Genomic DNA, 54,945 nt, shown 5'->3' with positions numbered 1-54,945 from the left:
TTAAAGAGATGGGTCTTTAATCTAGATTTAAACTGACAGAGTTTGTCTGCCCCCCGAATAATGTTAGGTAGGTTATTCCAGAGTTTGGGCGCTAAATAGGAAAAGGATCTGCCGCCCGCAGTTGAACAGAGTTTTGAGAACGCAGCCGACGTGGAGGACTATAATGCAGTAATAGCTTGTTCAAATACTGAGGTACTAAACCATTCAGGGCTTTAGAAGTAATAAGCAAGATTTTAAAATCTATACGATGTTTAATAGGGAGCCAGTGCAGTGTTGACCGAACTGGGCTAATATGGTCATACTTCTTGTTTCTAGTAAGAACTCTAGCTGCTGCGTTTTGGACCTGGAATTTGTTTATTAAGCATGCAGAACAACTACCCACGAGAGAGATATATAGCAGGTTATATGGAGAGAGAGAGAGAGAGAGATTTTTTTGTGTGTTTGCTGCTCAATATGTGTCTGCCTTTCACCGTAGAAGAGAAAACACTCAACCTGCCCTGATCTGATGTTTCCAGCACATCTACATTATATTACGCCAAATTACTGTATTATATTACTTAGATGTATATTTTGCTTCTGTAAATATGTCTAATCCCTTATTTTATTTTTATTTCTAGTTTATATACTTACATACATTAGTAATTCATTTTGCACTACATGCTTAATACTTTTTATATATTATTACTATTACAATTATTATTATTATTTTTCTTTCTGTTAACACATATGTGTACTATTTGTAAGCAGTCCAGCTGCAATTGCTTTGGCAATACAAATGTATAATTTTTGTCATGCCAATAAAGCACTCTTAAATTGAAATTGAGAGAGAGAGAGAGAGAGAGACAGATGTTTCATCGTCCAAAGGATCTCACGCTAAACACCTGACCTGTCTAGAGACCCCCACTGGCAATCACCTGCAGCGGATGAGCCTCACTCTTCATCAGATCCACAGACCAAAGCCCACCGCACTGCTCCACACAACCCCACCCAAACAGAAGCTCTTATTCTCATCGACTCAAACGGAAAATATATAAATGAGAAACTCTTGTTTCCAAAAATGAAAGCACAGAAAATGTGGTGCCCAAATACCAGCAAGGCTCTTCAGATCTTATCTGATAAAAATCTGAATGAAACTTACAAGCACATCATAATCCACACAGGGACCAACGACTTACGAGCAGCGAAGGGTAACGTGGCTCCTGTGCTCAGAGAGGTGGCCCTCAGAGCCTCAGAACGCTTCCCAGAAGCTAAAATAACTCTGTCCACGTTACTGCCACGGAGTGATGTGCCTCTTCATGTGATCCATGGAAACAATGCAGAACTCTCCAGAAGCTGTGCACTCATTCCAAATGTTCACCTGGCTTACCATAAAGACATTCGGCCCCATCATATGTATGACTACATACACCTCAACAAGAAAGGAGTACAACTTTTCGCAAGAGTGCTGAAAAGCACAGCATTTGGTAAAACAGGAGACAGAAATCTACACAGCAAGAGCAGCTCCCAGCCACAAAGAAACGTCCCCCCTCCTCCAAGAAGCAGACAGGACTCGACCCCTGGAGCACCATCACAGAGCTACGCCGCAGCAGTCCAACAGCCACAAAACCCTGCAGCCGCAGAACTCAATCATATAAGACACCTGCTCAACATCATCTGCTCCAAACTGGTCAAATAATGTACAAGAGTAATACCTACACACTCACACTTAAAATGACTCTGTCAATATCAATGTGGAATATTCAAGGCTTGAATTCAACAGCCTTTGGACTAAAGAGTTCAAACACAGAATTTCAGAAGAGCATCAAAGAGATGGATATTATAATTCTACAGGAAGAGCTGACTGAGCAGCAAAGGCTGGAATAAAGTCAGTTTTATTGACAGTTGACTGTCAATTCCAGAGGCCCATAGAAAAAGAAAGGGGTGCGGAGTGGAAAGACGTGTGGATACGACACAGGTTAGCATGATTGCGCCATCTCCTGCGTGTTGTGTAAGAGTGTTTCTGTTCAGAGACAACAGGAATATAATGGAAGCACATGTTGAAAGTGAGAGAGAGAGGAAAGGAAAGGAAAGGAAAGGAAAGGAAAGGAAAGGAAAGGAAAGGAAAGGAAAGGAAAGGAAAGGAAAGGAGAGGAGAAATTTGAGCCACCTCTCTTGCCACATGGACCTTCTGTGCAGCCCCAGACACGTGTTGCTAGTTGTTGTTTTTTTGGGGTGTTTACTAATTGATGCTTCATGTTAAATCTGTGTTCGAGTTCCAGTCAGTATACTGTTACTGTGCTCTTGCTTAGATTGTTAAACCTAACTCTCAATATGGTTGAGTCTTTTGATGGTTATTTAATATTGGTTAAATTTACTACTTTATAATTTTGTAGGGAGAAGGGTACCATTTTTTTCTTAATTATTTTTCTTCTGTTTTTGGGTAAGCTAGGTAGTTAAGGAAGTGTTATTATTATAATAATAATAATTATACCCCCCTGTGTTAGGTAAGTTAGATTTAAAATTGAGTAAGGTACTGTTTTGTTTGTTATTTTGGCTATGCCCCCTCCTGAAGCCTTTTTGCTTTGTTCCTGTTATTCCTTTATGTAATAAATCAAATTGTAGTGGATCTTTTGTGGTTTGCAGTGTTCTTTAGGACTGGGACTGGGATGAGAGGCTCCATGTGGACTTTCCTTTCATTTTGTTACGTATTCCTCAATTCCCCTAGATTAATTACAAAATGGGAACGTAACAGTATTTAAAATGAAGTACTTGGATGTCTTCAGAACAGCATTTAAAATTAAAATCGAATGACAAGTGAAAGTTTTCCACCTAAGTTAAATAATGTAGGTTAATTTTGAGAGGGCATGCTACATTTGTATATTCAACGTTGAACTGAGGTCAAATTCACTGCACAATCATCGACTTCACATCTCAAAGACAAAAAAAAAAAAAAAACATTACATAAAAATAGTCATGAACAAAAAAGACCTTCAATTCAACAAAGCATTAAAGATTCACTGCAGGATGAGCAATAATGAAAGACATGTCTGAGGAAGAACAATATTAAATTAAAGATGGCACATGATCATAGCTAATTGGCAAAAATTAAAAACATTTGGCAAACTTTTGTGGGCTAATGAAACTGATGCTTTAGTGGATCAGCTTACAACAGCTCTGTAAGCTTTTTCCTCTGAGAAAAACATCTGTAGTACAAAAATAAAACAACGCAAATATTACAAAATTGACCTTGCAATTGCACACTTTGTAGTTGCAAACAATTACATTACTTTATATGTGTATTAAATACCGGTAAATCTGAAACATTTACAAACACAGTTCCACTCACTACGGTATTACAGAACAAGAATGACAAATAAGTAGCTATAAAATTATACAATAAACTCTCAAATAAAACTCAAATTAGGCTAAAGTGGCATTCGTTATGAACAGCATAAAAACGTCAAGCTAAAATTAATTTATTTTAAGCGAAATTGAAACAGCATTGGGATCACCTCTCTCATTCAACAAGAATGTTTAAGTTTTTGTAACTTTTTTTTGCTAAACTATTATTCGTCATGTAAACAAGGCTTTGTACTTCACTTGTGTGTTCCAATATCCACATAAAACATAGGCTAATCCTTCACATGCGCAAAAATGTGTTTGTTTGGGTGCTGCACGTTAATTTTACAGCAGATCTTTTAAATTGAGCAGAGTAACTTTTATGTTTAGTTGACTGGATTTTAGTTTGATGATGAATAGCTGAAATGTCAAGTTAACAATGCTAGAACTGATATGTTGTGTGTGTGCGTGTGAGGTGTCTGCGCAATCAGTTGGATTTAATAAAATAAAGATATAAAGAAAACAAATAAAATGCAGTTAGAGTGTCACAAAAACGAGTGTAGCCTATACTTGTTGCACAGTTTTGTTAATCTGTTAATTAAGAGAAATATATTTTGTGTAGTCCTATTTATTTTGTTCCTTTTGTATACTTCATTTCTGTTGTTCTCTCTTCACAGAAATGCTGCAGGTGCATGATGTGACAATGTGTGAATCCTCATGATCTGTTGTTTGTGCTGCTATTTGCACATATAAAGCTAAAACCCTGAAAAAAATGACATTCTAATCGTAATGGTTAATGATCAACTAATGAGTTTCAATTGTCGATCAGGAAAATAATCTAAAAAAATAAAAATAAAAAATACAATTCTGTCATTAAACAATCCTCAGGCAGATTTACTATGCTGTATGCAAGTTCAGGCTAACTCAAAAACTGAGACCTGACATGAGATTTGATCGTAGCCACCGTTCACGTCCATATTGATAAATTCCAAGAAACGACTGTACGCCCAATTTTCTGTTGTACGGTGGTTTCGTAAATGAGACCCACTGAGTTTTAACAGACCCCCACAAGCATGCGGTGAGTTTAGTGGGGGACAATTAAGAATAGGTGCGTCCCAAATTGTGTACTTATGCACTATTTAGACTTGTGCCAGTATTCGGTAATGCGATATATCACGGTAATGAATATGCACGATATTGTTATCGTGGGCACTTCTAAATACCGTCAATAATTATATATTACAAATTATTTAGAATTTTGAATGCGTAGCTATTGCTCATTGTGAATGTTAATGCATTAACTAAGGTTAACTAATGAGGTCTTATTGTAAAGTGATACCTAATGGTCTTTATAGTTCTTTTGCACTTTAATCTGTGTAAAACTTTTAACTTTATACATTTTTCTGTATTGCTTTATTGCATTTAAATGTTCAGTTATTTTTGTTATAAGAAAAAAGTTATTAAACCTGTTATACTGTATTATGACAGCACTTTTGTTTAAACTAAATTTCAATACCGTGATAATACCGTATACCGTAATAAAAGCATTAGCAATTAATCGCAACATGAGAATTTGATACCGGCATATCCCTAGCACTATTCTATGACGTTTTGTAGTATAAATAGTGCAAGTAGTGCGTTCACTGAAAATTCCAAAAAGAAAAAGTGCACTTTAAATAACCGGATGATGCACTTAACCGAAAAACGAAGTGTGGAATGTTGGACACTTACCCCTTGTCCAAATACCCACACTTGCAGTCTTGGCCACTTGAGAGCGCGTTCGCGTGACAGGAAGTCAGTGCACAAGACTGTCCCAGGTTTCCCTGTGTCATCTGTTATAGGGACTAATGAACAGACATTTAGAATTTGATTTTAAAATGCAAAGCATTGAAAATAAAAATAAAGCTCTGTAAACACTTGCATTTTTACAACACTATAAGTGTGTCCCTTCAGGTAATGAAAAGTTCTACACACACTTGTGGTCTTCATGCTCACTTAAACACTTGGACCAAATACAGGAAATACGCCATATAAGTGGTCAAGTGCAAAGACCGCAAGTGCGGGTACTTGGACAAGGGGTTAATGCACTCAACTGTCGCAGCTTTAACTACGTAGCGAAGGGGGAGGGGCTACCAGACTCTGATTACACTACATGGTTGAGTACATAGTGGGTAAGTAGGCTATATAGTATTATAGTCTGTCATTTGGGACGCAGCTACAGTAATGAATAGGGGAACGTTATGGAGCTTAAAATATGACAACTATATGAATTTGAATTGTGTAAATTTGAATTACTGACAAGTGTCATTTAACAAAACTGAATACTATGTGGCATTTAACATAGTTTTGAATGAGATTTTTTAAACTTGTATATTGAACATTTGAAATTTAACACAATTTAATTTTTTATGGCAGAGTTTTATAGACATGTATTTTCTTATTCTGAATTCTTAGACTGCAAATATCCAGTTTTTAAAAATACACCTTCAAGTTTCCAAGATGAAGAAGAAATTCATAACATCAAATTCAATATTCTAACATTCAAAATGCAGAAATTCAGATTGCACAGAAAGTAGGTCAGAGATCATCCACAGGGAACAGTAGATGATGTCCGAAAAGTTGAACAAAGCATTTCGGCCAATTACTACGGTGACCGGGAGGGGACATGTTCCATTCACTTAGTTTTGTCATGGCCACTATATATCAACTCGTAGAAACATGGTAATATGTCTGGCCACGAGATCATTTTGTTGAGGTAATGATATCCTTATGTCGTGGCCACGAGTTTAATGTGTGAAAACAAACCTGCATGACCATAGCAACCTGCGATTATCAGAGATGGATTTATTAATATTTTATTTTCAGTTAAGAAATTATTATATTTATTATTATAGACACGAATTCGTATTCATATAAATTATTATATTAACCATAGGCCTAGGCTACCGGACTGTATCAATTTCGTCGGTCATCCGACGTGACGTCTCCGTTCCCTCCTTCAGGGAACGAGGGTTACCATACGTAACCGAGACGTTTCATTTGTAAATGAAAATACGTTCATTTATTGTCACACACGGGCGTAAATACAGTAAAAAAGTTAAAACATTATTGGCATAATAAGCTCTGATGGCACAGGTACGAGCTCGGGCTCGGACTGAGGCGATCACGAATTCGTGTACAGTTTATGGGGCTATTGCCCCCCTAAAAATGGCCTAGTGTAGAGGCAACTAGAGTAGAGCTAAATACATGTAGGCTGTTTTTATTAAACAGCCATATGGGCATCTAGTAGTGATGTGTCGTTCACGAACGAGCCGGCTCTAAGAGCTGATTCTTTGTAACGAACGAGAAGAGCCGACCCCCGTCGGGGAAACAGGACAAATAATCACAGAGAGGAGAAATCGCAACAGCACATCCAAGCTGAGGCATCTGATATTTCTGAATGCTAACCTGCAATAAAGACTAAAGTGTTATTATTAAAGTTTTATTAAAATGTTAAATAATAGTATCTGTGTATATATATATTTTTTTGTAACGAAAACAAAATGCATAAAAATAAGGCTTTTATGAAAACACTGAATGAAAAATTGCTTACCAACACACAAACCATTCACAATTGCTAAATTTGGCTAAAATAGAAGGCTCACAGTGATACTAAATAAAGAGCCACTTGGGAGCCGTAAGAGCCGGCTCTTCTAAGGGAGCCGAGCCAAAAGAGCCAAATCTTTGAAAAGAGCCGTACTTCCCAAGAGAGAGTATAGGCTACTATGTGTCATCTGCTGCCTACTTATACTCACACTGTGATCAGCGGCAGCTGGATGCAATAATCGCATGCCAATGTGCATTGTCTCGTTTAGTTTACACTCGAAGTAGATTGGTCTCTCTAAGCGAGAGCCCAATTTCGTCGGTCATCCGACGTGACGTCTCCGTTCCCTCCTTCAGGGAACGAGGGTTACCATACGTAACCGAGACGTTTCATTTGTAAATGAAAATACGTTCATTTATTGTCACACACGGGCGTAAATACAGTAAAAAAGTTAAAACATTATTGGCATAATAAGCTCTGATGGCACAGGTACGAGCTCGGGCTCGGACTGAGGCGATCACGAATTCGTGTACAGTTTATGGGGCTATTGCCCCCCTAAAAATGGCCTAGTGTAGAGGCAACTAGAGTAGAGCTAAATACATGTAGGCTGTTTTTATTAAACAGCCATATGGGCATCTAGTAGTGATGTGTCGTTCACGAACGAGCCGGCTCTAAGAGCTGATTCTTTGTAACGAACGAGAAGAGCCGACCCCCGTCGGGGAAACAGGACAAATAATCACAGAGAGGAGAAATCGCATCAGCACATCCAAGCTGAGGCATCTGATATTTCTGAATGCCAACCTGCACTAAAGACTAAAGTGTTATTATTAAAGTTTTATTAAAATCTGTATTTATTTTGTAACGAAAAAAAAAATGCATAAAAATAAGGATTTTATGAAAACACTGAATAAAAAATTGCTTACCAACACACAAACCATTCACAATTGCTAAATTTGGCTAAAATAGAAGGCTCACAGTGATACTAAATAAAGAGCCACTTGGGAGCCGTAAGAGCCGGCTCTTCTAAGGGAGCCGAGCCAAAAGAGCCAAATCTTTGAAAAGAGCCGTACTTCCCAAGAGAGAGTATAGGCTACTATGTGTCAAGAAGTTTGATTTATTGCCCCTCATAAACCCCCCTCCTCCTACCATAAATGGACACCTGTTTGGACACCTGTTTCTGTACAGTTTGTGTTTTGCGTGTATGTTTGTTTAAAACATAAATCTCCCTATTTATTTCACTTTGTTGTTATTGTCTTTTCTCTATCTATCTAATAACGTCCTGAACCTCTGTGAAATCACATCCACCAGATATACATTAGGCTATTAACATTCCTGTTTTTCTTCTTAACCTAACCAGATGTTTGTGGTTAAAAAAGTTCAATAGGGTTCATATTCTTTGACCAACCACTGAACTTTTCACTAAACGTTTGACACTCGCAGGGGGGCATGTCATAAATAACTGCATTGGAGATCGTTTGATCACTGAACTGATTACTCGACACACAACACCAAAGTTCACAACGCCACAACCCTCAAACTCATTAGATTGCAAATGAATTGCAAACCCAGAAACAGGCTTAGATGTTTCACAATCTTTTGAAATACATTACGCTGATATGGACGCTTCAGTAATCACACAAACCCCAGACACCCGGAGCCTTTCTCGTTTCGATACACTACGTGAGACAAAATATTTACATTTCGTACCGTGTTGTAAAAACCTTAGACTTTTAATTACGTATGTCTGTTTTAATTGATAGATAACACGGCACAAGCATTACAGACGGAAAATCAAAGAGTCTCCCCGAAACATTAGCTTTCATTCCAGTTGGATATTTCTGCGAGCATTCGTGTGTGTTTTAACTATTATACCATACCGCAAGTTAAGCTTGACAAAAACCAAAGAGTAATAAAGGAATTACTAAATTAAGTGTGAATAACTAAACTAAAATAAAATAAAACAAACCAAACAACATTTTTCCTCTGGCTTAGAGGTGTTTGTTAAGAAGAAAACGTGTGTAACCTAATTTTAAAGTCAGTTCCAAGGCTTCCGAGTCTGGCATCCAGTGTGGCAGACCCACCATTGGTTTCCGCCAGAATAGCGGGCATTCCAAGGGCCTCAACACAGGTCGTTCCAGAAACTATTCCCCTAGACTCAGTACTCCCTGTAATGGGGGTCGCTATCATGTGCGTTTGGGCTACTCACTGCTCAATTACTCCTCTTGAGCCCGCTCCAGTTCTGAGTCCGCTCACGAGCCCGCTCCAGTCACTGAGTCCGCTCCAGTTCCCTCGTCACGGCCAGGATTGCCGTTCCCTGTTTGTATGACTCCAGTCCCCTCGTCATGGCCAGGAGTGCCGTTTCCTGTTCCAATGACTCTAGTGAGTCCAGCTCCTCCCGAGGTGGCGGCTTGCGCTGCAGAACCTACCGAAGCGGCGGAGTCCACTCCAGCTCCTCCCGTGGTGGTGGCTTGCGCTGCAGAACCTCCCGAAGCAGCAACACCCGCTCCAGCTCTTCCTGAGGTGGCGGCGTGTGCTGCAGAACCTACCGAAGCGGCGGCGCCCGCTTCAGGTCTTCTCGAGGTGGTGGCTTGTGCTGCAGAACCTCCAGAGGCAGCGGCGTCTGCCTTTGAACTCTCAGCCTGTCCTGACATGGCCAAGGAGGCCGTCTTTGAACTCTCAGCCTGTCCTGTCACAGCCAAGGAGGCCATCTCTGAACCCTCAGCCTGTCCCGTCACGGCCAAGGAGGCCATCTGTGAACTCTCAGCCTGTCAAGTCACGGCCAAGGAGGCTGTTTATGAACTCTCTGTCTGTCCAGCCATGGCCAAGGAGGCCGTTTGTGAACTCTCTGACTGTCCTGTCACGGTTAGGGAGACCGTCTCCAAACTCTCTGCCTGCTCTGCTTTGGTTAAGAAGCCCAGTTATGAACCTGTTGTCCCAACCTCCCTCCTCCTCTGCCTGTCATGTTCTTTGTTCTGTCTCCACTGTTTTCTGTCTGTCCCTCAGGTCATCCTTTGAGGGTGGTTAGCGGTCAGAATTTGCCTCGGGACAGTCAGCCTCCAGCTGCACCAAAGTTGGAGAATTCCAGATCTCCATCTCCAGCCTTCGAGACTTCGACTCCACTTTGGTCCGTCGACCCGTTGGTGTCACCTTGGCTCAAAGCTCCCTCGTCTCCACTGTGGTCCTTCAGTCCACTGGCTCCGCCGGGCTTCGTCATTCCTCCGGCTCCACCTTGGTCATTCGTCGACCTTCCTTCGCCTCAGGACTACACTCCTCTGGCTTTGCCTCGTCCCTCCGTCCCTCCAGCTCCGTTGGGCTCCTCTCTCCCTCTGGTTCTGCCTTGGTCCTCCGTCGCTCCGGCTCCACCGCCGCTTTCTGGATCCCCACCTTCATCTCGGTCAACAGAGCTGTCAGCTCCACCATGGCCCTCTGATCCCTCAGTGTCACCCCGGCTCTTCAGCTCTCCGTCTCCGCCTTGGGCTCCCATTCCAACGTCTCCTTCAGTCGGACCCCTGATACCTCCAGTGTCACCCCCTTGGTAAACTTTTATACAGTTTTATACTACATGAATACAGTATTACTGTCATGATCTCTAGCTGGAGTGCCCATAAGCTCCACTAGAGGGCACTCCATCCTGTACCTTTGCCATTCACCCCAGACTGTTGTCACTCCCTCACTACTACATTTCCCATAATCCTTTGCCTGGACTCATTATCTCTGTTTGCATTCACATGTCTTGTTATCTCATCTGTCTCACCCTATTTAAAGCCTGGTTTGTTACTTCCACATTGCTGATTATTCTATAGCCTGTTTCCTTGTTTTTTGATTATTTGCCGCCTGCCCTGACATTTGCCTGTTTATTGTATTACTCTTTTGTCTGCCCTGGATTATACCTGTCTGCTGTTGTTTGACCCTGCCTGTTCTGACCACTCTTTCAAAATAAAGCTGCATTTGGATCCTCAACTCCGTTGTCACGACTCCCTACACTACAATTACCTACATTTGAACAAAAGTTTAGAATTAAAAATAAACATTTGTAAGGTCCACCCAATTGGCCTAACGAAGGTATCTAATGGCGGCTGAAGGTTTTTCTGCGTATTCGGGCTCAAATAAATTCTAATCTGACTCCATTTTATTATGAGGTTCTTCAAGTCTTACACATTTAACAGTAATTAAAGTGTAATCCACTCTGTTATCTCGCTTTAGCAAGGGTCTCGTGAAAAAAACAAACAAAATGGTTTTGTTTTGGACAGAACTGGATGGTAACGACTGATGTGACATGCATTTAGCTGCCTGATATGTCATCCCCGTATGCTGCGTTGCAGTGAAGACTCTATAGACAAGGTATATAAACCTTTATTTGCATATAAAGGTACATAGCGAAATGGTAGTTGTTTAACACAAAAACTACCCAACACTGCAAAAATAACCTCAACACTACATTTTTTTCACACTTCACATGATGTATTTCTGAGTAGGAGCATCCTTAGTCATATTTCATATTATTCACCTGTTTTCAAGGAAACTGGGCATCGCGAGGAGCTGCTACACAGTCATCAACATCTGCGGACTGGTTTGCTGAAAAGGCTATTGATGGTAAACCAGGTCTCCAGAGCTTGCGTACAGGATGCTCCTCAACCCTTAATCAGACTAACCCATGGTGGAGGCTGGATCTGAGTTCCGTGTACCGAGTTAGCAAAGTGGTGGTCACTAACAGAAACGACTGCTGTACCAAACAAATGAAAGGAGTGGAGATTCGCATCGGAAACTCTTTGGAGAACAACGGCAACGACAATCCCATGTGAGAAACTTGAGGATGAAGGAACATGAGACATCAAACGCAAATGTGTACGTGAAGATACAACACTATCTTTATCTCCATGTGTTTCTCTCTCTGTCTGTAGATGTGCTGTTATTCCTGCTATTCCAGCAGGCGAGTCCTACAGCTACTCATGTAATGGGATGGTGGGACTTTAAGTGAATCTGATCATTCCTGGGAACATGAAGACACTCACTCTGTGTGAGGTGGAGGTTTTTGGAGAAGGTATGCTGTATCTGTACTACTTGCTTCATAAAAAACAACTAACAATAATATCATATTGCTAGTTAAGGTAAGGAGCACTAATACTTTTAATGAATGCAAACACAAATAATAATGATTAATGCTTGATCTGTAGGTCCTGTTTTAAAAAGATCAATTGTAAAGATGCTGTTTAACTCCAGAGCTGACTTGACAGACCTGACGATGAGAGAAAACATTCTTATACAGGTGAGAGAAAGACAGAATATGTACCCTACATAACCAGTAAATGGACAGAATGATCACGCATGACAACAGGAACATGCTAATTTGATGTAGGGTCTACAGCACCTCCTTATGGCCGGGTGAGAACTGCAGTAAAGGTCTCCATGAACATACATTTCCTCATTTACATTACCACATCTAAAGAAATACTTCCAATAAATTGCATGCAGGGGGTCTCAAGATACTCTATTCTTTAAACATATTTTGAACAACACTGGACCTCACTGACTTTCATTGAAAAATAAAAAATAATAATAATAAAATAAATATCTGCAATGTAAACAAATGTTTGGGTGTGATTAAGTCATTTATCATAACTAAAAAAATTCCTTTGGAACACAAGAGACAGAAAGAGAGAGAGATTTGAGTATATTGTCCAGGGTGGCCGCAGGTCCTTAAAAAGTCTTAAAATGTCTTAAATTCAGATTCAATGGGTCTTAAATATTTTTGGTCACATTACCGCAAAAAAATTCTCCATTCTGACGGCTCCATGCAGTGACTGTTTACAATTGTTGGCAATCGCAGACTGAAGTTTTTTTTTTTTTTCCCAGCCCCCTAGAAACTTTAAATGGGTTAATTCAAGTTTACTGAAAAATTGTTTACTGGGGTAAATGTTAAAAACATGCAGATTTAAGTATGTTAAAGCTGATAGAACACTGATGAAAATATTGCTTCTGAATAAATTGTTTACACTACCAAAAATCTCAGTGATGCTGTACTTTTGTGGGGATATTCTGAATGGGATAAAGTCTGCTGATATGAAAAGTTTATGAAAAAAATATAATTTTTTTGACAGCGATGATATTTTGTTTTCTTTTTACATTAAACACATTAAATATTACATATGTAATATAATGTGTATTTCCATCACAGGTTTGGTCTTAAATTTAACATAAGGTGGTATTAAAAAGCTCTTAAAAAGTCTTACATTTAACTTCTTGTAGACACACTGATGTCATATTCTGATCTAAGTGGTTTAGTATTAATACGTTATTTTCAGTCGGGATCTGCTCTGGCTGACAGAGGATTCACAAACGTGACACTGAGTTGGTTTCAAACCCCTGAACAGGTGATTCAGAAGGTGGACGCTCCTAAAAGTGAGTCTGTTTCACAACTGTGTTCTGTAGAAAACTTATGAAAAAATATATATAAATTTTAATGATTATAAAAACCATGTCATGTAATGAGAAAATGTTTTATTTGCAGGTTGCATTAAAATACCGTGATATACTGGAAAGTTCAAATTGATTAAAATGTCTTCATAATTGCTTATTTACAATTGTGAAGCCTCTTCAATAACCTCTGCTGCTGTGTTTAAGCTAAAATAAAACATTAGATAGTAAAACAAAACTAACTGAACAATATACTGAAGTAAATCCTTATTACTAATTGCCATAATATTTACTGTTCTGCCTGTACAAGGTACATTATTGGAATGTTAGTCTTAATTGTTTGAATGTGAGAGAGTCATTAATGACTTTATTCCAAAAGCTTGTCACTGAATATCTGCTGTGATGTAATTTTTTATGAGTCAGCTGCTAAATAAATCCTGAAAAGTTTGGAAAGCTACCATTATGTGTGTGTGTGTTTATTTACTTTTTAAAATTCTTAAACATTTATTTACAGGGTTAAATTATATTTTTAAATCAAGATTATGAGACTTTTGGGCTCCAGTGTATACAAAATTATATCTCAAATCTAATATTAAAGCACTCGAAGATGACTTTGCCAGATCCATTAATTTCAGAAGCACACGAGTTAGTGACTGTTGCCTAAACTTCATGTGCACTCTGAAGTTATGGACGTAAACAAACAAGTCCTCTCTTGTGTATACAATGGTTCACTCACAGTAATATATATATATATATATATATATATATATATATATAATATATATATATAGTATGTGCTGCAAATAGACAATATGCAGATAATGATTTATGCAACAGATGCGTGAAAAATTTAAGGGGGTCTGAATACTTTCCGTACCCACTGTATATATATATTTTTTTTTTACATAGGCCTAATTTGAATAAAGTAACATTCCACATGCAAAATAACACTCCCAACATATAATACAAACACTGAAAAGCCCCTGAAAAAGGTCAAAACATTTAAATAACACCAACAGAACATCATATAACCGTGTAACTTTATAAACATAATCAATATTTGTCATTCATAATAACATAGAATATATATTTACATTTTTGCATTTGGCAGATGCTATTTATCCAAAGTGCATTTAAGATATTTTATAAGTTCTCACTTTGCCTGATTGAAGGAAAGTGATGATTATTTCAGAACAATCTGTTCAAATGATGTGATCACATCTAACTGTTATTTACATAAATCGTATATAACAATTTTCCAACAGGTGGCACAGTCACATCATTTTCATTTGTCCAAGAAAAACTAGTTATACACAGAAACATAAGTGCAAAATAAAAGTTTGAGAGAGAGACCAACAGTCTCTTTGAGAGAGAGAGCGCTATTATTATTGTTATTATTAAACACACCCTCCCAATATGACCTCAAACCCGAATCAGATGGGCCCTCTCAACTTGATCATCAATCTGACCCAAACACGCCCTTCCAACATCACCACAAACCAGACCCAGACAAGCCCCCTCACTATAACAGACATTATAACAACGTCAGGCTCTAATACTCATTCACTAGTAAGCCAAGCTATTTTCCTGTTTAAAAATGCAAATGACTATTTTGACTATTTAAGCACATGTTCTTTTTTATTGCGGGAAATCACTGGACAGGGAAAACTGACTGCAGGAGGGATAGGGCATGTTTCTCCGCTCCACCTTCCTGTAATCCAGGTGAACAGGGTTCCCGCTATTTCCTCTCCACAAGAGGAGTAAGCGGAAGTTCAAGCATTTTTTGAATGTTTTATATGTCAATGAACTTTGAGTGATAGAGCATCACTTTAAAAGGGATAACACTATAAATAATAAAGAAGAGAATGACCTAGGCCAGGGGTCAGCAACCCGCGGCTCTTTCATGCCTCTGCAGTGGCTCCCTGAAGCTTAGGGGGAAAAAAATGTAATTTAAAAAAAAGTCTATTTTGTTGTATTTTTTTCATTGAAATATCTCTTATTTTCCATATCGAAGTTATCGTTACATTAAAATAAAATGTGTTTTAATATTTTGCCGATCAAAAACTGCGTCATCTTAAATGCGTCGCGTGTCGTCGCAATGCCCGGTGAATAATTCTGATCGCCAGTAAGCTAACTATGGATAAATCTAAAAAAAGGAAAGTTTCGGAAGACAATTTAATTATTCATGGACAGATTAATTTGCCTTCAATGCTGACGATGCTGGCTTACCTGTATGTTTTGGCTGTCCAGGGGAGAGGTCCTGAAACGGTTTGCTGCGTGTCTGGAACACGTGAAAACTTTCCTGGAAAGCAAAGGACTCGCCTATCCCGAACTGGAACAGCCAGATTGGCTAGAAAAGCTGTACTTCATGGTAGATATGACAGCACACCTTAACACGCTGAATAAAGGTCTTCAGGGAAAAGGAAGCACAGCCCTTCAGATGCTGGAGGAGGTTTTGGCGTTCGAGTGCAAGATGACAGTGTTTGCCAGAGATGTACAGAGAGGTACGCTTTCTCACTTTCCCTCTTTAAGAGAGTTCAAAGAAGCACACAGTCAGATTAATTATGGCTATTTACACCGTGCAATCATTGCAATACATACTGCATTTGGGGAAAGATTCTGTGAGTTCAGAGAGGAAAAAAACACATTAGCCTTCCCTGTCACTCCCTTGAACATCGATCCATCCCTGTTGAACATGGCTGCATTTACAGACGTAAGTCAACCATCTTGAAATTGAACTGGCCGACATAGCTGATAAAGACGTATGGGTGTCTAAGTTCAAAAGCCTGACTGCTGATCTTGAGGATGTTGCTCGTCAGAAGGCCAGTCTTGCTCAGAAGCACAAATGGAGCGATATTGAAAACCTCACAAAACCCGAGAAACTTGTGTTTGAAACATGGAATGCCATTCCCGACAATTATATGAACATGAAAAAGTATGCATTTGGAGTCCTGTCGATCTTTGGATCCACATACTTATGCGAGCAGCTTTTTTCCAGCATGAATTACATAAAAAGCAAACACCGCTCACGCCTCATGGATGACAGCTTGCAATCCTGTGTGAAGATCAAAGTCACGTCTTACAGCCCTTATATAGATAAGATCTGCAGTGATGTTCAACAACAAAAATCTCATTAATCAGGTGAGAAAGCTATATCATTTAATATGCTATTATTTTGCGAATATATATTTGTATATTTTACCCTGAACTAATGTAGTTATGTTTTATGTTCAGGCTCGATGGTTGATGCTGTACGTGACTGAGAAAAAAGATGACTAACCACTCAGTAATTACTAAGTAATTTAATAAGTTATTTAACATATTTTATATCTGACACACACATACATTTCTGTGAGGCACTAGTGATATTTTACCAGACACTAATCTGAAATATGCGGTTTTGTGCTTAACACAATATAAATGCAGTTGATGCCTTCATTAAGGATGTGCATTGTTTTGAGCAGTGGGCAGCCATTTATGCTGCGGCGCCCGGGGAGCAGTTGGGGGTTCGGTGCCTTGCTCAAGGGCACCTCAGTCGTGGTATTGAAGGTGGAAGAGAGCGCTGGTTATTCACTCCCCCCACCTACAATCCCTGCCGGTTCGAGACTCGAACTCGCAACCCTTGGGTTACGAGTCCGACTCTCTAACCATTAGGCCACAACTTCCCCACTACTAAGGCTTTTAAGGCGTTACTGTTGTGATTAGTAATTAAATGGTTATTCTTTATTAACTGGTTATAGTTCGCAAGTAGTTCTCAATGAGGATATATTTTTTTACTAATTATCAAATATCTAATAAGGAACTACCTTTGTCCTAAATTTGCTACTACTTACTGCTTAGTTAATCTCGCTTCTCTATTAGTTAATAGTATTAAGTTAAGTGTTAATGTAGTACTACTAGTATACCTATTACTTCCTGCATAGTTACTTGTTAACAATGGACCATTATTCTAAAGTGTTACCGAAAATTTTAATAAATCCTCGTGAATCTTTGAGAATGACAAAAACTTCAATCTGTTGTTATACAGATTTATGATGCACATATAGTGTTGTCGAACTAACCTCTAAAAGTTAACATAATTACTTTGTCTAAATTTATGCTACAGTGCTACGTGATATCATGACTTTCATGTTTTGAGTTCCTGGTTGTAGATCTTGAAAATGGTATTACATCCCGGTGAATCTTTGAAAATAATAATAAAAATATCAAACTTTTGTGATACTTTGATTTAGTGTATTACTTGCCCTAAATTCCTTTTACACATTTTTCATCACTATGTACTCTCTTTGGCAATAAAATTTATTATTTTTTATTATTTATATTTTTCTGTATTAGTCTTCTGTCTTTTTCCCTCAGAAATGAAGAGGCTCAGCAAGTGTCTGTTTCTCTTACTGGGTAAACTCAAACTTAAATGTGTCTAATTTCAGTAGTTCTGTGTGTGCTATAGGAGTTTAAATATCTGTGAAACACAGTGTATTCCTCTTTTCTTCAGGGTTTTTCACAGTTCAACAAGAGGCAGTTGAAAAAAGTAAGTCAATAGTGTACCTGTTTCTGTTATTTTAGTGCATAAATGTGTTTAATTTCAGTAGTATAAATATCATATATTTACTGTAAATCAATCTATATATTTGTGATGTTTCTACAGGGAGTCCACCAGTTCAAGCAGTGAAAACTGGTATGAGACCATTAAAACTGACTTTTTTTTTTCAAATTGTGAATGTATAATAATGTATAATTTATTTATTAAAATGCAATATTATAATAGATTGATGATTTATTTTTTTCAAATGGTTTTCTTTTATTTCAGCTTGGAACCTATAACATGCTTTTCTGTAATTAGTGCTTAGCTTCATTTGCCTAAGCACCCAGACACTTTGGTGGGATTTGCATGTCCTAATCACGACCTCCTTTTCTGGAAGGAAAAAAAAATACACTAATATATATGCAAAATTCATATGTTTTTCATGGAAAGCAGGAGGGTTTACAGAGACATACAAAAGGCTGAAGGGGTTCACATATTTTATAATTTCTCTCACACTGGTCAACGGCTCTTAAAAGGTTTCTGTCAGTCTTTCCAACAATGTTTAGACCTTTAAGATACAATCTATGAGAGTCTGTTAAAAATGTCTCATCTCAGGCCATTCCAGTGAACAAACTACAGTGATACGCTTTCCCTGCCACATGTAAAGTTAACTAATAATTAAATGATTTAAACTGCATTATAAATAAGAATAACATGGTTGTTTGTATTTCTCGTTACCCATTCTAGGAAATATTCCAATCAAGGGCAAGGCTGAGCAGTCATCTACACTCCGCTATAGGCGACTACAGCCATTGATGATAATGATTTTCACTGCACCCACACTGAAACCGAGACGAACCCATGGTGGAGGCTGGATATGACGGATCTACAAATCATTCAAGAAGTGATCATCACTAACAGGATGTACTGCTACTTTGAACAAATCAACGGAGCAGAGATTCGCATTGGAAACTCCCTGGAGAACAACGGCAACAACAACCCCATGTGATGACAAATTAGCATTTAATTAAAATAAATGTGGCAACTGAAATGGTTCTTTAATAGTAAAATATGAACATGTTGTGCAATGTTATGCAAAAGGATTTAAAAAAAAAATTGTGATATTGCTTAAGTTGTGAAATTATGTTTCATATTCTCTCTTTCTCTAGATGTGCGGAAATTTCTGGTATTCCTGCAGGTCAATCTGTTTCCTACTCGTGTGGTGGAATGAAAGGCCGTTACGTGAATGTGGTCATTCCTGGTGATTCAAAGAATCTCACTCTGTGTGAAGTGAGAGTCTACGGAAATGGTAGCCCTACTTCTTGACACCTTAAAATACAGTACTAATGTATATACACTACTGGTCAAAAGCATATGCTCATAAAGGCTGCATTCATTCGACCAAAATACTGTAAAAACAGTAACATTGTGAATTATTATTACAATACAAGAACAGTTTCCTATTTGAATAAACACTCTTAAAGCAGCACTATGTAACTTTGTCTGTGTTTGAAATTTGCTAAATGTATATAATGAGCGAGTACATCATGAATTAATCTTCCAAACCGCGTTTTTGTCTTCTTCCGAATCACTACGGTACACTTATAATAAGTACTTATATTTGGACTATTGTAGCCTGGTCACCGCTGCGGAGTAACACATACCTGCGTGAATCGCCATAGACATCAACTTAGAGAAGTAGCTCCGGTTGGAATGTTCTTCCACAGGATGTGTGCAGTTCTGTTTATTAACCGCTAGAGCGACAAAAGTTACATAGTGCTGCTTTAAAAATGCTGGGTTGTTTCAACCCATCTTTGGGTCAAATATGGAGTAACCCATCTGTTGGGTTAAATGTTTTAAATAAATGTTTAACCCAAAAGTTGGGTTAGTCCATATTTGACCCAAAGTTGGATTGAAACAATCCAGCATTTTTTATTGTAAAATGTAATTTATTCCTATGATGCAAAGCTAAATTTTCAGCATCATTACTCCAGTCTTCAGTGTCACACGTTCCTTCAGAAATAAAAAAATAATGTTTATTTTTTTTGATCAAATAAATGCAGCATTTGTGAGCATAAGTGACTTCTCAAGTGATTTGAAAAAATCTGAATTATTTCAAACGTTCAATTAATAGCGTATATAGAACTTGCTTAAAAAGTGCCCTAATATGCAGCTGAATCACTTTCCAGATAATGTGAAATTAAAAGGAATTGCGGCTCAGTCATCTGTATTTGAATACTATCGGGCTGATCGTGCCGTCGATGGAATAAAATACGCCCCGGGTGCAGCCTCATTTTGTACCGGTACAAATTCGGAGGTGAATCCGTGGTGGAGGCTGAATCTACTGGATAATTACTATATCAGCACCGTGACCGTCACAAACAGAGCGAACTGCTGTCCAGAACGACTCGACGGAGCAGAGATTCGTATTGTAAACTCCCTGGAAAACAATGGCAACAACAATCCCATGTGATAATTTTACTCACGTAACCGGTAAAGTTGGTGGTAATCTAAAAGTAACTATTTTATGAGGTGGCGGTCTCGTATGATTTCGTACAAATTTATTAATACGGAAAGGTATGACCCCTAAGCATAACCATCGGTCTGACTTACAGTTGACTGAAAACAAATAAATTAGATTGTACGAATTTATACGAATTAGCCGCCAATTCTGTTATTAGTTATTGTTAGTTATTGCAGCCCGAGTGTTATAATTAATATTCAATGTCAAATTTATGTGATTTTTGTTTCTCTAATTTTGCATTCTGTATTGCACTACAGAAATATTTGTGTCCCTGGAGCACAAAACCAGTCTTAAGTCGCTGGGGTATATTTGTAGCAATAGCCAAAAATACATTGTATGGGTCAAAATGATTGATTTTTCTTTTATGCCAAAAATCATTAGGATATTAAGTAAAGATAATGTTCCATGAAGATATTTTGTAAATTCCCTACTGTAAATATATTAAAACTTAATTTTTGATTAGTAATATGTATTGCTAAGAACTTCATTTGGATAACTTTAAAGGAGATTCCAGATTTTCAAATAGTTGTATATCGGCCAAATATTGTCCTATCCTAACAAACCATACATCAATGTAAATCTTATTTATTCAGCTTTCAGGTGATGTATAAATCTCAATTTTGAAAAAATTATCCTTATGACTGCTTTGTGCTCCAGGGTCACATTTATCATTTGATAATTTAAAAGAAGATATAAGCTGGAGTTTACTTAAGTTTCCCATTTTTTTCAGTATTTTCTGAGATTTGATCCTACCTGCTTCACTACATTCTGCTCAACAAGCCATTGTGTTGCTTTATCTTCCTTAATTAGGTGTTAAATGATTGATGTTTTCCATCATCTCTCTAGATGTGCTGTAATTACTAGCATTCCAGCAGGAGCTTCCTACAGCTACTCTTGTCCCGATATGGTGGGACGTTATGTGAATGTGGTTATTCCTCAAGAAACAAGGTTCCTTGCACTGTGTGAGGTGGAAGTCTATGGGAGTTTGCCAGGTAACTCATTATGGATATAAATTAATTCATTAATAAATACGCACAAACACACACACATACTGTACATGCAAACGTTTTCCTTCAATTCATATCATATTAATAATGGCCATTCAGTACACTAATGTTAATCTAACTTTCACAACAACTGAGATTTTATCCACTGGAAACTGTTTGGAATGATATATTTTGTCATTTGAACATTCAAAGGCAATGTTTACAACAGTATAACTTGGAACATACACAGTTCTATGTCCAACGGCCTTATCAATTAAATTTAATGTCAATCCAAAGTCTACAAGTCTTCATTTCACTTGTAACACTCATTCCCCGACTTGTGTGTTCATATTATGTCATTTGTATTTTTTCAATGAGAAAAAACTTTGTAAGGCTGAAATTTGCCTCCAGTTCTGATTTAGCCGGCTCAGAGAGTGACAAACTACTCTATCAGGTTAGAAAGAAAAAAAATAAACATTCATTAACACTACAATTAACAAATGCAAGGCTGTAAACTATAGTTTGCTGCTCCTGTTATCTTGCCCCTTCATGAAAGAAAAAAAAAATGCCTTTTGCAAAACCTAAGAGCTAAAACTGAAAACAAATATTTGAGACAGATTCATAAAACAATCTGTGCTTCAATAATGAAACAAAAAGTTGCTTTCCTGACACTTCACTCTCTCTGTTCGTCTGTGGTGAAATCCTCACCTGGGGTGCATTTCCCGTACAATGACGTAACTCACTGATTAACCACCATAGTACGATGCATTGTTCTGGAAACTAACTAGCCAGTCACGACTGTTTCCTGAACACGGTCGCATATCCATCATTTGAACCACATTAGTTCAACGTCACACACATTTGGTGGAGTAATAACTTCTGCTAATTAACGAAACTATGCTTCTAACCACAGGTCGAGAGCTGTAGTTCCTACCACATAAGTTTGCGACGCTGTTTGCGAATGTTCGTTTGAACAATGGTTTCGAATCGTTGAACTATGTTGATAACGACGAAACTTGCGACCATAGTTGGCTAACAATGCTTTTGGGAAACGCACCCCGGATCGGCTGATACCGTCAAAACTTTAAAGTAACAGCTGAAGACACGTCTTCCACAAAGACTTAACTAATCATAAACAACCATAAACAAAGGCACTTACTATATTTCACTCCTGTTCTACTTGTGATGTTCCTCGTGTGGATAAAAGCATCAGATTTATAAAGTTTATGTGCTTCTCAGACTGTTAAAATCAGCTGCTTTGCAGATTAGTTTCATAGATATTCATCAACTGGAGAAGTTGTTTCGATACATTATGTTTAAAAAGTACAATGAACTCTTAAAAAATTTTATTCCGGATGATGCTACTTTTAGCTGCAGTCTGCTCTGGAATTAAGAGGGATCACCAACGTCAAACTGTCCTGGACAAATCCTCCTCAGCGAGAGGTGAAACAGGACGTCATTGAGGAAGGTAAGTACATTTATGGAACCCAACTCTTGAAAAACATATTCATTGGTTAAGACATCAGTATGTGGGTCTTAATATGCTTTATTTACAGGTCCATGTGAAAGAATACAATAACCTGGATTATAAATATGTCTCTTGGAAGAAACAAATGTTTCCTAAGTGATGCTGCTTGACAGAAAATTAAAAACCGGGTGAAAGGAAAAACTGTTTTTCATCTTATAAGAGAGTCGATATATTCTAATGCATATCATCTACATGAAGTTCATGTTTTGAACTGAAATGATTATTATAGCTCTCTCTCACTCTTAAAACAAATAATCAAAAACCACCAGAGTGAGGAACTAAATAATGTACAAATGTTTCTCTGTATAGTAGCATATCACTGTTCATTAAAAAGAAGTGTGTAATATCTAAATTTGTATAATATCCTTTAAAGAGATGTTCTGGATAGCGGATAGATTTTACATGACAAACAACAACATCATAAACGTAGTCTATGCCATATATGGGCCTATTTCAAGTCTTCTACAGTCATATAATCATCTGTAGCTTAGTGATTGTAACAACGTTCGTAGGTCGGGAAGAAGGAGGCGGGAACCGGCGAACATTTAAGACTTTAATAAAATAAACAAACACAAAACGAAAGTAAAGCGGCAGCCCCTCGCGGACTACTGCCGCACACAAAACACAAAATAAAATACAGGCCTGGTCCTCTCTCGTCTTTCACTGTTGTAGCTCCTCCTTTTATCCTTCCGGAGCTCCTCCGTGGGACTCGAGACCTGTGAGTGGTGCAGGTGTCGTGCATTATCAATTAATCCACCGGCCTCGCTCCGTTCCCACGGCTCTCGGCCCCGCCCCCACTCATCACAGTGATGAACAGACAAAAATTTTACCCAAACCTCATAGGTAACACCACAGCCAATGTCATTTGCCATCAGTTGTCACAACTGAAGAGTTGCATCCAACGGCACCATTTTCAAGAATATGAGGGAAAATTTAAATTGATTCCAATGGCATGGGTGAATATTAACCAAGAAAATAATGTCTTAATTTGGGGACATGTTCCTCACACACTCCTATGTATGACTTAAATTTTTTTTGTTTTGTTTATAGTTTTTCATATTTCTGCATGACATTTGTGCTTCAAATGAGCACAGTGCCACTTCAATCCATTGTGTATTGTTTTTTAACAAAATATTCCCTTTACTGACCCCAACCTCTATAGCACATGCTAAAATGGTTCCTGTTTTAGTTTAGGTTTTAAATGTTATATTTATTTAATGCGTGTTTAGGATACTTATTTTGGATAAGAACAAATAATTATAATTAGAAACAGCAACCCAAAATAAATGTAAGCCAAAGCCCTCTGAGGCCCAGAGCATGATTAGCCAACCTGACCTCACGGGAAAACTTAGCATACGTCTTCTGGAGAAGAGTTTCCTTGACCACGGCGTGAAAACGCTTGAACAGCTTAGTGGAGGAAATCTGTCATCAGCTTCCCTGCAGGGATTTTGAATGACGATTGATCTTTGCCAAGCCTGAGACAGACGTCCGCGTTGTAGCCTAGTTCACGATAAATGGGCGCGCGAAGTATGCACAAAACAAACTCAATGTAACAAAAGCCGACGTTTGGTAACGTTACAGTGTTGAATTGGCCCAGAACGATACGAAATTTCAAAACAATTGTTTAAAAAAAAAAAGAGAGTTATTTTGCATATTCATTCATTCCATTCTACGTGTGTAGCTCTAGTCCAGTTTAGGCTATATGTTCATGCCAGTTGAGTTCACACAATCCGGAAATTGACTAACTAGCTCAAAAAAATCTGTTTAAAAATTGAGCGACATAAACTGGTCTAGTGACGTCACATTAAATGCGCCCACTGATCTGAACTGTACCAAGTGAGATGGTCCTCACTGCAGAACACAAGATCCTGGGGGCATGGTTGGATCCTGATCCAACTCCTCCCACCTTACATATACCTAAACCTACCCGTCTCCAACCCCTGATCCCTTAACCCACCCATCTCCACCCCTAAACCTACCAATCTCCACCACCTAGATGTGGATTCAACCACGCCCCCTGGATCTTGTGTTCTGCAGTGAGGACCATCCCGACCATGCACTCTAGTGTTGGGTTGTTCTTGAACGATTCGTTCGTTTTGAATAATGAACTAAATGACTCGAAAAAAGATTCGTTCATTTTGCTGAACGAGACTCAAAGATCCGAGTCGGTAAAATGATCCGAATTTCCCATCACTAATGCACTCCAGAGTACAGCCTGGACGATGGGGCAGGATGACACATGTCGCTCCGCCCACCCCCAATTCCATTGGTTTATAAAACAGCAAATCTTATTGGTGTAGACGCTTGAAGCATAAGCATGCGCATTCCTTTGTGTACGATATTGTAATTGATTTGGCCATATTACAGAAATATTATGTGCCATCTCTAGAATCGTATCTTATTATCTGTTTAGTAACTATGGTATTGTTTACAATTAAACGCTTGGTGACGGCACCTCCATGTTCTCCAGGCTGAATAGAGCCGTTTTACATTAGCGCATCATTCATATTTCCATGAGGGTCCATGACCAGCACAAAGTTGGGATTTTTTATGCAAATGATTTACTGTATTTTAGTAATGAACAAACACGAACATAAGCGGCTGATTTTATGTTTTAAAACACAACCGTTTTTGTTGTTGTTTGTACATTACTCAATGAGTCACAAACATTATTTTGTATAAAGTGCTAATAAAATGTTTTCATGGCAAACTCATGTTTCCTTGTTTACCTCTTAATAAAATATTTGAGCCTATATATTGGTTATCTTATAGTTTTTAAAGGTTCATATTTTATAGTATATAAGTGCCCATGTTACATAAGACATTAAAAATCCAATTATTTATGTATCCATCTCCTCAATGTGTGTGCATCTGTGTATGTACGGGATGAAATTAGTTTCAGTTATTAACACTCATTGTAGCCATATGCCTAGCTGCATAACTATATCAAACGTAAAATCACTTGGAGCTGTAAATCTGTGCAATATATGTAGGCTATGTGAGGACTTTTAACGTTTTTTACATAACAGTTTCATGGGAAAAACCCAACCCCACATAAATATATTTATAATATTATTTATAATAACAATTATTTATAATAAATATTTACTCAAGTTTTCGCCATAATAATTAGTCTACTGTAATGTCTTAAATCCCAATTATAGGCTATACTTTGGAATTATGAACTGAATTCGGCTTAAGCGATATCATATTAATGTCATTACAGTCACTATTCCAGATCATTTAAAGTCCTGCATGGATTCAGTTTTCCACGTAGGCTATAGTTTGGGAAAATCCCAACTAGTAATGTACAGGTTATAATGCAAGTAAGAATGAATGATTTTCTCGTCAGAAATGATCTCCTCCACTGAATCAAGCCGTTCTTCTACTGAGGTAAATACTCGGTTTATTCCTCAGCCTTATTCTGTGGATGATTACCATATGAATACAGTGTTGGTGTGACCACATTACAGATAATGAGCTCAGACAGGAACCACTGCACCTCTCGTTAGTTTAATATGAATTACATAAACATTTTTTTTTTTCGATTTAAATTGTTTCTTTTAAAAGTAGACATGTCAAGCTTTCTATAGACATGTTTCATATGTCTGTGATGCAAGCGTTTCGGTTCATTTCTGACGTGTTTCAGAAAGAAGTTCAGGGAGACCGAGATGGCAGAAAGCACACCCGGTTTGGTTTCTTTATTTTACAACAGAGTTTTGTAACATTTTGTTTTTATTGAGGGTGTTGTATGACCGAAACTGATGGAGCTGAAGCTCTTTCCACTGTTATCGGGATCGCGCCGCACCTCTGCCGACCGGAGAAGTGCAGTATACTTGTTGCGCTCTACAAGCTATAGCTTCAGTTGCTGTTGTTTGTAATAGCAAATGAAAACGTTACCTGTGAAGTTTTTCTTAAATAGGGCATAGAATAAAATGAGTAGGCTTAAAATCAGTAGTAGGCTATCATATTTTATTCCATGTCGTTGTAGATCATATACGGTGAAATTAAAATGTCGTTTTACACACACCCGGAGCAGTTAGGGGTTCTGTGCCTTGCTCAAGGGTCTCACCTCAGTCGTGGTTTTGAGGGTGGAGAGAGCACTGGATATTCACTCCCCCCACCAACAATCCCTGTTGGACCCTAGACTCGAACCTGCGCCCTTCGGTTTACAGGTCTAACTCTCCATCCATTAGGCTGCCGCGGGATGGAATGAAAGAAGGGATGAAAGGGGTGTTTCAGCGCCGCCCACACATTCAAAACAAATATTAAAGCATAATCTCATTTTTACACATGAACAAAATCCAGCTAAATTTTTGTTTTCCATTTCTTAAACAAAATGAAAATCAAACCGTTTCTCATTTCTCTTTATTTCTAGTAGAAAGTAGAAAATCAAATTACCAAAAGATACACGGACCGATGACGCATGGTAATCTTTGAATTTCAATACAAAATAGAGCAATAGCAGAGGCACGACTGGTCTTCAACGAGCCCAAAAGAGCCCATGTTACACCTCTCTTTATCTCCTTGCACTGGCTACTGGTTGCGGCTCGCATCAAGTTCAAGACATTGATGCTTGCATACAGAACAGCCACAGGCTCAGCACCCGCCTACTTCCACTCACTACTACGAATCTACATCCCCTCCAGAAATCTGAGATCCACTAGTGAGCGACGCCTCGTGGTACCATCACAGAGAGGCTCAAAATCACAAAATCACACCAGAACATTCTCGTTCACTATTCCTGGCTGGTGGAACGATCTTCCCACCTGAATCCGAAATGCTGATTCCCTGACAATTTTCAAGCGACAGCTGAAAACTCATCTCTTTCAACGCTACTTGACTTAATATTAAATTAAAAAAAAAACAACAAAAAAAAAAAACACTGTCTCTTTATTTATTCCTTCCCTTTCTAGCTTGTACTTATTTGAGCAATGCCTAAAACTTGGTATTACAAGCACATCCTGTGTCTGTTTGCCTCTTTAAGAAGAATTGCTTTATGTATTCTCCAATTGTAAGTCGCTTTGGATAAAAGCGTCTGCAAAATGACTAAATGTAAATGTAAATATTAACAGCTGAGGCTTGTATTGTAATATCCTATATATTGTATATCCGAATCAGTTTCTGATACTAATACCAGATATATATTAATGTTCAATATTTCCTGCATAACGTTTAATATTTAATATTTCCTGCATAATTACATACGTAAAGAAATATATTTTGTGCTTGCAGTTACCCATGTCGGCAGTGCGCAGCAGACACACGCACCTAAATGATTTCAATATATCGCTTATCCTGCCCAAAAAGACCATAAACATGCAGATAACATCTGAATTAAAAATGTATTTACATAACATAAACTAAATCTGTGTGACTTCAAATCGGATGATTTTAGGTCAGTGTTTTGGCTGTCAGTCAATGATGCCCTCTGCTGTTACGGAATAAGATAGCGAACACTTCCGGTGGCTTTACAGCCGAATGGCAGTTTAGAACGCAATCAATTCATTATATAGATCGGTGAATGCGCCTCATTCCTGATAAACATACACACATTTATATCTGAAAAAGAAATAAGCTGTTAAAATGTGTTACTATTTGTAAGCATTTAAATGTTTTTAGCCTTACTTCATTTGATTTTAGTTCTTTATTTTTGATCTTTACTTCTTTTATTCGTCTGTAATGCATACAATGAGGTTGGTCACGTGTGATAGTGAATCATGATTTCAGAGCAGTGAGGGCTGGGCTCCACACAGAGGGTGGTGCTTATGTACAGTATAATTCAGAGTCCTCCATATGACACAGTTCACCCTGACGTGCATTGCTGATTTGATGGACCATTTCAAAACACAATAAAAAACGAGGTACTAATTTAAGATTTTACACACAATCTTTATTTTAACTGTTACTATGTTAACACTGATTATGTTTGTACTTTGTGTATGGATAGAAAATAAACTCATTTGTTTAATGACTGCAACGTTTATATTAAAAGGCAATGCTATTTTTTAATGAACAAAGACGACCAGATTCTTGAACCAGTGATTACTGGCTTAAAGTTTATTATATGTATTTCTTTATTAGTCTTTCTCTCTTTCTCTGTCAGAAATGAAGAGGCTCAACACGTACCTGTTTCTCTTACTGGGTAAAGCCAAGCTTAAATGTGTCTACAGTAGTTTTGTGTGTGCTATAGGAGCATATCTGTCTAAATATCTGTAAAACACAATGCAATCCTTATTTTCTACAGTGATTTTCATAGTCCGAGAAGAGGCAGCTGAAACAAGTAAGATTGGTGAATTTTCAATAGTGTACCTGTTTCTGTTACTGTAAAGCCAAGTGCCTAAATGTGTCTTCAGTATAAATGTAATAGCATAAATTATGTCATTGTTTTTTCTAGTTGTTTAGTGTTTTGGGAGAAAATTACATCAAAAGTGTATTTTCCTCCGGGTGTATGTAGTATTTTATTTATATATATACCTAACTAAATAAGAAATGCATTGATTAAAAACATTAGTTTGATATATTGTATTGATTTGATATTATTCCATTATCGTTTTGCTAACTGGTTATTTGTTTCTCAAAATCATGATTTCCTCTGCTAAAATCTAGTGTTGCTATTCTACTTTCAGTCTCTCAAACATTTTACTTCATTAAACACATTTTAGGCAATGTGGCAATAGGAAAAAATGCTACACAGTCTCCCACACATCTCGCCTGGGAAGCCGAAAAAGCTATTGATGGTATTAAAAATGACAGGACAAAGTGTTCCTCAACCGGTTATGGGAATAACTCGTTTTGGAGGCTGGATCTGCTGAACATCTACAGGGTTTACACGGTGGTCGTCACTAACCGAATAGACTGCTGTTCAGAGCACCTAAACGGAGCCGAGATTCGTGTTGGAAACTCCTTGAAGAATAACGGCAACGATAACCCTAAGTGAGACTCTGCTTGGATGAACATTTCAAAGGCCGGTTCACACCAAGAATGAGAATAACGAAAACTATATTAACGGGATAGTTCACCCAAAATTGAAAATTATGTCAGCTGTTGCTACAAGCCTGCATGAATTTCTTTCTTCAGTTGAACATAACATATTTTAAAGAATGTGTGTGTAACCAAACAGTTGCTGATTCCGATTGACTTCCATAGTGGAAATATAGTATATATTTAGTATACATATATATATATTTAGTAATAAATTTATACAGGCTTGAATCAACTTTTTTGGGTGAACTATCCATTTAAGGACCAACTACTCAAGGCGTAGATCTTTTTTCATTCTTCGCTTAACAAGTTTCAAATAGCCTACATAACCCGATCCCATGAATGTGCGTATCAATACCACGATTTTCTATTTCTATTTGGCGTGCTATTTATACGCAGAAAATGACTTTGGCGTGAATATGATGCGCAATGGTTGGTTAGGATTAGGGGTGTGGGGCAGGTGCGTGTCATATGCACGCGACAACTGTGTATTAAATGCACGCCAAACAAACACATGCTTATCACATGCATGCCAAAGTCAATTTCTGCGTATAAATGGCCGTTTTTCTCACATTCCTAACTTTTCTTTTTCTCAGAAATGCGAGATATGAGCGCATTTCAGATAAAAAAAAAAAAAGTCAAAATTGAGATCAGAAAAGTGAGATTCTCGAGAATTGTGAGAAATGCGAGAAGTAATGTAATTGTTTATATCTTGTAATTTTTTTTTTTTCACAGTTAGGTTACCCGTTTTATTCCGTAGCAGAAACTGGTTTCATTTTTTTTTTTTTTCGAATTGGGTTTAGTTTGCCAGTCAGACCGAACTTCTCCAGAAAGTTTGTACTCCCGAAAAATAAAAAATAAATAAATAACTAAAAATTGTTCGAAAATACAGCGATAGTTATCGTTCTTGGTGTAAAGGCCCTTTAGAACAATGAAACACAAGCTCATAGAATTAATATAAGCCTGATTGAATCCTGTCCTTCGCTCTGTTTCTCTCATTAGATGTGCAGTCATTTCCAGTATTCCAGCTGGTGTGTCCTACTTTTACTTATGCGTTGGGATGGTGGGTCGTTATGTGAACTTGGTAATCCCTGGAGTAATGAAGGTCCTTACTTTGTGTGAGGTGGAGGTCTACGGGACAGGTACTACAAATATTAATTAATGTTAACCACCCAATTACAATGCACAGTGTACAATTAAGTACATTTTAACCCTATTAATCTTGAAATAACAGATTTTGTTAACAGAACCATTTATTGAATCTTTAGGCCAGATGTGTCAAACTCAATTCCTGGAGGGCCAGAGCCCTGCAGAGTTTAGATTTAACCCTAATTAAACACACCTGATCCAACTAATCAAGTCCTTCAGGCTTATTTGAAAACTACATGGTATGTGTGTTGGAACAAAACTCTGCAGGGCTCCGGCCCTCCAGGAATTGAGTTTGACACCCCTGCTTTAGGCAAAATATAAAAAAAAAAATAGCATATATGTTTTAAATCATCAGGACTGTTTATGGCTCATACAGTATAATATAGTGATATTATGGAGGGGAAAACAGCCCAAACTAAGCAAAAAAGCAGGTGCAGATATGGCTATGCTAATAGTTTGTAATGTAAATCAAGGAGATTTTTAAAACAGTATAGCAGACTAATTACATAAAATGATATAAATATCAGTTGTCACTCTATATCTCCCTATGTCGTAGTAAGATGACACTTAGTTTTAAGATCAAAAGATATAATGCAATGCAAAACAATGATGATTGAGAGATGAACAAATAAGCGTCCATCAAAAGCCTGATGATCATAAAAAATATCGGGGAAAAAAAAGAAAAAAAGTATGATCATCAAGTAAAGCTAAGTTGCTTCAGTCCAGAATCACAATATCAAAGTTATTCTTACGTTAAAAGTACTTCTTTATAAAAATCTGCAAAGATTTGACAGCAAAAAGAAGGTGGATGTTTGTACAATTATACTAAAAGACCCTTGACTTGATAAAAAGTATAAACTATCAATTAGACAACAGAACGCATGGAGTAGATCGTGTATGATCAGTTAGAAACTCAAATATGTATCAAATATGAGACTTTATAGGGTAAATAAATGACCTTTCCAGAAGCTTAACCATAAGTGCTGTAGTTGGTCTTTTCTAATTTGCTATGCAAACTGAACCTAATATATGTATTTGTGGACATACATGTGCTAATTTGCCTAATGATGCGTTTTAGAGTTCATGTTAAGCAGAACATTCATAAAGGTAAAGCTTCACTCCAGTGCCAATTTGACTGACCCTGTGACGAGAGACAAACTATTGGAAGAGGTAAGAGTGAGTCGTGCTCATGTTTTGTGCAGCTTCTTTTCTCACAATGTCTCTAAATTACTGTATAGAAATGCTGCATTGAGGAAAGTCTGACGGTCACTGTAAAACTATTGACTTAATCACCTTGAAAAAAACAGAAAATTATATTTTGTCTTAAAATACATGCGACTTTTACAAAATAAAAAAGTTTTTTTTTTTTAATTGACATATATTGTGTCTATGAATTTCTTCACCATTCTACACTGAAAAATGTGGTGTAGAAATAATTTTTCACTCAGAAATTACTAGTGAATTTCAGAAATAATTACAAAGAATCAACAATAACACACTGAAGTAAACATGTCATGTTGAAGTAGAAAGACTAAAATAGCATTTTCTTGTAAAGCATACTACAATAATATGTTGTGTGAACTCTGAAAAATAATTAACTTTTTTTAATATTAAACAAGACATTATACTGTGGGAAAACCAAATGTGCTGAAATCTAGACAAAGAAAAAAGGCTTTAATATTATAATGAAATGTGGAAAATAAAGGGTGTCCTTTTGACCCTTTGCACCTGTGGTTTTGAATCTTGCCTTCTAAAAATGAGTATGTCATTAAAATGGAAATGAAATCACTTACCAGTAATCATTCCTCTTAGCTGAAATCAGCTTTGAAGATCCCTGATGTGAATCTGAGCTGGATTCGACCTCCAGTGGAAACCTTCACTAAGGATGCAGGACGGCAAAGTATATCAATTAAAGAAAGAGCCCACAAAGGGTTAATTGTGTTGTACAGTGTATGACCTGAAAGCTCTGTAATGACTTCACTACTTATTATTTACAGGTCTGTAAGGGTCTTTGGGAAAAAGGGGACTCTTTTTTGAGCAAACATTGCTCACATGCTTCTTCAGCGCCCAGCAAATCAACTAAAAGGACGGGGAAAGTAAATGCACTGTAGGAAATGTGGTTTTAGTCAAGCAGAGAACATGTTTTATGAAGTCCTGGACCAATGAAAAAAAATTATATTTCTAAATATGGTGTTTAATTCAGTTGTTGCACATAAAATGATCAGCATTCTAATAGTTAGTTATTGTTCAGTGAAATTGCAATTGCATTAATTTTATGATATAATTATTTTTTTTCCATGATTATTGATCAATCTTGCATAACTCTTGTAGAGAACTTTACATGCTGCCTTAATAATGAACCACCACAGTGTGGCGCTCACAAACAGATTTGCTTAAAGCCAAATTGTCGTGCATTGTCCATGTTGGAAAATAACCACTTATTCGCTTTACTGGAAGATGATTATTAACTTTAGATTGTACATCTATGAAAAATGACTAATAAAAAACAATATCATCTGAATCCAAAGATGTGTTTGTGAAACTGACTCAAATCACCTTGATAGTCAATTTACAAATCTGGTAAGAGGGAATAAAATGAATCTGACCCCTGATGTAACGTTTGTGATGAAGTTGACCTTTGTATTTTATAGGATAACATTATTATTGCTTATTTTGCAGACAAATTTCTTCTTATGGTCCTCATTTGTATTTTGCTTTTCTTTTTGTTTTTTTTACTTTGTAATATAACAATACACAAATACTAAATTGTAGTAAATAAATATTTTACATCGTGAGGAACAGCAAATATTAAAGCAATGTAAATGAAAGATGAAGGTGATCCAAGGAGAGTTCATCATCATCATCATCATCATCATCTCTTTCTTGTGCTTTGAATATTTATGTATTGTGCTGAAAGGTGTTCCAAGCATTCCGTTTATCATTATTTATAGGCCTCCAAAATACTCTCCAGTCTTTGTTGAAGAGTTCACAGAAATGTTATCAATGATTTCCTCAGAGTTTGACTGTTTTGCTATTGCAGGGGATTTTAATATTCACATAGATAATGCAGAAATCAAAACTACAAAATAAATTATAACCGTTTTAAACACTTTTGACCTGATTCAGCATGTGCATGAACCTACAAACAATCGTGGACACACTCTAGATTTACTCATCAGTAGAGGTCTAAACATTTCATCTATTGTTATTAAGGATGAAGCACTATCTGATCACTTCTGTATTTTCTTTGATATATTCATCTGTTACCACTGAATTTAGATCTGTCTGTCAGAAAGAGATGCATTAACGAAAACACTAGTGTGCTATTTATGGAGGCTAGAGCTTTAACTCCAAGCATTTCTGCAGCCTTTGTTGATCTTCTCCTTGATTCTTTTAACTCAAACGTTAAGAATGTTATTGATGATATTGCTCCTGCAACAGTCAATAAGAAGAATGGTAGACAAAAATCACCTTGGAGAAAATCAACAGCAGTACGGAGTATGAAAAGACAATGCAGATGTGGCGGAAGACGAAACTTGACATTTACTATAGCATCTATAAAGACAGCCTTCATGCTTTCAATGTGGAACTAGCCACAGCTATACAGACCTTCATCTCAAACCTTATAAACAGTAACTTAAACAACACACACTCTTTTTGCTGCTGTTGAGAGACTGACAAACCCCCACAAGTCAGATTCCCAGTGAATTGCTCTCTGACAGCAAATGCAATGAGTTTGCTTCCTTCTTTTCTGAGAAGATCAATAATATCAGGAAGGTGATTAGCACATCCTCAAGTTATGCAGAGGTCAGACAGATTCGACCGCAATTTCAAAAATAAGTTACCATGTCTGTTTTTGAAGGAATTGATAGCAAAGTTTTGGAAGAAATAGTACAGCACCTAAAATTGTCAACCTGTTTCCTTGACACGCTTCCCACATCTTTTTTCAAAAGGGTGCTTAACTGTTTAGAAGCAGATCTCTTAGAAGTGGTGAACGCCGCACTTCTTTCTGGGACTTTTCCAAAATCCCTGAAAACTGCAGTTGTTAAACCCCTTCTGAAAAGAGCAATCTTGATATCACCATATTGAGCAACTATAGACCAATATCAAATCTTCCTTTTATAGGCAAGATTATTGAAAAGGTAGTTTTTTAATCAGCTGAACAACTACTTAAACTCAAATGGATACCTGGACAACATTTTCAATCTGGTTTCCGACCGCATCACAGCACAGAGACAGCGCTCATTAAGATAATAAATGATATTCGCTTAAATTCTGAATCTGGCAAAATATCAGTGCTGGTACTACTAGATCTCAGTGCTGCGTTTGACACGGTCGATCATAACATACTTCTAGAGAGACTGGAAAACTGGGTCGGGCTTTCTGGGATGGTAATCAAATGGTTCAGGTCATACTTAGAAGGGAGAGGTTATTATGGGAGTATAGGAGAGCATAAGTCTAAGTTGACGTCTATGACATGCGGAGTCCCACAAGGCTCAATTATTGCACCGCTCCGGTTTTGCCTGTATATGCTCCCACTAAGTCAAATAATGAGAAAGAACCAAATTGCCTATCACAGCTATGTAAATGACATCCAGATTTACCTAGCCTTATCTCCAAATGACTACTGCCCCATTGACCCCCTCTGCCAATGCATTGATGAAATTAACAGTTGGATGTGCCAGAAATCTCTTCAGTTAAACAAGGAGAAAACTCATTCTCAAGTCATTGCATTTGGAAACAAAGATGAATTTCTCAAGGTGAATGTATACCTTAACTCTAGGGGTCAAACAATTAAAAATCAAGTCAAGAATCTTGGTGTGATTCTGGAGACAGGCCTTAGTTTCAGTACTCATGTCAAAGCAAGAACTAAATCAGCATACTATCATCTCAAAAACGTTGCAATCATTTTTTGTTTCTAGTCAAGACTTGGAGAAACTTGTTCATGCCTTTATCACCAGCAGGGTGGACTATTGTAATAGTCTCCTCACCGGCCTTCCCAAGAAGACCATTAGACAGCTGCAGCTCATCCAGAACGCTGCTGCCAGGATTCTGACTAGAACCAGAAAATCTGAGCATATCACACCAGTCCTTAGGTCTTTACACTGGCAGTTAAATTTAGGACTGATTTTAAAGTACTTTTACTCATTTATAAATCACTCAGTGGCATAGGACCTAAATACATTGCAGATATGCTCACTGAATATAAACCTAACAGACCAATTAGATCATTAGGATCGAGTCAGTTAGAAATACCAAGGGTTCACACAAAACAAGGGGAGTCCGCTTTTAACTATTATGCCACCCGCAGCTGGAATCAGCTTCCAGAAGAGATCAGATGTGCTAAAATATTAGCCACATTTAAATGCAGACTCAAAACTCACCTGTTTAACTGTGCATTTTGTTACGGTTTTGTTTTGGGTTTCTTTCCTGTTGTCGTTTTCTTTTGTTTTATAGGTTACCAGATAAGGATCTACACCTGTTACCAATTTGGGACTGTATTTAAGGTGTCTGGCCTTTGTTGGAGGAGGAGCTTTCGTCCTTATCCTGCAGTTGTGCTCTGAAGCTGGACCTTCACTTTTTTTTCTGTTAATTGTTTGTTTCTTTATTGTTGTTCATTTAGTATCTTTAGCATTTAAACCCCTGGACTTAAATAAACATTTTCTTATTAATATACTTTTGGACTTCGAATCCTTTTTTTTTGTTGCTTTCTTGAGTCGGATGTAACAATTTGGGGCTCGTTCCCAGTTTGGAGGGTCCAGCTTCTAGTAAAAAGAAAGAAAAGAGAAATTTGTATGTTTGTTATATTTGCGCTAGCACCTGTATAATGTGTAGGTGGAGTGTATTTGAACTTGGTATTCGATTAATCTGCATGCTAGCGTTAGAAAACAGCGGGTGTTTGGTTTATTATTGGGAAATATGTTTTAAGAGTTTTTCGGCGTCCTTAAAACTGTGGATTGTTGGCATCTTTGTGCTTTACTGCATGAGGAAGTGAGAGTAAGTGGGAGCCGAAATTTAAACCACATTATGGTAAGTGTTAGGATTTCCCTAAAAGCAAAACTACGTTTTGCTATGTGATCGTATATTGTGTAGCTCAGGCAGGATTTTGATTAGCCTAATGTGTTTGCTCCATTAGAGCCCAGTGTGATAATATTACAGAAAAGTAATTTGTCAGCGAACTCTTTGTGTTTTGTCGCACAAATGTGGTGTTCCCCGGTAGGTATAGCAATGCATTGTGTTGATGTTTTTTTTTATTTTAGTTTGTTGTTTTTGTGCTAACGCTGAGTTGAGAGCGCTGCCGCTATTGTCTATCTCACTGGTTTGTCCGTGAGATTAGACAACTGACGGTATTTGAGCGCTTAAAAAGACTCGACTCTTGGTGGAGGCACGAAGACTAGGGTGAGTTATTGTAGGGGGGAGGGAAAAGAGTAGGGGGAACGATCACTTATTGTGTTTTCAAATTGTCAGATAATTACGAGTTCTGTGGTAAAATGGCTACTGAGTTGGACTTATTTTATAAGTCTCCTAGTGAAGAACTGTTTGACAAATTAACAAAAGATCAGTTGTTGGATGTGGCAGCTAAATATGAAATTCCTTTAACTACCAAAGACAAACAGTTAAAAGGGACCGTTGCATTAATTGTAAGAGCAGCTCTGGTAAATTTAGATGTCTTAAGTATGAGAAAATCTGCTGCTGTTGACTATGATGGAGCTGATCAAACGGCTATTAATGTTTCATCATTATCTTTTGAGCAGCAAAGGGATCTAATGATTTTAGAGATAGAGAAGGCGAAACTTAATCGTGAAATTGAGATTCGTAGGTTGGAGGTAGAGGCTATGTGCTTTCAATTAATTGGTGAGGGTAAGCTGGGCGACAGTTTTGTTGATTCAAATGTTTTGGGTAAAACAGGGTTGGTTGTGGCAAATAATATTAAGCTGTTACCCAAATTTAGTGAAACTGATGTTGACACATTTTTCAGTTTGTTCGAGCATTTGGCAGATGTTATGAAATGGCCAGACAATGAACAGACTTTGTTACAGTGTGTGTTAACCGGTAAGGCGCAAAAAGCTTATTCTTCATTAAGTGTTCATGATAGCCAACATTATTCTAAGGTTAAAGAGGCTGTACTGAAGGCTTATGAGCTGGTGCCAGAGGCATATCGGCAAAAGTTTAGGAACATGAGAAAACCTGCAGAACACACATTATTGTGAATTTACGAGAGTTTTAAAGATACAGTTAGATCGTTGGTGTGCTGCTTCAAGTGCAAACAGTCATGAAGATCTTCATGAGTTGTTCTTATTAGAACGGTTCAAAAGTACTTTGCCTGAGCATGTTTCTACCTTTTTGACTGATCGAAATGTTACATCTACTGAGGATGCCGCCATTCTTACGGATGAGTACGTACATACACATAAATGTGAAGTCAAGAAAAGTAGGTCTAACTTCAGTGATATTTCAACAGAGGGCGTAACTGGACTCCGTCAAGTCTTGCCTGATCATAATAATAGGGGTGAGAGGAATTTGAAAAGTTATGCTGATAGAAATGACCATTCTGCTTATTGTCATTTAAAGGGTCACTGGAAAAAGGATTGTTTAGCACTCAAGGGGAAACTCATGCGTGTTAAATCTGAACCCAAGCCTACTCTTGTTGTTTCATCTGTTCAGACAGATAATGATTCTGACGGTCATCTTGATAGTTTACAGAAGTTGGAGAAACCGGTGGTACTTTGTAATGATGGAGACATAGGTTATGCTCCTTTCATTACAGATGACTGTGTCACTGCATGGAAGTACTGATAAGGTTCCTATTAAGATTCTTCGAGACACTGGTGCATCTGAATCATTCATTTTAGAGTATGTTTTGCCTTTTTCACAGGAGACTGATACGGGAAACTGGGTGCTGATTCGAGGTATTGGATTGCAAACATTGCCTGTACCCCTGCATAACGTGTTTCTCCAATCTGATTTAGCAAATGGATCCGTGGTGATGGGAGTTTGTCCTTCTCTACTAGTGGAGGGAGTGTCAGTTATTTTGGGGAATAATCTGGCTGGTGATCGTGTGTGGCGTGATGTTCCATCTCCACCTGTGGTTACTACTTGTCCTGCTTCACTGGGTGACATGGATATCTCCCAGCAGTACCCAGAGGTATTTGTCTCATGTGCACTCACGCGTGCAATGAGTAAAAAAAACAACTGATGATGCAAAACTGAATTATTATAAGGACCTTGTGAAATCACAGAGGGTAGTTCCTGGTCTCCTTGCTTTGCCTTCTGTTTCTCATCAGGTTTGAGTCTCTGCTCAGAGAGAGGATCCATCTTTGAAGTCTCTTTTTGATGCTGTTTTGTCTCCAGAGTTAGAAGAGAGTTCAGTTAATGGGTACTTCCTTGAAAATTAGGTACTATTGCGGAAGTGGACATTTAACGCAGAGGGAGATTTGACTGAACCAATTATACAGGTAGTTGTGCCTGTTTCTTTGCGAAATACTGTATTAGAGTCTGCTCATGGTGGGGTGTCTGGTCATTTTGGAGATAACAAGACCTACCAACATTTGTTGCAGTATTTTTACTGGCCTCATATTAAGAGTGATGTAAGACAGTTTATTAAGACTTGTATGACCTGCCAGCTGACTGGAAAACCAAATCAAATTATAAAGCCTGTGCCTTTATATCCCATACCTGTTATGGAACAGCCATTTCAACATCTTTTGGTGGATTGTGTTGGGCCTTTACCGCCTTCAAAGTCTGGTAGCGTGTACCTACTGATAGTGATGTGTCAGAGCACTCGTTATCCTGTGGCATATCCTTTGCGTTCAATCACCACTCGATCAGTTGTAAAAGCATTGTCCCAGTTTATATCTATTTTTGGTATTCCAAAAGTTATTCAGAGCGATCAGGGGACATATTTTACATCTAATATGTTTCAAGAGGTGTTAAGACAACTCTGTGTTAGATACAACAGATCAAGTGCGTACCATGCTGAAAGTCAGGGTGCCTTAGAGCGGTTTCACCAGACGTTGAAATCTTTGCTGAGGGCATATTGCACTGAGTTAAAAGGTGATTGGGAGGAAGGTTTACCGTGATTGCTGTTGGCCGCACGTGAGGTTGTCCAGGAGAGTTTGGGATTTAGTCCCAATCAGTTAGTCTTTGGACATCTTGTATGGGGACCATTGGTAGTAGGGCCATGCACAGGGGGGTGGCCCGGTGGCTAGAGCCACTGCCCCTTTGCCCTTAGCTGCTGAGGTGCCCCTCTCACCAGCCCCCACCCTCAGCCCAGCTCAAAGCGTTTGGTTACCGCTCCACTAAAGATCCGCTGATTCCGCTCTGTGTTTTCCCGCCGCTCCGCAGCATCACTCACAATCGGTGTGCCGCTATCTGGAGTGGAGACCACAGTTCCCGAAGGTTGTTCATTAACAGGTAGATGCATTACAATCCGCATTACAGTCAGTGGATGATTCTCTGAATTAATAATTTGTTAGTTTGTTTTTGTATTTCTGTCGGTAAAGTGATTAAAATTGATTACAACAAAATGTCCCCGTTCTTATAATTAGAATGTCTGATCAAATTATTATACCCGATCAGATCTAACATAACACAAAATTCACACTTTAATGCTTTTGTAACGAGACGTCAACAGAGTGAGGATCCATCTGCAGCTTTATTGAAATCATTATCAACAGGCAAGGTAAAACACCAGCAAACGCAACAGAGGAGAGAAGCCAAATCGTAAACAGGGATGTGCAAAAGGGTCGGGGCAGGCAGCAAACAATCAGTAGTCAAAGAACAGTAGCAAGAGTTCGGGGGCAGGTGGCAGGCAAACAGAACGAGAGAAACAGTCCAAGGTAATATACAGAGAGACCAGACACGGAAAGAAACGCTCAGAAATGTACACAGGGGCAATACAAGACTTCGTAATGAGGGAGAGTCTGAGAGCTGGTTAAATAGTCTCCCAGTCCGCCAGATATTGGAGGGTGCCACCCCGACGTCTGGAATAGAGTAGTTTTCGAACCTGATAAATCTCCTCGCCGTCAATCATGATGGGTTGAGGACCCTGGTCACTGGTCTGCTCCTCCTCCTCCGCTCTCGGACCACCAGCGGGTTTGAGAAGTGAAACATGAAAAGTGGGAGAAATGCGATAATTAGCGGGTAATGCCAAACGGAAAGAAACTGGTGTAATTTGTTTAATAATTTGGAAGGGACCCACCTACCTGGGACTGACCTTTCTGCATGGGAGTCGGAGGCGGAGATCTCGGGTAGACAACCAGACCCATTGCCCTGGAGTGTATTCAGGACTGGGGCGACGGTGACGATCAGCTTGCGACTTTTGTCTTCTAACAGCATGTAGCAAGTGTATGTGAGCTTGGTTCCAGATGTTCTCGCTCCTCTGGAGCCAGTCGTTGACAGCAGGTACTTCAGTAGGTTCTCCTGACCATGGAAATAACAGTGGTTGGAAACCCATTATACATTGAAACGGAGTGAGTCCAGTAGAGGGTTTTTGTAGTGAATTTTGAGCATACTCTGCCCACATGAGGTAACGGCTCCAGTCAGTCTGATTCTGTTGGCAGTATGATCTGAGGAATCGTGTGATCTCCTGATTGAGTCGTTCCGTCTGGCCATTAGATTGTGGATGATATCCTGAGGTGAGGCTGATGTTGACATTTAGTCTTTGAAAGAAAGCTGACCATACTCTGGAGGTGAATTGGGGACCTCGATCGGACACGATGTCCTCAGGGAGCCCGTAGAAGCGAAACACAAAGTTGCATAGGGATTCAGCCGTTTCGAAAGCTGTGGGTAGTTTGGGGAGAGGAATTAAACGATAGGCCTTAGAAAAATGGTCTACGACGGTGAGTATTGTGGTGTTGAAACATGAAAAGTGGGAGAAATGCGATAATTAGCGGGTAATGCCAAACGGAAAGAAACTGGTGTAATTTGTTTAATAATTTGGAAGGGACCCACATACCTGGGACTGAGCTTTCTGCATGGGAGTCGCCATTCCTCCATAGCTGCCTTCATGGCCAACAATTCCCGGTTACCGACATCATAGTTTTGTTCAGCAGAACTGAGCTTGCGAGAAAAGTAGGCACAAGGGTGAAGCTTAGGTGGAGTACCATGCTGCTGTGAGAGGATGGCCGCGATGCCAGTATTTGAGGCATCCACCTCGACTATGAACGGGATTTCCGGATCAGGGTGATGAAGAATGGGAGCAGACGTGAAGCGTGATTTGAGTTCTGTGAAGGCCTCTAGTGCTGAGGTAGACCATATGAGATGTGCAGAGCTTCTCTTTGTCATGGAGGTTAGAGGGGCAGCTACGGAGCTGAAGTTTCTGATGAAGCGGCGGTAGAAATTTGCAAATCCTAAGAAACGTTGTAGTTCTTTTAGTGTCGCCAGTTGTGGCCAGTCGAGAACTGCTCTGACCTTCTTCTCATCCATCGCCACTCCCTCCTGACTGATGATGTAACCAGGAATGACGTACCGGTCTGGTGAAATTCACATTTCTCCGCTTTGGCATACAGTTGATGGTGGATGAGTCTTTGTAACACTGACCTCACGTGTTGTACGTGTTCCTCATATGTGTTGGAGTAGATAAGGATGTCATCGATGTAAACGATTACCCAACGATCCAGCATGTCCCGGAAGACGTCATTGATGAAGGATTGGAACACAGAAGGACTGTTAGCAAGGCCGAAAGGCATAACGGAATATTCATAGTGCCCAGTACAGGTGGAGAAGGCTCTCTTCCACTCATCACCCTCTCTGATGCAGATGAGGTTGTAAGCGTTGCGGACATTTAACTTGGTGAAATAGTTGGCCTTGCGAAGTTGCTCCAAGGCAGATGGTACTAGGGGTAATGGGTATCGGGGTATCGTTGAGACCCTGGTAATCGATGCATGGATGTAGACCTCAATCTTTTTTCTTAACGAAGAAGAATCCTGCTGATGCAGGTGAGATTGATGGTCTGATGAATCCTTTAGAAAGTTCCTCGTTGATATAGTTCTTCATAGCCTCCGACTCTGGTTGAGATAGGGGAAAGATACGGCCCTTGGGTGGTGTTGTGCCTGATAGTAAGTCAATAGCGCAGTCGCTAGAGTGGTAAGGACGTAGTTCTGACACCTTGGATTTACTGAAGGCCTCAACGAGGTCTGTGTACTCTGAGGGAAGTGTGGATGAGTGAGCTGATTCCTCCGTGAGCTTGACGGCTTGAACTGAGATTGCTGGTTTGTTGCTCAGACACTTGACATGACATGAAGGATCCCACTGAATGATCTGACCCTCCTTCCAGGAGATGAGTGGGTCATGTTGTCGTAACCAGGGAAGTCCGAGAATTACCGGGTTATGTGGTGAAGTGATGATGTAGAAACGAATACTCTCCGTGTGAAAGGTCCCGGTCTCCAAACATAAGTCCACGGTGGTGTGCATGACCCTTCCCTCACCCAGAGGACGTCCATCTATGGTTGAGATAGAGGAAAGATACGGCCTTTGGGTGGTGTTGTGCCTGGTAGTAAGTCGATAGCGCAGTCGCTAGAGTGGTGAGGAGGTAGTTCTGACGCCTTGGATTTACTGAAGGCCTCCACGAGGTCCGTGTACTCTGAGGGAAGTGTGGATGAGTGAGCTGATTCCTCCGTGAGTTTGACGGCTTGAACTGAGATTGCTGGCTTGTTGCTCAGACACTTGACTTGACATGAAGGATCCCACTGAATGATCCGACCCTCCTTCCAGGAGATGAGTGGGTCATGTTGTCCTAACCAGGGAAGTCCGAGAATTACCGGTGATGATGTAGAAACGATGCAGATGTGCCTGAATGCATGGACTCACCGCAGAGGGATTACGAAGAGGTGGTCGTGTGGGACAGGAGGCCCGGAGATGGCCAGCTTGGCCGCAATAGAGACAAAGACGTTGAGTGATTCGGCGCTCTCGCTCCTCTGGAGACAGGTGAGTGTATCCGAGCTACATGGGTTCCACAGAAGAGGAGGAAGAAGAAGTGATTGGAACCGAATGACTGGTAGGTATCGTTCTGGTAGGGCGACGAGAACGAATCAAATTGTCAATTTGAATAGCCAGTTCTATGAATTGGTTGAGCGTTCTCCCCTCGTCCCTGCAAGCTAGTTCCGATTGGAGTTCAGGGCTGAGTCCCTTGCGGAAAAGCAGTTTCAACGTGCTTTCAACCCAATTAGTCTGAGCGGCGAGGGTGCGAAATGATAAGGCGTACTCAGCTGCTGTATTTCTGCCCTGAGATAAGGCGAGCAATTGTTCATCTGCATCTTTACCTCCTTCAGGATGTTCGAATATTTCTCGGAAGCGCCGGAGAAAAGTACTAAATGTGAGGAAAGCTGATCCATCCTCCCTCCATACTGCCGTGGCCCACTCCAAAGCCTTCCCAGTTAGGAGTGAACATACAAAGGAGATCTTACTGATATCAGTGGTGTACATCGCAGGCTGTTGGTTGACAAACATGGAGCAATGCAACAGAAATCCCTTACACTTCGTGGGGTTTCCGTCGAATTTGTCTGGAAGAGCAAGGCGAGGATTCATCGAGGGAGTGGAAAAGAATGACGTGTCCATGCTCGGCTGATTCCGAAGATGAAAGGTGCATACTCCGCACCTTTCATTAACATAGCATTAACAAGCTCCTCAGATAGTGTTGTCAGTCGAGCCAGCTGGTGTTGATGAGCAGCGAGTTGATTAGCCTGAGCTGATACTTCCGTAGTAAGTTGAGCCAAAGCTGCTGGATCATGTAATGGCGAAGTCTTCTATAACGAGACGTCAACAGAGTGAGGATCCATCTGCAGCTTTATTGAAATCGTTATCAACAGGCAAGGTCAAACATCAGCAAACGCAACAGAGGAGAGAAGCCAAATCGTAAACAGGGACGTGCAAAAGGGTCGGGGCAGGCAGCAAACAATCAGTAGTCAAAGAACAATAGCAAGAGTTCGGGGGCAGGTGGCAGGCAAACAGAACGAGAGAAACAGTCCAAGGTAATATACAGAGAGGCCAGACACGGAAAGAAACGCTCAGAAATGTACACAGGGGCAATACAAGACTTCGCAATGAGGGAGAGTCTGAGAGCTGGTTAAATAGTCCACTTAACGAGAGTCAGGTGCAGGAGCAATCAGAGCCAGGTATGTGAGTGTGTGTGTGTGTAGTCCGGATAAGGTTCAAAACTTGGGAGAGAGCTCCCTCTGGTGGTGAGTGGGAGGCACGGCGGGAGTCTCGTTTGTGACAGCTTTTAATTAAGTATATTTCCCATTATAATCACTTGTCTTGATACTAGTAATCTATAACACATCATATTTTATTAAAACCATATTAATAGTAGGCCTATAAATAGTTTAAAAATAATATAAATGTTGTAAATGAGTTGTTTATTTGTATATAATATAGATTAATGCTGTAAAATATTAAAAGAAATGTCTAATACTTATAGGGGAGAGTGGGCTAAGATTAGCCATTTTTTACTTATGTGGTGCTCAAGGGAAAATGATGCAGAAATACAAAGAAAGGACCTATCCTATCCGAATGAAAGTATTCCTATCATTTTAAATGATCAGAATGTATCTATGACAAAGGGTTCTAAAAATATGGCTTCTTATAAAAAATGGTTCTCATGGCTCAGTTTGCCCCGGGTTAGGGGTAAGTTGACCCGAGTTGAGTCAGTGGGTAAGATGCACCATCTGGGTGTAAGATTACCATCTGGCCAAATCTGATTCAAATCCAATTGATATAATCCGAGACGCGTGTGCAGTATCCATTCTGTGAGTGATCTTTTTTTTTTTTTTTTTACTTTTGCAGAGTTTAACTGGTTTTAATATACTTTTGGACTTCTAACCTTTTTTGTTGTTGCTTCCTTGAGTCGGATGTAACAATTTATTGAATGAGCACTGTGCTACGTCTGAACTGATTGAACTGTATTTTATGTATAATAATTTTCTATTTTTAACTGTTTTAATTAATTTTTAAATCAATTTATAAATCATTTAAAAAGTTTTAAGTTCCCTGTTTTATTGTTGTGATTTTTTTTAATGATTATTTTACATCCTTTTATGTAAAGGACTTTGAATTACCATTGTGTATGCAATGTGCTATATAAATAAACTTGCATTTTCAAGTTTGCATTTGCATTGCCTTGCATTGCATTTCTTCGAGCACACTGAGCTCTAAATAAAATTATTAATTATATTATAAAGACATACTTTTCCATTTCGTTTGTAATCTATACATATTAATTTTACTTCAAAATAAACATTCCTTTTCAGTTTTCCAGTGTTTGTATGAACACACTCACCTGGTGCAGCTTCCTTCCGCATCACTTCCTGTTTGGGTGGTTGAGACCATTGCAGCATCTCGTGAGAAAACCCTCGTTCCACCAAAGCAGATTGAAGCTGAAATGAGCAGATCTCTTAAGAGTGCTATCAATGCGATTTCGTTTCAGATTTATGTATGTTTCCCTCTCTCACCTGTGACAGGATCTGGACTCTCACTGCAGGTTCAGACAGACTCGAACTGGACTTAATCTTAATCTTCACAAATGTTGGCTTCATTAAAGGAACTGAAAGAGCACATGAGAGTGAACATACACAGACAGAAGGGAAAAGCAAATCCGAAATGCATATAATAAAATGCAACTGACAATATAATCATGCATTTTTAGCATACCAAAATACATCATCTCATCATTGCATCTTTTGTTTTTGACATTAACTGCACTGTCTACAATAATCTACAGAAGTTTAGTGCAAATGCATCTGTCATTTAAGATTAATTAACGGGTGCAACATGAAGATATTGTATAGTGATCCTCAAAAAATCATGAACAAAAGTACACAAAGTAAAACAAAATATGACCCATATTATGTTAAATACAGGTCCACTTCTAGTAAGGATAGATATGGTTTAGTGTCGAACACAAATGCTTTTTATGTAGTAAATTACTGAATGCTGAGATCGTGAAACCTTAGAAATGTTGCATTTAAAAAACAATAAATCACTTACATCCCTGCATCTTGGAATTCAGTTGATTTGCAAATGATTCGATTATGCTGAGTTTAAAAATATCAACAAAAAAACATCACATAGTTTTTTTTCTATGTGATAATGTTTTTCATGAAATGATAAGGATTTTTCAAATTATATATGTGTATCAGCTTTAATGCACTTATCAAAACAACAAAGTAGTCGAATGTCGAAGTTTTGGTTTTAATGACAAAAATAAATATTTAAGATGTATTATTTAAATTAGTCTGCAAACCATTTAACTTTGCATAAACACAGAAATATAAGTGAATAAATATGGTTTTCATTAACGTTCTGTTAATAATTGCATGTACAGATATAGCAGAAAAATCTGGCTCATGTTTGCATTTTCTTCTGTCACTGGCCATATTTGAAATCAGGATTAGGTATAAAATACTGTCACACATGTGAAAATGGGTTGAGAATTGAACAAATGGTTGTAATGTGGCTCAGATTCAGACAGGAGTCATGTGTTTGTGGTGTTTTTCTGCTGAATAAGAGAGAATACAATAATTCTTCACCTTACAAATGGTTCTCAAAAGCAAAAATGCTACGAAAAGCATCATATCTTGTGAGAAACTGTGACAAGTTCAAGCAAAACAGACACTAGTTTTGGAATCAACAGCCCAAAATGAGAAATGTCATTCATTTATAGCTTGATTTTCCTTGTTTGATCACACCTTCTAGAAACACTATGAACTCCGGGAATGAACAGATTCACGTATCGACCCTCCATGTCATTACACATATAAAGAGAGACAGAGAAAACCTCATTTAGACTTCATTTAGACTAGTATTGAAATCAAAATGTGTTTATAAAGCTCTGTAAAAACTTTTTTTACAACACTATATCGTAAGTGTGTCCCACTGGTTAATCAAATGTTTTACGCACACTTGCTATCTTAATGCCTACTTGAACACGTGGGCCAAATACAGGGAAAACATCATGTAAGTAGACATGTGGGGAAGTGCAAAGGTTGGAAGTGTGTTTTCATTTTTGTAATGATGTAATTTTAGTCACATGACATTTGCAGCTCAGCTGATTGGCTGCCAATGACAGCAACATCACATCTCCCAGTTCGTTTCCTAACAGACAGCAAACTGCAACCAGGGCTTCATCTACGCCCTAACACAGTTATAATATTATAATTACAATATTCAGCTGCTGTTGTGTTCTTAAATATAATTGTAATCAATTGTTTTGTTCTACAGGACACAGGTAATCAAATGCAGCATGATCACATGGTTCCTGTGAAACTCATCCTCATTTGACCACACTAATACATGTGAACATTTTCCTACACATTTATATTGAAATTCTTGGAAGACGTCTTCTTAGAAAACAACTTTAAAGAAGTTTGTCTTGTGCAAATCATTCGGTACACCTTTTCCTTAAATCAAATGCAAAGTCAACGATTTCCCTGAAGAATGAAAATAATGACTGTTTCCGAAAATAAATCTGTTAGTGTCTGCAGATGCTGCATCGATCATCATAGGCTTTAAACAAATATCTCAGATCCATCTATGCATCCATAATTTATCAGTTGATCCTCTGCAGCAAGATGTTTTGCTTTGCAAACTCACAGGTCACGGCACATTTAATGACTCAATTTCACAGGGAAATCCTCTAGCTGACAAAGTGAGCCTCCACACGTCAACCGCAAACACAGATGCAACATTATAACTCCAAATCATATGTGAACCGCTGCTTTATGATGCCTTTAGGTTATACGAAATAACAAAACAATGAAAACCAATCAAATTTGAATAAAATTGCACTTAAGATTTATGTAATGAATTGCATATAACATTTCCATCCATTTGGATTAGACAGTTTAATACATTTAATGTGAGATATATTTGTCAGTCATACATACAGTAATTGAAAGAGATCAGATTTCTTTAATAGTGCTAACTTTGATAAAATATTTTGTTTCAGTCTCATACATTTAATTCTGTGAGCAGAGCTGTTTTTAACAAGATAAAAAGGATTTACACGGCCATTGAGGAATTTTAACCAAAGTACACTCTAAAAAATGCTGGGTTGTTTCAACCCAACTTTGGGTCAAATATGGACTAACCCAACTTTTGGGTTAAACATTTAATTAAAAAATGTAACCCAACAGCTGGGTTAGTCCACTTTTGACCCAAAGTTGGGTTGAAACAACCCAGCATTTTTTAGAGTGTATGTTGCAGACATTTCATGAAGACCCTAAAGAATCATACCAACTTGTGGAAAATGGGCATCCGATGTCCCCTTAAAAAAAAAAAAAAAAAACTAAAAATGAAAAGTTTATTAGTTTGTTTGTTAAATCTGTATACATATATTTTCAATTTAAGCCTAAACATATTTTGAATGTTGGTTGATTGACCTCACAAAAGATGATGTCAGCCATGTGAAGGAAAATATTTTTGAAGGAAAACATTCCAGTTGATCTATGTCACAAAAAAAGTGTCTTTCTGAACACTAATAGCTTACAGTGGTGCTTATGTCTGTGTTTGAGGCAAAACGGCTAAAAATGTGTACAGTCTGACATCTGTATGAAATGACGGCTCTTTGTTTGAGGTTTGAGCAGATGATGGACTCCTGTGAAGCTCCAGATTTACATCCTGCCTGAGAGCATTCAAATACACACAAAACAACATGGAAATGATCAGCGATCAGACTGATGGAGTGGAAATCAGGATACATGAACTAAAGGTCTGTGGGTTCATCTGGAGCTGCTATAATTAACATACAGTACATGTAGAGATTTAAAGCATTTGTCCAGATTTCATCACTGGACGAAGAACAAAAGCAACTTTCTACAGCTGTACTTTCACACTATGTTCCTGGTGATTTGCGTAGTTACAAGAATTTCCACTGGCCCGTCCATATTGTAATACATTTCTATTCAGTTTTACCTCATTCTATACAATATCAGATCAGTGAAAATCTTGAGTTTACCTTAGAAATCCCTTTTTTTTCAGTGCATCTTCAATGACTAAACAATTTTCCACCAGAGACCAAAACACAATCTCCTGGACGCAACCTGACAAAGCAATAAAAAGGGGGTTTAAAATGGAATAAGCATGAAAGGAGAATAATTGGTTGGTGTAAACAAATGTTGATCACCGATGTGAGACTAGAAATACTTTCTACACTGTCATTTGTCCATTTGTTGTTGTTGATAATCTAGTGTCTGATAAACAAACATTCAAGACAGAATAAATGTGTAAACATCACAGAATTTAAGAAATGTTGTAATCAGCTGAAAATTTCTGTTCATTAACAATTTATCAGGGTATTTTAATCATCATAATAAATGACTAACAAGATGAAGCTACAACAAATTAGCTTTTTACTGAATTATTAAAAAAAAAAAAAATTCAGTAAAAACAGGTACGTTCCCTCCACGTTGCATAATTTGCTGTCCATGTCAAACTGCCAATGATAAATAAAATTAAAAATTTTCCTTATTTGTTTAAACACGCATCCTTATTTTTAATGTTTTGTTAATTGAATATGGTTTTCTCGTCTATTTATTCCATTGCTTTTATTCGGATGTTCCACATATTGATTTGATGGTACTTTACAACAATCGTTTTTTCTCATTCAGAATAAACTACTTGAATGATAAAAGATTTTCAAGAAGAAAAATGCCTAACATAGGACAACACAATATGGTTATGTTGTTGGAATTTCTAAGAATGATGATGTTTTCTTTGACTTGTATATCATTCATTTAGATTAAGAAAATCTGTATGAAAATTCATCTTAAGTACCAGTCATTTATTTATTTATTTTTTTTGGTCCCAGAAAAAAAATAAATAAATCTTTAAAGTCCTCATCTTCATTTGCATTTTGTCAGATTTGTTTAGTAAATAAGACTTGACCTGAGAGGTGTGCTGAGAAAAGCAATTCTGGAGGTACCATGATGTATGAAATATATTCAGCAAGCTGTCAGTGAGAATTTCCTATGGGTGGAGAAACGAGCTGCTAAGAGAAACATAAAAGGAGTGATGGATGCCCTTGTCATATCAGACCATCACAGGTATCTGGTTAATGGTCTTTAAAAAACAAGATGGAGGGACTCTCTTATCTGTTCTTTCTTTTGGGTGAGTAAAAATGACACGCATCAATCACATGATGTACAATTATAGATGCTGTTTAGCTATTCTTTATTAACATTTTTAACGAAACAAATGGAACATAAACTTGATTGACATCCCAGAAAGCAATGGAAATATTTTGTTTTTGTAACAGGTGTCTTTTGAATTCAGGGGAGTTCAGAAAACTTGGAAGGTAAAAAGTACTAACTAAGGTCCCATTAATTAACACGCATTAACTAACATTAACCAATACACAACTTTATTTATTAATCTTTGTCAAGGTTGGTTAATAAAATCCAGTTAGTTAATGTAAGCGCAGATCCATTAAAAAATATTAACTTCAGATTTTAATGTAGTAGTAAATGGAATTGAGTGTTTTGGATTGGAATGTAATATTTGAACCCAAATGGAATGTACTGAAACTTCACACACGTTTGCCTTGAACCTCTGTCTCTTTAAATGTTTTTAGAGAATTTGGCATTAAAAGGAACGGCTGTACAGTCGACCACATATTACTGCAAACGCCATCGACGGCATCAGATACGCTCCAGGTGAAGCCTCATTCTGCTCCATCACATCATACGAGCTCAACCCGTGGTGGAGGCTGGACCTGCTGGATTACTACTACATTTACAAAGTGACCATCACCAACAGAGCCGACTGCTGTCCGGAGCGCATGACTGGAGTAGAGACAACGGCAACAACAATCCCAGGTGAAGTTATGAAAACAGTAGGTTCTGGGCAAAAAAATCTAATGCGATTTTCATGCGCATCTCATCAGTAAATCAATTAATCATTTAAGCTATTATTAAATCACATTTAGTAATTTTCAATAGCAGATAGAAATACAACAAATAGCTATTTAACGTAGGCCTATATATTAAACATACTTGAAGAATATCAAGAAAATACTATTTAGGTTTGTGATTTAAAAAAAAAAAAATGTATCTCACAACAGTAAAATGCTTTTAATGTATTTTCCAAAATCAATTAGATGCATACGCAAGCATGCATGGGGACAGGAAATATACAATTAATAAAAAAATAAGCTCTTGAGTAGAGCATTACTTCATTATTATATCCTGAATTTCTATGTTGTAAAAAACATTGTTGTATGAACTTCTATCAAGTTCATACTTGTGTCTACGTGACGTGATATTTGTGTTTACATCTCCATACAAGACAAATGGAGATGTACACGCACATATATACTTGTGTTATCTGTCGTGCTTTTCAGTCTTGTCGCCAAATGAACCATTTGGAGTGCCATAGATTGTGTTGTGGTTTCTCTCTTTCTCAAGTTTCAAGATTCAAGTTTGTTTTATTTATATAGCACATTTAAAAACAGCAAGCACGGCTGACCAAATTGCTGAACAAACAAAGACATAGAACACAGAGCAACCCACAGATTCATACCATAAACTCACAATGAATTTAAAAACCAAAGAGAAGAAATAGCTTTTAAGAGATGATTTGAAAACAGTTAAAGACTGTGCCGATCTGATATAGCCTGGAAGGCTGTTCTAGGGCCACCAACTGCAAAGGCTCTATCCCCTCTATACTTTAACCATGATCTGGGAACAGAGAGAAGTCTTTGATCACCATACCTCAGATTACATGTAGGATTGTATGGACAAAGTTGATCAGACAGATAGCTCTTTCTCTCTGCAGATGTGCTGTCGTCACTTCACCAGTTCCAGCAGGTGGTACTGTCAGTTTCTCCTGCGGCAGAATGGCTGGTCATTATGTGAACATGTACCTTCCTAACATCCAGATGTAGCTCACGCTGTGTGAGGTGGAGGTTTATGGAGCAGGTAATTTCTGACACCTCATTCTAGATTGTTAAGGTGCAGTCACGTTAGTGAAATTTCATGTGGAAAAGAATAGGTCCATTGTCAATAGCATAAAGATGTACAAAGCACAGCTCACAAAGATGTCAGTTTCAGCATCTTTCTGTTGGTCAAATCCGCATGATCAAAATGAAAAAGAGCAAAATCTGTATGGGGATATTTTTTTTTACCCTCAAGCTTACAATGCTTACCGTGGTGATAAAATACATAGCAGACTGTTGTCACTCAGTGGCTGGATGTCTAAGTGGTGCTCGCAGAATAACATAGGTTTCATAGTCAATTGGACAAATTTTTGGGGCAGACCTTGTAACACCTAACTTTTTGATGCTACAAAGATTGAGGGACCACAGAGACGGATTCATTTCAGTGAGCCATGTGTATTAAAGACATACTGTGAGCCACACATTCATATCAACAAGACCAAACATTAGCATATAGAGTCTTCCAGAGTTGAGGAAACATCAATTAAGTCCACCAGTATGTGTATTAAAGACATACTGTGAGCCACACATTCATATCAACAAGTCCAAACATTAGCATATAGAGTCTTCCAGAGTTGAAGAAACATCAATTAAGTCCATCAGTTCATAGATATGACCATAAGTAGCATTTTGTCACAGTGAAATCAGTCTTTAAAGTGGAAAATATGAGACCAGCAGTCCTTAAACGAAGCAAGGAAGAATCTGAACCAGCAAACAATTCATCCGTTTGTTGATCATAGAATAAGATGGGTAGATGGTTGGAAGAAGACAATTAGCCCCTTTTGTCTAGGTCCTGTTTATATCTGTGCTGTTTCCTCTCTCATACAAGAACCCTCTGCATTTAAACAAACATACAATCAACACGTGTTTAGTATTAACCCCTAACAGAAAGCATATATACAAACTCTACATACATACAAAACAATGCCTTACTTATATTTGAGAGCAAGTTGGGAAAGGACCCATCAGGTCTACTCCAAGCATATGGCCAGGCTCCACTACTGGGATTGACTGCAGCAGTCCAGATAGCTTTGAGATTATTGGTTTGTAGGCTTGACACGTCTTACACTGGGTGCAAAAACTCCAACGTCTTAATATGGTTGCTCCATACAAGAACTCTAGGATATCTTGAATCTGTGGCATTGGAAATCCATCCAGAGGAGTCTTGGAGTTCAGTGCTCTATAATCAACACAAAAGCGGGTACTGCCATCTTTCTTGGGTACTGAAACGACTGGTGCTGCCCAAGGTGAAACAGAAGGTCTTATGATGTTTTTGTCCAGCATGCTTGCTATTTCCTCATCAATGAACTTCTGTCTGTTGACAGAAACAGGATATGCTTTTCTACGCACAGGAAACTCATCGATAGTATTGATTCAATGGCGAATTCAGTTGGTTTGTCCCAAAGTGTCAGTGCATACAGTTGGCCAGTCAAGCATCAGTCCTTCTAACTGACGTTTCTGTGCTTTAGAAGCATCAGCTTGATCCACTAACTCCTTTATAGTGGTTAGAGTAGTAGAAGCCGTTGGCACTAAAGGTAGTGCAAGGTGCAAACTGACTGTTGGTGAAGGTGAAGAAATTGTGAAATAGCGGACTACATCACATTCGTCAGGCAATGAATATGTGGAATTTCTAAAATCAACGATGATTCCTGATGTCCTCAGAAACTCAAGTCCTAATACAACTGAGCTGATCCCCATCAACCTATGGGAATACGACACCTAAGTATTCATATATAAGGTCCCGTAGTAGTATCAGCAGTTTTCGCATTGCTCGATAACTAATTAAATGGCAAATTCGGCAGGCAAAACCATCTCTACATTATTGTCATGAACTCCACAAGTTATGTGACTGACTCACGAACAAGTCAGATGGGAACTTCATCCCCAAGAAGGATATCAAGAGATCAAGCAGCCACTTCACAGCTGCTATGTTTCACTCTCTCGAACGTCTTCACAAGCTAAGTTCCATTTAATGCTCTCAGGTTATCTGCAACATGCGTGTTGCTAAG

General features: G+C 38.3%; 1 protein-coding gene and 1 pseudogene across 1 annotated transcript; both read left to right on the top strand.

Moving 5' to 3' along the window:
- Window positions 1-10,970: 10,970 nt before the first annotated feature.
- On the top strand, window positions 10,971-13,429 carry LOC107699379 (fucolectin-like; annotated as a pseudogene).
- An 8,291-nt stretch (window positions 13,430-21,720) lies between these two features.
- LOC107699378 (fucolectin-1-like) lies at window positions 21,721-33,013 on the top strand. The gene is made up of 7 exons (XM_016500617.1): window positions 21,721-21,801; window positions 22,719-22,815; window positions 29,505-29,811; window positions 30,862-31,001; window positions 32,087-32,178; window positions 32,821-32,908; window positions 33,006-33,013. Exons 1-7 carry the CDS (start codon window positions 21,721-21,723, stop codon window positions 33,011-33,013), a joined length of 813 nt encoding a protein of 270 aa, XP_016356103.1.
- The last annotated feature ends 21,932 nt before the right edge of the window (window positions 33,014-54,945 follow it).

This window comes from Sinocyclocheilus anshuiensis, unplaced genomic scaffold (assembly GCF_001515605.1).
Source record: "Sinocyclocheilus anshuiensis isolate Anshui unplaced genomic scaffold, SAMN03320099.WGS_v1.1 scaffold971, whole genome shotgun sequence".
NCBI classification, from domain to species: Eukaryota; Metazoa; Chordata; class Actinopteri; order Cypriniformes; family Cyprinidae; genus Sinocyclocheilus; species Sinocyclocheilus anshuiensis.
Note: the sequence above shows the minus strand (reverse complement) of the source record. Positions and strands in the feature narration are given on the sequence as shown.

What these genes read in the sequence shown, in the direction of transcription:
- LOC107699378 (XM_016500617.1), top strand. Translation starts at nt 21,721, where the DNA reads ATGAGAAAAAACTTTGTAAGGCTGAAATTTGCCTCCAGTTCTGATTTA. An exon ending in ACAGGACGTCATTGAGGAAG is followed by an intron (nt 22,816 to 29,504) that starts GTAAGTACATTT and finishes TTCTACTTTCAG; the next exon opens with TCTCTCAAACATTTTACTTC. An exon ending in GGTGGAGGTCTACGGGACAG is followed by an intron (nt 31,002 to 32,086) that starts GTACTACAAATA and finishes GATGCGTTTTAG; the next exon opens with AGTTCATGTTAAGCAGAACA.